The sequence below is a fragment of the Gopherus flavomarginatus genome, chromosome 4 (assembly GCF_025201925.1).
Source record: "Gopherus flavomarginatus isolate rGopFla2 chromosome 4, rGopFla2.mat.asm, whole genome shotgun sequence".
In the NCBI taxonomy this organism is placed as follows: domain Eukaryota; kingdom Metazoa; phylum Chordata; order Testudines; family Testudinidae; genus Gopherus; species Gopherus flavomarginatus.
This window is the reverse complement of record NC_066620.1, coordinates 129,264,250-129,336,338: the sequence shown is the minus strand read 5'-3', so window position 1 is coordinate 129,336,338 and position 72,089 is coordinate 129,264,250. Positions and strand designations below refer to the sequence as shown.

Here is a 72,089-nt window from a genome sequence, read left to right as displayed (position 1 = left end):
AATTCTGGTTTCAGCCCCAGCGTTCCCTCTGTAGCTAGAGCCCCAAGGCCTGGCACCTCACCCCCGAACCAGGGAGCGCAGCTGTGGGAAGCCCCAAGCTCCAGCAACCCCCACAGGGCTCAATCCAGGAACGAAGCTGCACTCCCCCCCAGGTCTAAAACGCTGAGCCCTGGTGCTCCTGCGGGGCAGAAGCCCTGAGCCCCCTGCCTGGAGCCCCTGCACCCTGAGAGTCAGAAGCTCCAACTCTCACACACATACACACATCTAGAGCCCTGACCCTCCCCTGCAGCTGCAGCCCCAACCCCTCATGTGGCTGAAGTCTGTAATCTTTCCTTCAGAGTTACGAAACATTTCAGAGTTATGGACAACCTCCACTCCCAAGGTGTCTGTAACTCTGAGGTTCTATTATATTAACTTTTTAACTTTTAACCCACTTTTAACTTTTAGGCACCTCCAGAATGCTGGCACCCCTAGGAACGTGCCTATTGTGCCTAATTGGAAATCCAGCCCTGGTGGGGAGCGTATATCCAGGACTCAGCTACTAGACTGAGGGTAAAGCCAGAATGGGGGTCAATGAACTAAGCCCAGGGTCAGAACTGGAGTCAGGATCAGGACACCAAACCAAAGATAAGCCAAAGTCAGTGCTGAGAGAACCAAGACAAAGGTCAGAACTAGAGGCAGGAGCAGGACAGAGAGGCAGACAAGACAGGATCGGAAAGGGGTTAGGACTGGAACAAGGCCTTGAAGCAGGCTGGAACAAGGGCTGGGGAGGCAGGACTGGGGCAAGCGTAGCTGTGGGTGTGATACAAATTGAGCAGCACCTGTATTGCTACCACTGCAAGGGCTCAAGTAGAAGGCCGCAGGATCTCTTGCCCAATCAGGAAGTACAGCCATTTGGAGAAGGCTTATTGGGCCCAGCTGAGCTTGCGGGGTTGTCTAGTGACCAGGCTAGGAGCTGTGCTCCTAACAGATAGTTTGGACAGCCACATCAAAACTAGAACTCTTCAAGGAATATTGGAAGAGGTAGCAAGTGGCAGTCTTCTTTCCCTTCCATTAGCTCTGTTATTAGTACATTTAAGTGGCCACAAAAGGCAGATACAACTAGGATCTCTTCTGAACAGACAATGGTTGAGATTTTCAAAGCTGAGTGAGAGATATAGCCACACAATTCCCATTAGTTTCAATGGGAATTGTGTGTCTAAATCTCCTAGTCATTTTTGAAAATCTCAATCTTCTAAACTGGATATGTGCTGGAGAAATTTTGTAAAAGTTCCTATCAGAGTTAGGTGAGAACCACAGTGTGAGAGGGATCTAGAAGCCTTCGCCATTTAAATATCGTTTGTTTAGTTGTTTGTTTACTGGATCTATCTAACTTTTTCCAAAATTCAGATGCATGCAGATCTGAGGCTTGAGGTCACAGAGATGGACCAGAGAATGTAAACAAGTGACATAAGGGCACAGACCTTAACTAGGAATGTTCTAAAATTTAGTAGAAATTAGAAAAGATTCTAAATGCTTTCTCATTTCCAGACAGATTCATGATGCTAGGAAAATTTGAAAAGGCAACATATTAGGAAATTAGTTTAAATCATCGGACAAGATTAGAAGCTATTTTAAGGAATCATGTAAGTGTAATAATAAATTATCACTTTCATCTTCAAACTACTCTTTACACATTAACTGGTTATTCCTCAAAACACTCCTGTGAGCAAAGTAAATACACTCCAATGCAGACGAATAAATCGAAGCCAGGTCTATGCCTGAAAATTAGACTGATCTAGGTACATCACTCAGTGTTACGAAATATTTTGCACCCTGTACCTTGTAGTTAGACCCCACTGTAGAAGCAGCTACATGTAGACTAGAATTCTTCTGTTGACCTAGCTACCACCTCTTGAAGAGGTGTATTACCTACATCAGCAGAAGAACACCTTTCATCAATGTAGGAAGCATCTACACTACAATGCTACTGTAGCACAGCTGCAGTGCTGTAGCTGTGCTGCTGGAGCTGCTGTAGTGTAGACAAACCCTGAGACAGAGATTGTCCTGCTGGCTAAAGGTTCTTCTCTGCTGTCTCCAGCCATGCACCCACACTGAAATTCCACAAACCCCTATACATATGCTGTTCATCCAGTGAGGTTGTTGGCAATTTAGAATGGGATGTTTTTTCCTCCTATTGGTCTGTGCTCACTCACACAGATCTATTAGCATGCACACCATAAGAAGCAGCAAAACATTTGTCTTAAAGTTGTGTAAAACAGCTGTGGACCCAGTGAATAAGTAATAGCACTGGTTGAAAAAATTCTGTCAAAATGTTTTTTTCAGTGGAAAATTACTGTTCCACAAAATACAATGTTCAAGGAAATTGTTTCTTCAAGGTTTGTTTCTTATCCTTATGAAAACTGAAAAAGTTTGATGAAAATGAATAACTATTTGTTTTTGTCAAAAAAATTGTCAGAGGGAAAAGAATAATTTCCCACCTAGATCTAATGGATATTCCTTGCTGTGAATGTATTTCTTGGAGAGTGGAACCATATATATTATTATGTCCATACTGCATTTTTACTTAGAGACTTGTCATCCTCTATTATTGTATCAAGGGTGAAAAAGACTACTCTGAGGGGAAGGGGGAAGGGATCTGAATACCGCGTATACTTTTTAATCATAAAAAATGATGAAAGTACATGCCTGCTGTAATAGCATCACGTTTTTGGCTTGTTGATTAGAACATTGTATTTAGAGTTTGCTTGCAGGGAACAGGATAATGTTTAAAAAGGAACCTTTTGTTTTTTCTGAAAAAAATAAAAGTCCTGTTGCTTAGATTTCACATATTTATCCTGGCTTGCAAACCAAAAATCCTGTGACATTGGTGCCAACTAGCAGAGAGCATAAGAGGTGTTTTGGAGTTTACATGGATCCCTAGGTCTGATGTCTCCATAATAGCGTGTCAAAGGGTGGCATGGGAGATCTCTATCAACAGCCAGTAACTCACTGTTTGGTCTAATCACTGCCAGAAGTATGTACAGATGATATTGAAGGAGGTAAGTATCTATAATGGAAATTATGTTTGTAAAGCCTTGAAGTTAAAAGGAGGTCACCAGGAGGTGACAGGCCTTGGACAGTTTATGTTCAGGCAGGCAATAGGAGATGCTTTTGTCTCTGTGTCTCGTCAGGTGTATATTGTGCATTGTGTGTCTCAGACTGGAAATCTGTTTGCATACGGAGACACCAACTAATCTAGATTGCAACACTGACAAAAGATTGCAAAAAGGAACATGCTGCAGAGGGGAGGGGGATTAAAAAAATCAAAGGACTATTTTGAAATTTCTGGGATTCCAAGGAGCGAGCCAGTAAACTTCACCAAGGAGATGAACTGCCAGAGGGTTGTGTCGTATGAAAGGAGAGTCACAGCCTACCTGGCTGGAAGATGCTACAAAGACTTTGGATGAGCTTAATTTCATTAGACAAGACAGAAAATCACAAGAACAACACTACGATCCACCAAGCTGAGTTAGGTGCCTAAATTCCCTATACAATGAATGGGGGGAGATAGCCATGTAAGAATATGACCTACAAAAACCAACATGCTAAGTGGCTCCCTGCCTAAGCTAGCCAATGGGAGATGCCAACCATAAAGGTGTGTGCTAAACCCTGCTTGTCTCTCAGAGATAGGTGCCTCAGGCTGCAGGGGGGTGCCTATCTCAGCTAGCAATCCATGAACAGGAACCAGCCACCTCGAGTTAGACACCTTATGCACTTCTTGTGAGAATGAGTTACATGCCTGCCTCACTTCACACATATGGTCTGGAGGAGGAGGAGGCAGTGCTCACCTTACAACTTTTACCCTAGTGGTTAGAGCGCTCACCTGGGATATGGGAGACCCAGGTTCAATTCCTCTCTTTGCCTGAGTGGGGGGAAAAGGATGTACACAAGGATCTCCCACCACTCAGGAAGATGCTATAAAGATTGAGCTATGGGCTATTCTAATTCAGGGCTCTCTGAGTCTCTCCTTTTGAAGCTGTTCCACTGTGGTTGAAGAATGAAAAAGACACTGGAGCAGGGGGAACGGACCCTGGGTCTCCCACTTCATAGGAGAGTGCCCTAATCACTGGATATAGAGTCATTCCCATTCCCTCTCTCTCTCTCTCTCTCTCTCTCTCGCTGGCCCAATGATTGTTTTAGTATTTATCCTCAGTGGATTAGTCATTGGGCCAGAGAAAAAGAGAGCGTAAGACTCTGTAGTCCAGTAATTACGCACCCACCTCGGAGATGGGAGACCCTGGGTCCAGTCCCTCTGCTCCAATCACTCTTTCATTATTTATCCAGAATGCAGCCATGGGTGGCTCCAGGCACCAGCGCAGCAAGTGCATGCCTGGGGTGGCAAGCCATGGGGGGTGGCGTGAGGCCAGCAATTCGGTGGTGGGTACGCGGAAGGTGCGGGACTGGCAGATCACCAGCAGAAACGCCGCTGAATCCTCATGACCAGCGGACCGCCCACAGAAATGCCATCAAAGCCGCCTGACTGCCATGCTTGGGGTGGCAAAAAACATAGAGCCTTCCCTGTTGGTGTGGAATCCTTGGACTACCTGAGAGCAGAAGCTGAGGGCACTCCCAGTCAGGGTCACCCTATTAAACTTATTTTTCCTCTATGTGGCTTAGCTTTGTTTGTTTGTTTTTAGCTATTTATTTAGGAAATTTTTACAGGTTTACAAATCCTTGCAAAGTAAACATCAGAGTCAGAACTGAATCTACCAATAAGCCAACGGAGAGGTCTCAAAATATAATTGCAAATAGGGAATCACTCTCCACTGGGGTCTTGCAGGGATCAGTTCTTGGCCCTACACTATGTAACATTTCTATTAAGGACTTGAAAAAAAGCATAAAATCATTGCTGATAAAGTTTGCCGATGCCACAAAAATCTGGGGAATGGTAAATAAGGAAGAGGACAGGTCACTAACACAGCTAGGCATGAGCATGGGTGGTGGGTGAGCCCCGCCTTCAGGAAGGCTAGCCCCCCACCCTCACCCCTTCCACCTGAGGCCCTGACCCGGCCCACCAGAACCCCAAGACACCCCTTCACCCCTCGGAGCCCCGAGCTCCTCCCACCCGCCACCCCCTACATGGCCAGAGGAGCCCTGGCTCGACCAACCACAGCGCTGCCCCAGGCTGCTGGCCCAACCCACTCCCAGGCCAGACCCAGCACCACCCCGGGCCATCCCAGCTCTTAGTCACTGGCCAGAGCTGAGCCCCCACCAGCTTAAGGGGAGAGAAGGAAGGAGAGTGGGGCCTCAGAGCACAACATGGGTGAGTCCACAGCCTGGGTTAGGGATGGCTTAGCCTGCCCTGACCTTTCATACCCGCCATCCATGGGCACAAGAGAACAATATGCATTTTAATATGGCTTAACATAAATATATACATCTAGGATCAAGGAAGGTAAGTCACACTTACAAGATGGGGGACCCTATCCGGGGAAGCAAAACCTCTGAAAAAGATTTGGGGGTCACAGTGAAGGATCTGCTGAACATAAGCGCCCAGTACTATACTGTAGCCAGAAGAACTAATGGAATCCTTGGAGTACAAAGGTTATTTTACCCCTGTATTTGGCTCTGGTTCAACCGCTGCTGGAGTACTGTCTCCGGTTCCAGTGTCCACAATTCAAGAAAGATAGTGATAAAATTGGAAAGGATTCAGAAAAGAGACACAAGAATGATCTAATGATAAGATAACATGCCTTATAGTGACAGATTTAAGGAGCACAGTCTATTTAGCTTAACAAGAAGAAGAACACAGTCTATAAGTACCTATATGGGGAACAAATATTTAATAATGGGCTAGCAGGGAAAGATATAACATGATTTAATGGCTTGAGGCTGAACCTAGACAAATCCAGACTGGAACTACAGCATACATTTTTAACAGTGAGAGTAATTAACCTTTGGAACAACTTATCAAGGTTTGCAGTGGATTCTCCACCACTCCCACTTTTTAAATGGAGATTGAATATTTTTCTAAAAGATACTCTAGCAATTATTTAGGGAAATTTCTCCGGCCTGTGTTACACAGGAGGTCAGAGTAGATGATCGCAATGGTCCTTTCTGCCCCTGGAATCTATGACTTATTACAACAGTGAGGTTTTCTTCAGAGTAACTGTAGTGAGCCAGTGTGGCTCCCCACCAGCTCAAGGAGGAAGAGCCCAGCCGGAGGCCAGAGTGGGTGGAGCTAAAGAGCTCTGAACCCGCCCCTCAAAGGGTCAGGCGCTGACCCAGAACTATAAAGGCCAGCCCTCTGAGCTCAGTCAGGGCCCAGCAGCCGGAGTGAGCAGACGTCCCTCAGGGAGCTGGAGACTGGGAACCTCCTGCGACCCAAGGCAGCTGCCCAGATTGACCTGAGCTCCCATGTGCCCGCTACCCGGAGGAGCCACCGGAGCTCCCCACACCCTCTAACCGGAGGAGCTGCCAGAACTCCCCCGCACCCGCTAACCGGAGGAGCTGCCAGAGCTACCCTGGGCCGATTTTCCCCGAGGAGTTGCCGGACCTACCACCCAGCCCCGGCCACGACGAGCCCATGCTCCTGGACCCTGCAGAGGCCGACATCAGGACCCAGTAGGCCCCAAGGGAGAGTACGGAAGTGGCCCGCGGGCTGCCGACCCCAGTCTGGCTGCAGTCGTATCGAAACCTATGTCAGTGTGTTGCGGTCAGGATCCCCACTGACTAAGCAGCGGATCGTCTGCTGCTGGTAGGGCCCTGGGCTGGGACGCAGTGGAGTGGGAGGGCCTGTGTCCCCCACTGCCACCCCATTCCAGGGTGGCAGACCCCCCCCCGGCCTAGGAAGGCCAAAGTCTACCATTACTGCTCAGCCCTGCCTGAGGGCCTGAGCACCCCTGACTTGGCATTTGCTGCCCCACTCTGACCTAGGGCCAGGGCCATAACTGTGATTGTTGCTCAGCCCTGCCTAAGGGCCTGAGCTTCCTGATTCAGTATTCGCTGCCCCACCCTGACATAGGGCCAGGCTCATAGCAGTTATTATGGCTCAGCCCTGCCGAAGGACCTGAGCCCCTTGCCCCCACAGGGCAGACGATTGCCACGAGGACTGCCGGGCTATTCTCCCCGACCCAGCGGTGTGTAGTGAGCCAGTGTGGCTCCCCTCCTTCCCCCGGAGAGGGTCGAGCCCCGGCGTGTACACATGGTACCAGAAGTGGGGAGTCTGGACCCTTGATCCTTGTGAGAAGGGGCCAGAGAGGAAGATCTAGCCTAGGGAACCATGGAGATGGAGCGCTTGTTTCAGCTGCTGGCGGAGAACCAGGACCGGCAGCAGACCGCCCAGCTACAGCAGCAACAGCAGCAGGCAGCCACCCAGCTCCAACAGCAGCAATAGCGGGATGCCGCTCAATTCCAGCCGCAGCAGCAGCAGCATGCTTCCAGCTCAAGCAGCAGCAGCAGCTTATTCGGCAGCTCTGAGTCCAGCTGCAGCAGCTGGTGACCGCATTACCGCACCCCGTAGAACCATCGGCAGGGGATGGCGCTGGGGCACCATGCTCTGCCGCCCCAGTGGGACTAACAAAGATGAGCCCCGACGATGACCCCGAGGCGCTCCTGGTAACGTTCGAATGGGTGGCCCTCGTCGCTGGGTGGCCCTGGGACCAATGGGTCACCCTTCTGGCCCCATACCTGACCGGGACTGCCCAGATGGCATACTGGGGGCTGGCGATGGAAGAAGCCAGGGATTATGGCCGAGTAAAGGCCACGATCTTAGATGCCCTGGATGTAAGCCCCGAGACTTTTCGGCAGCGGTTCCGGAGCAAGACGTATCCCTCGGGAGCCCGACCTCGGCTGGTGGCCCAAGCCCTGAAGGAGGCGTGTCAGCGATGGCTACAGCCAGAAACGAGGAAGGTAGAGGAGGTCACCTGGAACAGTTTGTGCACACCCTACCAGCCCAAGGACGGGCCTGAGTGCTCCACCACCGGCTGGCAATGTTGACCGCGGCCGTCACGCTAATGGAGAACTTTCTCGCATCCGAAACGTCCGTGGGGCCCGCCTTCTGGCCTCCAAATCCCGGACCTGAATGCCCTAACTCTGACAGAAAGGGAGACACACCAACCGGGCCGCGAAACCCCGGCCACGGGCATGACACCAGCCCGGGGCCTTGGTCCCGGCGCCCGGATCCGGCCCCTCGGTCTGGAACGGCACCCTCCGGGCTGGGGCCCAAGAGGGCCCATCAAAGTCCCCTCAGAGGTCCCGGGGAGCCCCCTCCAGGGGTGGTCGCCCTGAACTCGGACCCTGTTTCCATTGTGGGATGTCCAGACACTTGCAGCGGGACGGCACGGAAATGGACTGCAGCTTCAAGTAGGTCTATGCAGGGGACACGAGGGCTCGGCTGCCACAGGCTCCCAAGATCACAGTTTCAGTAGTTGTTGGGGACCATGCCACCCAGGCTTTGATTGACTCTGGCTGCGCCAGACGCTCATCCGCCAGACTCTGGGACCCCAGGCAGATCCCCGCCTGGGAACGATTCACCTGCAATGTATCCATGGGGACGTCCGGCCTTATCCTAGTGCTTGGATCCCGTTGACAGTAGCTGGCGTCACCCGGCAAATCGTCATTGGCCTAGCCCCTCGACTGGCGTACCCGGTGATCCTGGGGCGGGACTGACCCACCTTTGAGGAGATCCTCCGGTCGACCTCAGCACTGGAGGGAGAGCGCCAGGAGGCCCTACCAGAAGAGTGTTGCAGAACCCAGCAAATGGAAGCAGAGACCGAAGAAACAGACAATCCCCCGCTGGAGCCCGCTGTCAACCTCCTCCTCCATACTGATTTTTGCCGTGATCAGAGAGCTGACCCTACCCTTAGCCGAGCCTATGAACAGCTCGCGGCAGTCGATGGGACCATCATCGACCCGCAGTGCACAACCCAGTGGCCCCACTTTGAACTACGCCGGGACCGTCTTTACCGGATCGACCGTGACTCCTGCACGAAGGAACCTCAAACACAGCTGCTGGTACTGTGGTGTCATCGGCCAGCTGTGATGAAGCTGGCACATAACATCCTGGCTGCTGGGCATCTGGGCCATGAGAAGACCCTCACCCGGATCTTGACGCGGTTCTTCTGGCCCGGTATTCACCAGGAGGTGAGGAATTATTGTAGCTCCTGCTCAGAGTGCCAGTTAGCCGCTCCTCAGCGAGTGCCCAAGGCACCCCTGGTCCCCATGCCTATAATCGAGACACCTTTTGAATGAGTGGCCATGAACCTGGTGGGCTCACTCCCGAAAAGCGCTGCCGGGTTCCAGTATGTCCTGGTCATCGTTGACTACGCCATCCATTTCCCCGAGGCCATTCCATTGCGGAGCACCATCGCCTGGACCATCGCCGGGGAACTGGTGAAGACCTTTGCTCAGGTGGGCCTGCCCCGAGAAATTCTCACTGATCAAGGCACCAATTTCACCTCCAGGTTGCTACAGCAGGTCTGCAAGCTCCTGGGGGTAAAACAATTACGCACCTCTATCAACCACCCGCAAACAGATGGTCTGGTGGAACGGTTCAACTGGACCCTCAAGGAGATGTTGCGGAAGTTCCCCCCGGAGGAGCTATGCCAGTGAGACCAATTGCTTCCTCCCCTGCTGCTAGCCATCCGAGAGGTGCCCCAGTCATCAACCAAGTTTTCCCCTTTTGAGCTGTTGTATGGACACCGTCCACAGGGCCTGTTGGACTTAATGCGGGAAAGAGCAGTCCCCCTCTCCAACCCAGGGACTCCTGAAGTATGTCCTCCAACTACAGGAATACTTTGCCCAGGCTGGGGCCCTGGCCTGTGAAAACTTAAAGGCTGCTCAGGACAGGCAGGAACAGACTTATAACAAGGATGCGCAGGTGCGTGACTTTGAACCCGGGGACCGGGTTCTGCTCTTGCCCTCGAGTGAGTCAAAGCTACTGACCCGTTGGCAGGGACCCTACAAGGTAGCTCGGAAGGTTGGACCCATCACTTACGAGATCCACCAACCTGACCGGCGTAAGAAAACCCAGTGATATCACGTAAATCTGTTGACGCCGTGGCGAGACCGAGAGGCCCTGCTGATTAACCCTTACCCGCCAAAGCCGGAGCTGGGTCCCTGCATGCCCCAGACAGAGGACCTCGCGGCTCCCCTGCTCGGCGACACCCTGACGGAAGAACAGCGCAAGCAGGCCAAATGTCTCCTGCAGACGTTCCAGGGAACCTTTACGGCCCTACCCAGATACACGACCTTGGTCTATCACTCTATCCAGACCGAGCCAGGGAAGGTAATCCGGGAAACGACCAGGCCACTGCCGTACCGGATGCACCATGAGGTGGAGGAAGAGGTGCAGGCCATGCTGGCCTTAGGAGTCATCGAGCAGTCTCAGAGTGAGTGGCGTAGCCCAGTGGTCTTGGTACCCAAGCCCAATGGCACCTGCCAGTTTTGTATAGATTTCCAGCGGGTGAGTGCCATCTCACGGTTCGACACCTACCCTATGCCCCATGTGGATGAGCTGCTGGGCTGCCTCAGGGAGGCCCAGATCATCACCACCCTCGACCTCCGTAAAGGATATTGGCAAATCCCACTCGATGATCCCTCTAAGGAAAAGACAGTGTTTGCCACTCCGACGGGTCTCTATCAGTTTACATGGATGCCTTTTGGCCTCCATGGGACCCTGGCGACATTCCAGCAGCTAATGGATCGCCTACTGCTGCCCCATCGAGACTATGCAGTGGCTTATCTGAACGATGTCGTGGTTTATAGCCGCAATTGGAAAGACCACATGGAACGGATAGCAGTGATCCTGCGGTCCCTGCGGCAGGCGGGATTGACGTCCAACCCAAAAAAATGCCGCATCGGATAGCAGGAGATCACGTATCCAGGGTACACTATCGGGGGAGGACGAGTGAAGCCCCTCATCGGGAAAGTGCAAGCCCTGGCGGCCTGCCCGATGCCTACCACAAAACGCCACATCTGGCAGTTCCTGAGGCTTGTAGGGTACTATCGGCGGTTCATTCCCCAGTTTGTTTCCATCGCAGCACCCTTAACAGGACTGTTGACAAAGAACAGCCACCGGCAGGTACGGTGGTCTCCCAAATGTGAAAATGCCTTCCTGACCCTCCAGACGTGCCTATGCCAAAAGCCGGTTCTATACAGCCCAGATTTCCACTGGAGATTCATCCTTCAGATTGATGCCTCAGAGGTGGGGCTGGGGGATGTCCTGTCCCAAGAAGTTGATGGAGAGGACCATCCAGTTCTGTATCTCAGCCGTAAATTATTTCCCCGGGAGAAGAACTATGCGGTGATTGAGAAAGAAGGACTGGCTATAAAGTGGGCCTGTGACGCCCTATGTTACTACCTCCTTGGGGCCCCATTCACGCTAGTCATGGACCATGCCCCTCTCCGATAGTTGATGAATATGAAAAATAATAACGCCCTCAGAGCTCAGTCAGGCCCCAGCAATCGGAGTGAGCAGATGCCCCTCAGGGAGCTCGAGACTGAGAACCTCCTGCGACCCAGGGCAGCCGCCCACACTAGCCTGAGCTTCCCCGCGTCCGCTACCCGGAGGAGCTGCTGGAGCTTCCCCGCGCCCGCTACCCGGAGGAGCTGCCAGAGCTGCCCTGGGCCGATTTTCCGGAGGAGTTGCCAGACCTACCACCCAGCCCCGGCCGCGACGAGCCCATGCTCCTGGACCCTGCAGAGGCCGACGTCAGGACCCAGGTAGGCCCCAAAGGGGAGTATGGAAGTGGCCCACGGGCTGCCGACCCCAGTCTGGCTGCAGTCGTACCGGAACCTATGTCACTGTGTTGCGGCCAGGAACCCTACTGACTAAGCAGCGGATCGTCCGCTGCTGGTAGGGCCCCGGGCTGGGACGCAGTGGAGTGGGAGGGCCTGCGTCCCCCCCCGCCACCCCATTCCGGGGTGGCGGACTCCCCCTCTTCCTGGCCTGAGGAGACCAAAGTCTACCCTTACTGCTCAGCCCTGCCTGAGGGCCTGAGCACCCCTGACTCGGCGTTTGCTGCCCCGCCCTACCTAGGGCCAGGACCTTAACTGTTACTGTTGCTCAGCCCTGTCCAAGGGCCTGAGCTTCCTGACTCAGTGTTTCCTGCCTGCCCTGGCCTAGGGCCGGGCCATAACTGTGATTGTTGCTCAGCCCTGCCTAAGGGCCTGAGCTTCCTGACTCAGTGTTCGCTGACTCGCCCTGACATAGGGCCAGGCTCATAGCGGTTATTATGGCTCAGTCCTGCCGAAGGACCTGAGCCTCTTGCCCCCACAGGGCAGATGATTGCCACGAGGACTGCCAGGCTATTCTCTCAGACCTACTGGTGTGTAGTGAGCCAGTGTGACTCTTCTCCTCTCTTTATTTAACAGGGTGTTACCAGTTTACATAGTGAACATCTTTACACTGCCCATGACATGACATTTTTAGTTATTTTATTAAATAAGGTGTAATCTCTGCTTTACACATATTTAACAAGACAGGCATCTCTATCAAATGTTAATATTAAAAAATAATTGAACGAATGTGCTGACTTTCTTGCAGGTGAACGTACTTTTTGTGAGAATTAGATATTTAGTTACCATTTATTCAAGTATCTATCTGTCCCCTGACTATTTTTCTGGGTACATAATTAATGTTTTAACCTTTCCATAACAAAAAATCCCCATAATTTTTTTAGCTATTTCATTTGGTTGGACTATTTTTCTATTTCCAATGAGAGGCTAGCAGCTACTAGCAGATAAGAGATTAATTCTTCACTTTTGTGTGAGCATTTCCACTAAGAAGCCCCAGGAGGATTACCAAAGGATCATTTGGTAATAAATATCCAACAATTTGTGACACTTGTTTCCAAACTGCATCCCAGTACTCTCTAATGTCTGGACACATCCACCATATATGCACATAATCTCCTTTTTCATCACAACTTCTCTAGCATTTATCCCCATTCAATCCATTTGTTTTTTAACCTGACTGGTGTGAAGTACCGCTCAAGCAGTATTTTAAAGAAATTTTCTGTTCATGTGCTAGAGACTTAGGTTGCTGGACCTCTTTTCCAGATCAAACCCCAATCCTCTGAAGTAATTTATCTATCCAGATCCTTTTTTCCAATGTCATATATGGACATTTTTGGTTGGGAAAGTTGCCTGCAAAGATTTATATAACTAAGTTTTGTTTGTTTGTTCCCTAATTGACCAGATGTCATTGCTTCTATCAAAGTTAACTTTCTGGATAAAACAGCTTCTCTAGAAAGTTGAAAAACATAATGCGTAACTTGAAAGGACTTGTACTAAAGGAGAGTGGGCCAGATACAGGGGCGGCTCCAGGCACCAGCACGCCAAGCGCTTGCCTGGGGCGGCAAGCCATGGGGGGCACTCTGCCGGTCCCTGCGAAGGAGGCAGGCAGGCTGCCTTCGGCGGCATGCCTGCAGAGGGTCCGCTGGTCCCACGGCTTCGGCGGACCTCCCACAGGCTGCCACCGAATCCGTGGGACCCAGGACCTTCCACCGGCAAGCCACCGAAGGCAGTCTGCCTGCCGTGCTTGGGACGGCAAAATACCTAGAGCTGCCCCGGCCAGATAAAATTAGTTTTTATCTCCAAATAAGTTGGAAAAGTTTCTTTACTAAAGTTGGCCCACCATTAGTATTCCATGGCCCTCTTATTCTTTAAAACTCTCTGGTTAGTGATAGGACCTAAAATCTTGATAATTTGCAATGGCAAGGGAAAAGGGCTTATCTCTAATTCTGTTCCAAACCCACAGGGTAGCCTTTGCTAAAGGATGTATATAAATTTTTGGAGGCTGTCAATTGATTTATTTATTTATTTATTTATTAATAATCCACGGTAGCTAGCAATATTTACACTCCTGGGTTTTCTTAATTCCAGAATGTGAGGCTCCTAACGTGTTGTTATGCATTCTTTCCTGTGATAACAATATTGATTACACTGGCTGCACTGGCAATGCAGAAGTGTTTGCGAATGGAGGCTGTTCTCAGGTAGTTATTGTACTCCCAGAGGAGAGTGTGTTGTGATTAGATGGTGTTATGCTCTCATTTCTATGTATGACTCTCTTTGTGACTGCAAAGAAATAGAAACATCACTAATTCCAATTCCATTCTTATCTGCCAGTAGGAACAACTACCTGAGTATAATTTATATTCAAAACCATTTCTCCACGGCAGTGAAAGGAAGAACATAGAACAACATCTTGCACTCCATGGAAAGAACCACAGAATGACACATTTTCAGTCTGTCGGCCACTGCAATTAAAACACTCAGGGCCCACAGTGGATGATAGTTCATAAAACAAAGGATCCGTATAGAATAGAGCAGGAATCGGCAACTTTTGGCACACAGCCCATCAGGGAAATCTGCTGGCGGGCCAGGACAGTTTGTTTACCTGCATCTCCCACGGGCCGCAGTTCGCCATTCCAGGCCAATAGGGGCTGCGGAAAGCGGCGTGGGCCAAGGGATGTGCTGGAGGAAAGCGCCCCTCCCAACAAAAAACCAATGAAAGTGGCTGGTATGTTCCCCAAAATTGACTGGGAGTGGCCAGGAAAAACAAGAGGTTCCTTGCTCACATCCTGCAGATCATTGGGGTTCCACAGAATGCCAAGGCCAATAACACATAAGCTCTGTGCCTCATCATTGACTTCTATGCATCATGAATGCATAGGAACCACATTCCCCAGGCTACCTGCACTACTATCTTTCCTAGAACAATCAATGAAGAAGAGGAGTGGTTCCATAATACGGAGGGAACCCACGGAAAAATTAATGCATCTCAGGTTGTATTATTTTTTGTGCATTGTCTGAACGGCTTGAGGCTGGGAGTGGGGAACAATACATATTCCTTCCAATTTCATCCTTGGTCTTCCTGCTGCTGCAACTGGCCTTCCTCACCCCAGTACTACTATAACATTTCCCTGACCCCCAAAAAGGACTCTTTGAAGGATCTCGGGAGAGGAGATGGTGCCACAGTGGTAGCTGAATGCCCACAAGTAGAGGGTGTATGAAAGGAGAGAAGGTTAGCAATCCCCTTGGTAAGGATGGAAGAGGTCTTAGTGACCTTTACAACACGCATATGGTTAAGGCATTGCCACTTACTTCGTGACATCTAACCAAGTAGAGGGTGATCTGCATGCAGAGGGCTCCATCCGTTTCTACTTCATCCTTTTCCAAATAAAACTCCCATCGAGGATGGATGGTTTAGTAGTTGATAGGGCACTGAACTTTAACTCAGGAGAAAAGGGGTCAATTCCAGTGTGATCTTAGGCAAATCATTTATTCCAGCCTGGGCCTCTCCTCCTCTGTAAAATGGGGATAATATTTCCTACTTCACAGGGGATTTATGAGGCTAAATACATTAGTGATATAGAGGTAGTATGGTGGCAAAGGCCATAAAACTACCTAGACAGAGTAAAAACAGACTCAGGACTTTTTCCATCCATTTTTTTTCAATCAAATATAACATCTCTGCTTAAACTGTTCAAATCACCACAGTCTGTCATGTTGTAGAATTGCTATGTAGAAGTTGAGCTCTGATTAAAGAGCTTTTTATGAACTGTTCTGAGTGCAGTGTGTCCTGGCTACATTAACCTCCCCCTCGCTAATTTTCCCAGTATTGGTACCACTGCTGCAGAGAGAAAGGATGCTTTTAAGTTTAAGGCGCTTGACTAGGAGGACTCAGGAGATCTAGGTTCAGTTCCTATCTCTCCCAGAGAGACCTTGGGTAAGTTACTTTGTCTCTTTGTGCTTCAGCTCCCCATTTTTAAAGTGAAAGTAACAATGCTTCCTTTGTCCATCTCACCTATTTACACTGTAAGCTCTTCACAATGGGACTGTCTCTCACTATATGTTGGCTGGGGACTGTGTCACCATAATGCTACTAATAAATACAAAAAGTAATATTTGTAACCCAGTAAGAAGATAAGCAGCATTTAACTGGCTCACCAACATAATGAGAGTGGAAGTTTAGATGGGACCTTAGGTCCTCTATCAGGGTTTTATGGCATAGTTACAACACAGTTCTCAAAAGAGCACCTCCCTGATTATACAGGCCAGGTATACTTTGCTAACTACTACTCTCACAATTAATCAGAACTCAAAGCATTCCATCACTTGAGATACTAGCACTGTGAAGGACATTTGAAAAAGATAACAATACAAACCTACCTAACAACCCTAATAGACCTGATAAAAGCACAGGGCTGTGGTCCAGACCTCATTGATGAGTTTTGCCATTGGCTTCATTGTCAGCAGGGGCAGGACCTAGATCTATTAGGGGTTGATTTTCCATTTCTAATGCACCCACATACCAGTGGCAGCTTTGTAATGCAAGGAATGCAAGTTTTGGCTTTAATCTTACACATGTGCTCCTTCAATTGTTTATGATCTAGTAAATACCAAACTGTTTCTTCATGTATGTAAATGAAAGGAATAATCTAACAAATATTTAGTGATTGTTACCAAGAATGCATCTAAGAAACCTCATCTGCAGTAAAGATATGTAAATACACATGTTGAGTCATACAGATTTAGAGGCAGACCTTGTTTATTTGCCCTTATCACTTTTAGCTGCAGAAAGTTTCTATTACTTGGAAAATTATTTATGTAAGATAAATGGGTTAGTGGGTCAGCGCATAACAGATATACATGGGTATAGACATAGCCATACAAAATCCCTACTTTTGGATGTGCAAAGAAAATTCTTTTAAGGGAAAAGCTGGAAGTGCTTGAATGGCGTTCTGTATCTCCAAGTTAACCTATAATCCATTAATTAAAAATTACATTAATTAAGAAATACAGCCCCAGGCAATGCTTCTAAATGATATATTGCTGTTAGCTTGCTTGAAGAACACAGTAAATGTTCAAATGGAATTGTCACTGTATGACAAGTATATAGCATTTTTATAGCTCTCCTAAAGGTGAATGTTATGTAATAAATAAAATTAAAGGGAGAAATGTTTATATGGAGAGATTTCTAAACTAAGAAAATTATAATAAAACCAAAGAAGTTCCTCTCACTGGTATGTGATATTATCAAACATGGGTGGTCTATCTGTTGTCTCCCCCACTCTCTGCACTCACCCGTGCTGCTTTGTATTATCTACCACCAGGGCACCAGCATACTGCATCTGGCGAACAGAAATTAATGTCAATCAGCACCATATCTAGAGTACATCTTCCCTATGTCATGAGCTGAGGACAGTTTCATTAGTCTCAGTGTGAATTTTGGGATACATAGACTTGCAGGAATTACAGATCTTCACTCAACATTGTCTAGGCAAACTTTGAAAATTAGTTATATAGGGTAGACTCTGGCAAGCATCATTCTATGGGGAACCCTTCCAATGAGAACAGTTCACTGTGTATTATGCACTTGTGCAAATGACCAGAGAATCCATCTCCTACTCCAAATTGTGCTCCAGAATTTGATAGTGTCTTTTTGTTTTGTGTGTCTTGCCCTTGTGTTTGTGAAGACATCCTTCCAACTTAAGCTATGTCTACACTACAGCCTACATCAGCATAACCTATGTTGCTCAGAGGAGTGAATAAACCACCCCCTTTAGTGACATAAGTTACACAGACATGAACGCTTCTGCAGGTCATGGAGGTGGTTTTATTATGCTGACGAGAGAGCTCTTCATCAGACACGCTGCAGCAGTGAAGCTGCATTGGTACAGCTGCACCACAGCAGCACTGTACATGTAGACATGGCCTAAACCAAGAATAATTAATGCAGTGTTGTCTTCCTGAGTCTGGAGACAACCTGAAACAATAGCTCAAAAAGAAGTGCAAACATTCCTCTTCTTCTCATTCATTTGTAGATTCTGAAGACTAATTAAGGCAATTTATATCTCTTAAAAGAAACATGATGATCCCACAGTCCCAAAAGAACTCTAATGCTGGTTTCCAAAACCCTCAGGCTCCCAGCCAATTCCGATAATTAAATTGTGTATTTACAATACAAAATAATACAATACAAAAATCTGCATCCCTGGGAAAAGTGAAAATTTAGAGCAGAGTAAAATAAACTGCATTTACTATCAGCATAAACAATGCAAGGAGAACTTTTCTTACTGAATTCTTCATTTTCATATTTAATTCCATACAAATGTGCATTTTTTAATTGCCCTGAGGCTGAATTTCCAGCCGACTGTGCATCAGAGTATCACAGAAACTGTGGGGTTTGCAGCAGAATTTAGTTCCAGCATGTTGCCATATGTGTAAAGCCCTGGGAGGGATCTTAAAAACCATGGCTCTACCTGCTCTGTCTGGACATTGAAAATTCTACAGCACCTTTGGCAAGAGTTGTGATTTTCCTCAATGGCTTTGGCCAAAATTTTTCTTGCCATAATTAGTGTGCATATGCTGTAGGCTGGATGGTTGCAGCTTTCCATGCTACGGGCAGCTGCATCTCAGTGCTTTTGCATATAGAAGATGTACAGTGCTTGAGAATGCCAGGAACCGGAGTATATAAAAGTAAGGTATTATTTATATGTTACTTGAAATTCATTTAAAAATTTTGTTTTGTTTAAATGTTGTTGTGTTTTTTCAACGTGTTTGTAATTTTAGATTTCAAAATATTTAAATGAGTCTGATCAAATGTTGGTCTGTTTCTGGGATTTTGTCATGGTAAGTACATTAAAGCTTTAAATGGAAATGTTTCTGAAACCAAAAAAATGTTACTGTAGGAGTGTAGCCATCTGCAAAATAATCTAAAAATCATGAAAAAGAAGAAAATGTACATGAAGTATATTGGACTAAGAAAGAAATAGGGATTTTTGCCTGTGTCATGACAACCAACTGTTTCAAGTTTCTCTCAAGGTTTTATGCATGCCAGCCAAATGATTTGGATACACTCCAAGCAAAGGCAATGAAGATTCAAGAAGGGGAGTACTGTCAAAGGAGCAAAAAGCAGACACATTGCCGTTGCTTTCAATAGTATTACTATTACCATAGTATTTTGCAGCCCTTGTTATGGGTCAGGACCCCATTGTGCTAGGTGCTGTACAAAAGGAACAAAAATACAGTCTCTGCCTCAAAGAGCTTACAAGAGACGACGGTGGTATCAAAGAACCAATAAACTAACTGTTAATGTTTCATGGCATCGCAGCAAAGGAGAGTTTGAAGGTGGATAAGGAGGTGGCTTTGCAAGTGCTTAGTGGAAGTTCCTCCTAAGTGTAAGAAGCAGCATGGGAGAAAGCACAAAGATGCTTGTTTGAAATCTTAACAAGTGAGCAATGGAGCCTGCACATTATTGGCTGACTGAAAGAGGGACCAGTATTCCACCATTTGTTTAACCTCAGCCTATTGCTGAATGCCCAAAAGATGGAAAGAGACTGGCTTAAACAAGCATGTGAATGTGGAAATAAGCAGCTTGTAGGCTAGACAAACAGCAAATATGAAAAAGGATATTTATATGGGTTAAAAAAAATATAGATGATACAGATAATGAAAACAGATCTAAACCAAATGTGTAATAGCCAACAGCTATCCAGTACATTCATAGGCCAGGAAGGCTTAAGCTTTACTAAATCATTGGGGTACTAGTGAGGCTAATAAGGTGCCTTGGTACATCCTTTGGTAGCATACCAAATGTTTTATATGTCATCTGGTGAAAAGAAAACTGACTGTAGGGGAAATTGCCATCTGTCTTTGTCAATAAAATGCCACATTAGTTGCTTGAGCAGTAAGACTTGAGCAAGCCATTTACAGCACAGTAGAAAGAAAGTGGGAGATCGCATCTAAAGTGTGAGAAAATACAATTTAAAAGGAATAAACAGAAATTACCATGACATATTCTATTCTACACAGATTTTTATACAGAGGGGATAAAAATATTTAAGGCAGGTGTCCACATTAAACTTATGATTTTCATAGCTTCCTAGGGACTCCTTTCAACAAGATTATCTCAGGTATTGTTTTCTCACAGTTAAATGCCATTACTACTGTACACAAAAAAGGACAGTGAAGATTTTTCCTTCCCAAATACACCTTTAATACATCATCCTTTTTTTCCCCACAACAATCATCATAATGAATCTAGTCTACTAATGATTAGAAACTCTTTTCTTTCCTCTTTCCCTCCTTAATATAGACGCAGACACTGATTTAGTACTAGTATAAATCTCAGTGGTTCAGACACAATCCTGTTACTCTGTTAACCAACAGAATTACTCTCCATCTATAATTGTAGCGTTGAGGTATATCTACAATGCAAATAAAAAACTGGGGCTGGCCCATACCAGCTGACTGGGGCTCGCAGGGATCAGAGTAAGAGTCTGTTTAATTGAGGTGTAGACATGCAGGCTCAGGCTCTAGAAGGTCCCAGATCTCAGGCTGCAGCCCGAGTCTGAACATCTACAGAGCAATTGAACAGCCCCATGAGCCCAAGGGCTAGCTGCAGGTTTTTAATTGCAGTGTAGACATACCCTTAGAGACCAAATTCTAGGGCTGGATCTGAAACATACTGAAGTCAATGAAAAGGTTTCAGTTTATTTCAGTGGGCTCTGGGTCAGGCCCCAGACCTCAATATTTTGGAATTGTGTAATTTGTGATAATTTATTTAAAGGATAAAGACTTCTTTAATTATAAGGAGTGGATGTGCATGCAGAAGAAAAATCTAGGATATATGTTTTAATAGTAATAAAACCCATTTATTTAATTGCTTGGCTAACATAACTAATTTATTATTAGAGAGATAAGGTGGGTAAGGTAATACCTTTTTAAGGACCAGCTACTATAGATGAGAGAAACAAGTTTTCAAGCTTACACAGAGTTCTTCTTCAGGTCTGAGAAATGTACTTAACCCTGGTCTACACTATGAGTTTAGGTTGAATTTAGCAGTGTTACATCGATTTAACCCTGCACCTGTCCACATGACAAAGCCGTTTTTTTCGACTTAAAGGGCTCTTAAAGTTGATTTCTGTACTCCTCTCCAATGAAGGGATTAGAGCTGAAATCAACAACGCCTGGTCGAATTTGGTGTAGTGTGGATGCAATTCAACGGTATTGGCCTCCAGGAACTATCTCAGAGTGCTCCATTGTGACCAATCTGGACAGTACTTTGAACTCAGATGCACTATCCAGGTACACAGGAAAAGCCCGAGGAACTTTTGGATTTCATTTCCTGTTTGGCCAGCATTGCGAACTCAGCAGCACTCAGCAGCACAGCTGACCATGCAGTCCCCCCAGAATGTTTCTACATTCTCCCTATCATCTCCGTCCCTGAGGTTATCGCAGATTAGAAGGTGAAAAAAACACACTTGTGATGACATGTTTTCCGAGCTCATGCAGTCCTCCCGCACTGATAGGGCACAGCTGAATGCATGGAGGCAAACAGTGACAGAGGCCAGGAAAGAATTGCTGTGTTTGCTTAACGGCAAAAGTATCATGCCTCGCTAGCGATCCTGCTCGAGCCAGGTCGCTGTGTCAGCCTTGGGCGGGGGCATGACTGCTTTGTGAGCAGGAAGGCCATAGATATAGACATTGCATTAGGTAGCTTCTGTAGCTAGAGAAAACATTCCTGTGCATTCAGCAAAGTCTGTGGCAAAAAAAGAGAAGCCCCGTAGTGTAGTGGTTATCACATTCACCTAACACACAAAAGGCCTGTAGTGTAGTGGTGACCATGATCACATAACACATGAAACATCCCTGATTTAAAACGGGGTGGAAACAGGTCACTGTTCCTTTTTCTGACTCCCCTCCTGCATTTTTAGTCTTAGAACAGACCACACTGTGAAATTTTACTTTGAATTATAGCAATTATGAGTTAAATAATATGGAAGCGCTCTCTAAGTTATAGTCCCGGGTTCCTTACCCTTTCAGCTTCTCAGATAAATTAACATTTTTTTTAGGGGTGGGGGAAATTTTTCATGAAGCTTTTTATAGGGACTAAATGCTATCTAGGACTCTGAAATAATCTTAACGTGGACCATAGAGTGCAATCCTTCGTTCTGGATTTGTCATTCCACAAGTTGAACTGCTCCTTACTACTGTCCAGGCTTCATGAGCCATGGGAGCAAGGGGCAGGCTAGGGTAGGCGCAACCGTGCGGTGCTGCCGGCTAGGCAAGCAGCCTGAGGCAGAAGCCTCCAGCTCACATGATATTCCAGGCAGAACTGAATCTCCATGAGACAAAACTTAAAGAAGAGAATGACCTGGAGTCACTAGCTGAGCGGGGCTGAGCGAGACCCCGGCTGGCAGGAGCCGGCGGACAGAACCCCAGACCGGCAGCGGGCTGAGCCACTCACCCTGCTGCTGCTCTGGGGCTCCGTCTGCCGACCTGCTCAGCCCACTGCCTGCTTGGGGTTCCTATCATCCAGGCAGGCAGTGGGCTGAGTGGGTCCTGTGGACGGGACCCCTGAAAAAAGGTGCGAAACAATTGTGTGCGGTTGCTTTCATGGGGTGGGGGGGGGGGTGAAGACATGTACCCAGAACCACCCGCAACAAAGTTTTTGCCCCATCAGGCATTGGGAGATCAACCCAGAATTCCAATGGATGGTGGAGACTGCGGGTACTGTGGGATAGCTATCCACAGTGCAATGCTCCAAAAGTGGATGCTAGCTTTGGTACTGTGGACACACTCCGCCGAGTTAATGGTCTTAAGTGCGGACATGCACAATCGACTCTATAAAATCGATTTCTAAAAAATTGACTTCTATAAATTCGACCTAATTTCATACTGTAGACATACCCTTAGGCCTGGTCTACACTAGAAAGTTAGGTCAACCAGGCTACATTGCTAGGTGTCCAGTTTTCAACCAGAACGCCTGGTTGAAAAGGGACCCTGGTGGCTCCGGTCAGCACCACTGACTAGGTCACTAAAAGTCCATTTGGCTGCAGTGTCCGGCATGTCCCTCTGACTTCTAGGCACAGAGACAGCCAGGGAGCCAATGGGAGCTGCAGGGCTGCTTCCCGGGGCCGCCCGGAGCCCATACCTGAACACTCCTTCTGCACCTCAATCCCCAGCCCTAGCCTTGAGCCCACTCCTGCACTCTGAACCCCTCAACCCCATCCCAGAGCCTCCTCCTGCACCCCAAACTCCTCATCCTCGGCCCCACCCCAGAGCCCTCACCCCCAGCCAAAGCCCTCACACCCTCCACACCCCAACCCCGTGCCCCAGCCCTAAGCCCCTCCCACACTTTGAAAATCTTGGCCCCACTCCCCAGCCTGGAGTCCCTTCCTGTACCCCAAACTCTGAAAATCCCTGCCCCCCCCCAGAGACTGCACCGCCCACCAGAGCCCTCACCCCCTCCCAAACCCTTGCTCAGGGGTGTAAAAAATCCACATCCCCGGGCAACATAGTAAAGCGAACTTAACCCCCGGTTGTAGACAGTGCTGGGTCAATGGAAGAATTTTTCCGTCATCTCTCAGAAGGTGGATGACCTGCGCTAACAAGAGAGCCCATCCCATCGGCGTAGCTAGTGTCTACAGTGAAGCAGTAGGGCAGCGCAGCTGCTGTGCTGTTGTAGCGGTTCGAGTGTAGAGAAGCCGTCAGAGCGCTGCAGCTAAATACAAGTGGAACAGATTGTTTAGCATAAGTAGTTAACATATTTCAAGTGACTATTCAAGCCTGTTAACTCCTCTCCAGTCAGAAGGGGGAAAGGAGAAAGGAAAAAAATGTATTATTATTTACAGTTACACCTAGAACAGTGTTTCCCAAATTTGGGTCACCGCTTGTGTAGAGAGAGCCCCTGGCAGGCTGGGCCAGTTTGTTTACCTGCCCCGACCACAGGTCCGGCCGATCGCGGCTCCCACAATGGGAGCTGCTGGAAGCGGTGCAGGCCGAGGGACGTACTGGCTGCCACTTCCAGCAGCCCCCATTGGCAGGAGCGCTGCCAGCTTTTTTGGTGTCCTAGGCGGCGAAAGGTCTCGCCCCCAAAATGGCATCCCTGACAGAGACGGCAGAAGGTCCCGCCCCCGAAATACCAACAATGACTGGGGTGGCCTCCGCCCCCCAAATGTTAGCGCCCTAGGCAACCGCCTAGGTCACCTAATGGGTTGCACCAGCCCTGCCCATTGGCCTGGAGCAGTGATCGGCCGGACCTGTGGACGGGGCAGGTAAACAAACCAGCCCGGCCCACCTGGGGCTTTCCCTACACAAGTGGCATCCCAAGTTTGGGAAACACTGACCTAGAGGCACCACCAACGATCACAGCCCCCTTATGCTAGACACTCCACAAGCAAATGGTAAGAGACAGTCCTTGCTCCACAGAATTCAAATGGCTGACAAAAGCAGTATTACCTCCATCTGACAGATAAGGAATTGAGGTACAGAGACATTAAGGAACTTGTCCAAGGTTACACAAGTAATCTACATCAAAGCCAGGAAGTGACCCCAGATCTCTTGAGTGCCAGTTCAGTGCCTTAACCACTGGCTCCTTCAGCCTCTCTAATAATTTTAAAATGTCTTCACTTCATCGCACACAAAAATAAATCCTCAATCAACTCTTAATTTACTAATCCCAGAGCATTAAAGCATCTACATCTCTGTCACACATTTCTGATGCAAAGAATTCTATTTGCTCCCCCGCCCTCCATTGCAGCCACAACACCCACTAATAATAATTTAAGTTATTTGTGAATATGAGGGAGAACATTTGAGCCTGGGCCTGCAAAAGCCATACTCACATGGCAACTGGACTTCTTACATACACAAGGATTACTCACCTAAGAGTTTCTAGGATCAGATGCTACATAGATAATGACAAAAAATAAATCTTGAAACCAGGATATGCAAGTGCTGAACAGTAGCCTGAAAATATAATACAATACAATAAAAACATTAAGATTTGAAAAGAAGCAAACAAATAGAGGAGAGAACAATTATAAGAGCCAGGTTCATTGGTATTCTTCAGTTGTTTCACATTGCTCCAACAATACAAAGGAGAGGTAAATCTGAATTACTTACAGGGGCGGCTCCAGGCCCCAACATGCCAAGTGCGTGCTTGGGGCAGCAAACCGCAGGGGGCGCTGTGCCAGCTCCGCGAGGGCAGCAGATAGGCTGCCTCCGGCGGTTTGCCTGCGGAGGGTCCGCTGGTCCCACGGCCATGCCTGTGGGAGGTCCACTGAAGCCTCGGGACCAGCGGACCCTCCGCAAGCAAACCACTGGAGGCAGCCTGCCTGCCGTGTTTGGGGTGGCAAAATCCCTATAGCCGCCTCTGATTACTTAGCATGAATTATGATGAGCCAAGGGCTGGTCTGCAAAACAAACAAAAAACTAACAAAACAACAAAAAGCTTGGAACTAAATGGCCACTTCCATATTAATTCTTTTTTTTTTTTTTTATATTTCAGTGCAAGTTCGTGTGTGGACACTCTTTTTTTCAGATTAAGAGTCTCCTATTCAATTTAGCTGAACTCAGTGTTTTACTGACTTCAGCTAAGTAAAAAAAATAACTATAAGCTTTGAAATATATTTTAAAGGTATAGATTATATTATATTGAGATATAGTTACAGATGTATTTCTCTACCCCAGCGGTAAGCTAATCTGATGTAAACCAAATTGAAACCAATGTAAGAATGTCTACATAGGGTTTCACACTGGTTTAACAAATTGCCGTCCCTGAGGCTTTGGCTACACTCACACTTTACAGCGCTGCAACTGGGGTGTGAAAAAACACCCCCCTGAGCACTGCAAGATACAGCACTGTAAAGCATCAGTGTAATCAGGGCAGCAGCACTGGGAGCGCGGCTCCCAGCACTGCACGCTACACCCGTAAGGGATGTGGTTTACATGCAGCGCTGGGAGAGCTCTCTCCCAGCGCTGCCGCTCTGACTACACTCACACTTCAAAGCGTTGCCACGGCAGCGCTCCCGCAGCGCTGCCGGGGCAGCGCTTTGAAATTCCAAATGTAGCCATACCCTGAGTGACATAGTTATACCAACCTAACTCCCAATATAGACAGCACTATGTCAACGGGAGGGCTTCAGTTCTCTTGGGAAGTGGATTAACTATGCCAGTTGGAGAAGCTCTCCCACACTGGCATAGTACTGTCTTAATTGAAGTGCTGCATCTACACCTCTGCAGCGTTTTCAGTGTAGACCTGTCCTAAATCAGCTTAAAATTACATCTCTAGTTAAATCACTGCAACTCTGAATAAAGACAAGGCCATATAAGTGTTTTCCTTATGAGTAAAATAGATAAAGTAAAAAGAATAAGGAGTACTTGTGGCACCTTAGAGACTAATAAATGTATTTGGGCATAAGCTTTCGTGGACTAAAAATGCATCTGATGAAGTGGGTTTTGGCCCACAAAAGCTTATGCCCAAATAAATTTGTTAGTCTCTAAGGTGCCACAAATACTCTTCGTTCTTTTTGCTGATACAGACTAACACGGCTACCACTCTGAAACCTGTAGATAAGGTAAAACTCTCTTAGGGCAGGAACCTTGTCTTTGCTTAGTGCAATGGCTCCCCAGTCCTGACTTTTACTGCTAAAATATAAATAACACAGTTAAAACTTCACTGCTTGAGCCATATACAGTAACTGGCCTATGAAAAAGTATTTTACTAATATATATTTGTGCATGTTTATGCTTTCAGTCTGAGCAGTTGTTTGTTTTGGGGGTTGGGTTTTCTTGGGAAGGGGATTTTATTTTGGTTTGTTAACATATTGCAAAACAAAAAAACTATCTTGAGTTACTGGAGAAGTTTGTGTTGGTTGGTCTAGAAAGACAAGACACTCTACAATGCCTACAAAAAAAATCTGAATCTTGTTTTGTTCCCATTTTTCTAGCATACTGGACATACATATAGTTTAGATCAGATTTAGCAAACATTGTTGGATTTATTTACTTAATAAAAGTTTGGCAAATATTAGTAAAAGGCTTGGCCCAGGCTTCAACAGCTGCAATAGAGATTGCACTGTATGAAGCTCAAAGAAAGCTTGAAGAAACAAACAACTGATAGATCATTAAGAAATCACAATGCTGAGAGTTGGGACATCATGAAATGTGCATCTCTTGAAACCAGGAGCAAAATTTTGAAACCATTTTATAAATCTTCATTTAGTTTTAGAATTTGAGGCCATGGCTACACTGGCACTTTACAGCGCTGCAACTTTCGCGCTCAGGGGTCACCGTGAAAAAACATCCCCCTGAGCGCTGCAAGATACAGCGCTGTAAAGCCTCAGTGTAATCAGTGCTGCAGCGCTGGGAGCGCGGCTCCCAGCGCTGCAAGCTACACCCATAAGGGATGTGGTTTACGTGCAGCACTGGAAGAGCTCTCTCCCAGCGCTGGCGCTCCGACCACACTCACACTACGAAATTTCAAGTGTAGCCATACCCTGAGACTTGTATTATCCAGATTATAGTCCTGTTTCTCAGTATCAGAAAGTATGTATGGTTTAAAACATGACTGAAATTACTTTAGCCTGTCAGACTGAATGTTTCCTGGGAAGGCAAGATGTTTTCGTTCTTATGCATATGCTACATTGATACTGTGTAACAATAGAGGATAATAGAAGAAATGGCTTCAGGGGAGGCTGAAGCATAGAGAACATTTTCTCTCAGTGTAAACTTTGATTATCTTTTTGTTTGTTTGTTGCTTTCTTTACATACAGCAAAGTTCTCTGTGCATCTCAAAACACAAGCAGACTTTTCAGTATGTTCTCTGAGTTTAGATAACTATTGGAAGGGGATTCTGGGAAATTACATTCAACTGAGCACACTAAGCAGCCCACATTGGTTCACAGTTTCTGTAATGCTTTTCCCCTATTTTCACCTTCCATAGTTTTCTTGAATTTGTGTTTTCTAAGGGCTTGTCTAGGCTAGAACAAAAGGTGTCTTTGAAAAAGGTGTTAGTGAACTCTTTTAATTAACATATTTTAAAACCCTAATGTTGACAGGGTAAGTTGTATTTTAACATATTCATCTCAATCAGATAATGTGTTAAAATACAACTTGCTCTGTCTACATGTGACAAGTTGAAACATAAAAAAAAAGTTAAGAAGTTTAACATCTTAATTAAATTATGTTCAGTAATATATTTTTTAAAAATATATCTTTTATCCTGATCTAACGCCAAAAGTCACTGCCATTTATGTGGTCTGCTGGAATTTTGAGAGCTAATTCTGGCTTTTTGCTTGTTGTGTGGGTTTGCACAAATTATTTATCCTTTCTCTCAGCTTCTTCATATGTCAAATGGAAATGAATATATTATATCCACTAACCACCCCAAGCACCTCAAGAAATCTGTTACCTACAGCCAGGCACTCAACTACCACAGAAATATGCTCTGAGGAGAAAGTCCAGGATACACCCTTTAACACACTTTAAAACGCCTTTAGCAAACAAGGATACTCTACCAGAGAAATAGATTGTATCATGGTACAGGCCTCCCAAATATTCCAAGAGAACCTGCTTCAATAACGAAAAAACAATAACTCTCCAACCACACAGCCCTTGTTGTCACCTATCACCTCCTACTGGAGCTCATATGGGGTATTATTAAACAATCACAACCCATACTCCATGAAGACTACGTCCTGAAAGAAATCTTTCCTGAACTCCCTCTTCTGGCCTTCAAACAGCCCCCACAACCTCACCAAACTTATCATCAGAAGCAAGCTCCCCACAGATCACGACACACCAACTCAAAGTGGCACCAGACCCTGCTGTAACAACAAATGCAAAACCTACAGACATATCTCCACTGCTACAACAATCAACACCTCCACAACACATCTTTCAAGATCTATGGTTACTACATGTCTATCACTACATGATCTACCTCACCAGTGAACTAAATGTCCCAACATGTGGGTGAAAAAAGACAATCACTATTCTCTCAAATGAATGCACACACAAAAAATATCACCTGTTGGTGAACATTTTTCACAAAACTATAACTCTGTATCTGACTTCTCAGCCCTCATTCTTAAAGGAATGTGTACCTTCAAAAGACGAGCCTTGGAGCTTAAATTAATAACTTGGCTAGACACCAGAACTCATGGACTTAATCAAGACACTGGATTTACTGTTTATTATAACAATCTGTAGCAACATGGACTAATACATTATCTGTTCCAGCTTTTATTTAGCTGTGACACTCTGGTTACCTTTCCCAGACCTGAAGAAGAGCTCTGCCTATTGTCTCTCATGAGCAGAAGTTGGTCCAATAAGAAATATTACCTCACACACTTTGTCTCTCTAATAGCCTGGAAGCAATACGGCTACAACAACACTTGCAACATGTAAATATCAAGTATTACTGAGAAGGAAGATCACTGCTGATTAGAGAATGAGACTGAAAGTCTATCGCTCAAAGTCTGGTGCACATATGATTTGTTCTGTGACCTTGGTCAAGTCATTTCACCTATCTCTGCCTCAGTTTCCATCTATGTGAAATGAAGATAATGAAAATAAATTCACAACAAGAGTGTTGTGAGACTATTTCTAAAGTGTTTTAGTAGGAGAGGCAATGTGGTGGCTCCATGGATAGAGCATTGGACTGCAAGTCAGGAGACCTAGCTCTGCCATCGCTGGCTCTGCCTCTGACTCATAGACTCATAGACTCATAGGTCAGAAGGGACCAATATGATCATCTAGTCTGACCTCCTGCACAAGGCAGGCCACAGAACCCCACCCATCCAATTTTATAACAACCCCTAACCCAGGACCGAGTTATTGAAATCCTCAAAATTGGTTTGAAGACCTCAAGCTGCAAAGAATCCACCAGCAAGCGACCCGTGCCCCACACTGCAGGGGAAGGCGAAAAACCTCCAGGGCCCCTGCCAATCCACCCTGGAGGAAAATTCCTTCCCGACCCCAAATATGGCGATCAACTAAACCGTGAGCATGTGGGCAAGACTCGCCAGCCAGCACCCTAGAAGGAATTCTCTGCAGTAACTCAGTTCCCATCCCATCCAATATCTCCCCGCAGACCATTGAACAGACCTACTGTATGGGGTCTTGGGTAAGTCACACCTTCAACTCTCTGCCTCCCCTTCCTGTCTTGTCTATTTTGTTTGTAGGTTCTGCAGCACAGGATAGTCTCTAAATAGGGGCTGGTCTACACTTAAAAGTATTACAAGTATAACTATGTTGGTTAGGGGTGTGATTTTATTTATTGCAGTTATAACAATAAAAGGTGCCATATAATGGTATAATTTATTTATGTACCCAAACCAGAATAGGCTTTATCAGTGTAACTACTGTATTACAGGTATAACTGCATCCACATTAAGGGTGGGAGCGTTTTGGTTGTTTTGTGGTGGGTTATTGTCACTTTGACTATACCAGTATACAAGCCCTATGTGTTTGTACCATGCTTAGCTCAACTGGACCCCAATCTCAATTGTGGCCTGTAGATGCTAATGTAATATTAATTTTCATATCCTTGAATGAAAGGCACTATATGCAACGTGCTATTAGAGTGTAACTGTTTAAACCCACGCTACGTAGTGTTGTCTCAACTGATCTCCCATGCTAAAGAAAGAAAAGCTAGCTCAGTATTCAGATGAGAAACTACTAAGCAACAGAAACTGAGGCTAGGCCTACTCTACAAACTTTTGCTGAATAGCCATGTCAGTTAGGCGTATGATTTGTGACTCAAATAGCTGTGCCAACAAACCCCCTAGTATAGATGCAATTATACTGGCAAAACTGGCTTTTGCTAGCAGTATAGCTTACTTCATTTGAGATGAGGCTGAAAAAAAGGATGCCAGTTCAAGCACCATTACACTGACATAAGGGTCATACACACTAGAAACGCTTTGCCAGTTTATCAGAAAAGCTTTTCTAATTTAGATTTGGCCTAGGATGTTGCAGGAAGTGATGAGGTAGTCATAGTTGAGGTGAGATGAGATTCTGTGGCCTGCAATGTGCTGGCCAAGGGATGTGCTAGCTGCCACTTCCCGCAGTCCCCATTGGCCTGGGACGGTGAACCGCGGCCAGTGAGAGCTGTGATCGGCCGAATCTGTGGACGCGGCAGGTAAACAAATCATCCTGGCCCGCCAGCAGATTTCCCTGATGGGCCGCATGCAAAAGGTTGCCAATCCCTGGACTAGATGATCACAATGGGCCCTTCTGACCTTAATGTCTATGAGAATACACTATGGTAGATGTGTATTGTTGGGAGTGCTGTCTTTTAGATGAAACATAAAACCTGTAGGTTTTCGTAAGAGTAACGGTCGTAACCTTTGTGCCTGGCAAACTCCATACTTCATTAATTACATGCTGCCTTCCCTGAATTTCTCTTTCAATTTCAATCTGATATTACAGCATCAATATTCACTTTATCTCCTAAATTGTATATTAGTGCCATTAGATAACCTAAATGAGTCCTGTGTATAGTTTGTATATTGATTAGTGAAGCAGTTTGGGATGCTTTAGGATGAAAGGGACTGTATATGAATTGAATTTATTGCAACTTTGAAGGTGATTAGTGCTGCTCATGCTGGAAGAATACAATTGTTGATCAGTAGACTGGTGTATTTTATTTATTTTTCATTTAGTCATGTAAATTGCTAATTGCCAACAGTTTAGAAGAATAAAGAATCTATCCTAAAACACATGTGTGTGTTGGGGGCAGAAGAGGCAATGTGTGATGGTGGACAGCCAGAAGACTAGCTGGAAGTGGTTTTGCTAAGGGGTTAAATTTCATTCTTCCAGCTCAGAATTTAGGTTATCTGCAGGGTTTGTTGGGAACTTGTGGGAGGGAGTGTATGTGTACTTTTGAGTTATTTAATTGGATTGTTGTACAACTGGTTGATCAGCACGTACCATCTGTACAGAAGAATTTGTATAAGTAATGCTGTCTTGTTTTACTGTAGAGCTATAAAATACTGAGATGACTGATGCCTGGAAAACATATTGGGATCACAATACATACTCCATCATGACTCCTACAATAATTCTGTAAAATACTTTCGTGACATTTCTCTAAAATTCAGATGAGCTGGCATATGGAATAAAGGTTTACCACTATGCCTGGACAAGGGAAAACATGGATTTTTACACTGATTTTGCAATTCTGGCTTATTCTTCAGGCAATATGACATCAGGTAATATACTAATCCAAACAAATAAAAATGATCTAATTAAAATCAAAACAAGAAGGGATCTATAAAAGACTAAAATTTCTTTGCAAACAGGACTAGCACCATAAGGAACCTGGCCAACTGCCCCTGCATCACATTGCTTTCACTGCAGGGATATAAGACTTAGTGGGAGACCTCCAAGGTTCTTTTTCATGACAAATTGTCTCTGCTATGTATCGGTCACTAGATATACACTCCCAACAGGTTTTACTTCCCCAGTGATGACAATGAACACTCCTGAACAGCTTTCTCTTTGTCACTGTTATTCATTTGCTGTGTTAATGCTTAGGCACCTCAGCTGGACCAGGGCCCCTTTGTGCTAGGTGCTGTACAAACACACAACAAAGAAACAGCCCCCTGCCCCACAGAGCTTACAGTCTGATACCAGAGACAACATGTGACTGCAACAAATGGATGGGGGAGACAAAAGGAAACAAAGAGAGAATTTTTTTTTAAAGTTGATGTTTAAAATTAAATATATACAAGAGGGAAGGTACAGTACATCTGGAGTCAAGCTTGAGTTATGAGGGATTACATGTATCAGTTACAAGGATCACGAGATACATACATATCACATAACCAGCATAGACCCAGATTGGGGTGCAGGAGTTTTTAAAGCTTCAGTGGAAAAGTGGGCTCTGGTACGCCAGGCATGGAATGTATTAAGAGTCCAAATCAGTATAGTGAATAAGTACATGGGTGGGGTTATACTAGTCAGCTTGATTATTGGGTCCCTTGTTCTTCCTATGCTCTGGAAAGCTCCTCTCTCACCATCAGAAGTTGATCCAATAAAAGATATTACCTCCCCCACCCTGTCTTTCTAATATCTTGAGACCAACACAGCTACAACAACACTGCAATAAACTCTCTCTTGCCTTCCTTTCCTGGCTGAGATGTAAGAGAAAAAAACTCCAACACCCCACTTCCCTGCCCCCTCCCCATTCCTTCCTCCCCTCCCCTGGCATTCAGGTCTCTTCCTCTCATTCATTTGTTTTCCGTGTTGGAAATACCTAGTGTCTGTCCCTTGCATTCCCCCTCCCCTCAGACTAGTCCAGCTGCCCTTTCACATGCTTCCTCTGGAAGCCCTGGCACGGAATCAGTCTCCTCCCCCGCTCGCTTTTCCATGCCCCGGCTCCAAGTCAGCCACACTACTGGGATCGCAATTCGAGTTAGCTGCAAAGGCATGGAAACTCCTTCCCAATCTCAGCTGTGGAATCCCGCCCCTGCAGCCACCACTCCCATCTTACCTCCTCCCCCCCGCCAGCAGCTACAGCCACAGCGCCAACTACTTCTCCTTCCCCCCGTCCACCGCCCCCTCCAGGGTAGGGGTCCATCTGCTCCGCTCTGTCTCTCGCTCCCTCCCCCCACTCGCTTTCTCACTCCTCCTCCTCGCCTCCCCCGCCCCCCCCCCCAAAACGCTCCGAATCTTCGCCGGCCGTCGCTACGGAAACCAGCCGATACCCAGTAAATGGGCACCCTGCAAAAGCAATGCAGCCGGGTAACAAAGAAGCCCCCTCCTCCATGGGGTTCTGCAGAAACATCTCAAGTCCTTTTGCTCTCTGTGCATATATTGGAGGAGACGCGTCTTGCCACATAGCTAGGATCCACAGCAATTTAACACAGCAACCACAAAAAGTGCAGATGGAGGGTATTTTTCCAGCTTTTCTGGTGAAGAAAATCAACAGCCTCCTCCAAAGTGCATTTCACAAACGTCTGGATGTTACTGGATTTGTCTAAATTACGTTTCTGTTTGGGACTTTCCCATTTACACAAAGGGGTTGGCTTCCTTCAACCATCACTGCCGATAGCCTGGCCAGCGTCTTCTCCCTTAAGGGCGATAAGATATGTTTGCTGGCACGATGCAGTTCTGCAAAAAAACTATTTACATCAGCTTTGGGGAAATATAACTTGGTGATTGACTAAGGCATCAAACCGAAGCAGTGTGTATAAAACCCAAATCGTTACAGACGCTTTTCAGCTTGGTTTCGAAAAGAAAGATAATGATTAAACCAAAGAAATCGAGGCTGGTACTAAGCGTTTTCCGCGATGCGATCCGTTTTCCTTGAAATGCAGGAGGGAAGTTGTATTTGAAATGCAGCAGAAGGGAGAATAAGAGCTTGATCTAAAAAACAAATGCCCCTTCGTGTGTTTTGCCCCCAAGAAATGTAATATTATCTTGACTGATTCTCTTCTTGCTACAAATAAAGGATTGTTCATATTAGAGTTATTGAAATGCAGCGAACATACAAAGATCATCAGATTCTGCAGCACAATGAGATCTTTGGGGTCAGAGAGGTGGGCAGTTTGGACCGGTGTCTTGAAATTCTGAACCCTGGATTATTTTAATGGTTGTAACATTCTTGTTCATAAACAAATCGGACATTTTGAGATTTGATCTTTTTTTTAAAAAGTAATTTCATCGGTTTTCTCATTACCGCTCTTTCAACAGAGGTTTAGGCAGCCTTTCCCCTATAATTTATCCATTTCAACTGAAAAAAACAAATACCAGTCCATGTAGACCTAGGCTGCCAGACATGCAAAAAGCCACTCCTCCGCACCCCCTAAAAAAAGATGCGGATCCCTTGTATGTCACGCAAATAATTGCTGCTACTCATGTACTTAGCAGCAATATTATTTCAAGCGAATTAGTATCAAATTACCTCTTATAATTTGGGGAAAGCACAAATATATCCTTGATAACGCTGCTTCATCCAGTAATTTAATGCATGAAAAATCTAAGTGGTAGCCGCCTCACAAAACAGTTTTTAAAAATATAAATCAAGGATAATCAGACAGTAGAATTTAATTAGACCCGTAGGCTAATTACAGAATATTTTATTTCAAGCTAATACTGCTAGAGGGAGGGGTTTGATTCTGCTTTTTCGGCGGCGGCCGCGGAAGCTTTTGCCATTTTCAACATCTGGCCTACAGACCTACTAATTTCAACTCGTGATCTCGTTTGGCAAAACTCGAACTCGATCTACGTGATTTAAATACCTTCCAAATTGGAGCGATAGAGCAATTGCAACCAATTAAATAAAAAACTCAAACCTCGCATAGTATCTGTTGATCTTCTACAGCAGAGGATGGAGGGGGGCGGGTGGAGTAGGGGAAAGAGGATGAAATCACAAACACATAAGTCAAACCATTGTCTCTAATTTAACACAGAAGCAAATGGGGGAGAGAGACAGAGGCACACAAACAGAGCCACCGCAAGTCAAATGAAATCCCCTTACACTGTTAGTTCACCTCAGAAAAGAAAGGGCAATAAACCCATGCATCATCATTTTAAGTGAAGAAAAAAGAGTGCATGCATTTTTCCATTACTTTATTTATTTTCGGGGCATTAATTATCAGTCAAAGGCTGATTTCAAATTATTGCAATCGCGGCTCCATTGTTCGCTCCAATTGGAAGCCCCACCCCCTCCTTTGTCTGGCGGCGCCGTGATTGGTCGGCGACGGGCAGGGGGTTGCCGTCAGCCCTCGGAAAGCCCATTCATCTGTGCACTTGGGCGTTGGACTCCGCATCTTATTAGCAACCAGGGAGATTTCTCCATTTTCCCCTTGTCTACAGTACGGCTACAAATCTGGGATTTTTTATTACTTCTTTTTACTAAACTTGGGCTCTTTTTTTTTTTGCTCGACTTTTTCCCCTCCTTTTCCCCCCTTCCTCCTGTGCTGCCGCTTTTTGATCTCTTCAACTTAAATTTTTAAAAAGGAGTGCATATAAATCGGTTCTGTTCTCTCTTCTGTGTTCCCCCCCCCTCTGGTGTGTGTGTGCGTGTGTGTGTTGCTGCTCGCCCAGTATTTATACCAATCCAACGCTCTTTGTTTCCCCTCCTTTTGGATCTCTTGAGTTTCTTTGTTGAATAAGACAGCATGGGTGCCCAGTTCTCCAAGACCGCTGCAAAAGGCGACGCCGCTGCTGAGAAACCTGGGGAAGCGGTGGCTGCATCTCCTTCCAAGGCGAATGGACAGGTAACCAACCCCTCAACCTCAAACCTACCCCCCCTTTTTTTTTAAACGGCAAAACTTGCATCCTTTGCATCCTGTTTAATTTTTCCTCCCCCTTTGAGGTGCCTTGAGCATATTAGATGGAGAATACGGCCAAAGCCTTTATCTTGAAAACTTGATGCAAAGAAATGGCTTTTTCACTGTTTTATTGGAAGGGGTGGGGGAGAGGAAGGGTTCTATAGACCCGATTTTTTTTTCAATGGAGTGGAGCAGATAAAAATCACTGGTGCGTTATTTGAGTGGGGTGCAAGCTGCTTGTAAACTGAGGAATGTGATACTGAGTTGGCTTTTCTGTCCATTTCATCTCAGTGCATTAGCTTTATTCCCCTGAAGACGTTTGTCTGTGAATAGCCAAAAATGCCCCTGATGGGGGGTGGATTGGTAGATAGTATGAGATTTGCTCTCTGCAGTGCAAACTGGCAGTGGTGAGGTTAGGGGAGGGAAGTGGCATGCCCGTGGGTACCCTGTTGGGGAGATCGCTGTGCTTCTGGGAGATGGCTGGCTGGAAAAGGGAAGGGGTAGCGAAGCACGCTCTTCTCCATGTTGTTGCATGCCTGCCTCGCCCCTACTCCTCTACGGATCCGGGCTCAATCTACGATTTAAACCATGGGGGGCTGACTTGCTCTGGGAGGCTTTTCGCGTCACTGCTGTTTCAACACACTCCGGACTTGGGGGATGGGGGTGACTCTTGGCGTTGCACTAACGTGACCCTCATCTCTGCCATCCCCGCCCCCCGTGCAACAGGGGTAGCGGCGCTGGTCGCACCGCCTGGGCTGCGCTGGAGTCGAGTGGCGCCTGTATCTGAACACCGGGTACTCCCGCCACGCCTCTGAGCAGCTGCTGCTGGAGCCAGCCGGGCTCCGCCGTCCTCCGGAGAGGCTTTAGACTCGTTAAAAATGCAAATACAGCGAGAGGCGGGGGAGCGTCTTTTAACCAGCCAGCAGGGGGAGGGAAGCCACGTCTTTATTTTGATTTTATTGCTGGCTGAAGGGGGCGTGAAACGGACGCAAGGACCGAGGCGAGCTTTGTTCGCCTTTCTGCTCAGCTGCGCTGCTGCTGGACAAGGCGTGCGAGAGCCCCGCAGCCCGCCAGCTGCTCTCCTCTTCTTCCCTGCCCCCTCCCCTCCGGCCTTCTCCGGCCCGGCTCTGCAAGCTGGAGTCACAGTGCCCTCTGCCGGCGGAGAGCCGCTCTACCCGGCCTGCCTGAGGCCCGCTGGAGCTGCAGTGATTGGAGGGCTTGCTGCCCTGCCGGGGCTTGCTGATGCGTTGGCTTTTTCAACCACACAGGCGTCCCCGGCGTACCCTATGAAAGCAGGCGGGGGCGTGGCTTGGTGCTGGTTTTCCAGTGCAGCTCCAATGGGCTGCGCTCCCGAAGCCTGGGCTGGGGAGAAGGCAGGGCTGTTGATTTTGAAAGAGCCCAGTGCTGCCTTCTCTCGAGAGGAGCAATGGCGAGTCTGCCCATTGCAACTGCTGGCTTAGGACCCCACTGTTTCTGTAGTTAATCACTTGATCTGATCAAATCCTCAAACTGGTATAATTGTTCAAATCATGCCTTAGTATTGGCATAACATGGCAAGTATTCTTAAAGCAGTCAGTACTGTCTGATCCATCCAGTTTTGTCTAAAAGTGCAGACTCTGGTTAAGGGAAATGAGCTGTTGAGCTTGGGATATGGCTGAGAAGCAGATCTTTCTCCAATAACACTGAGTTGTTTTCTTCCAGGAAAACGGCCATGTAAAGGTGAATGGTGATGCCTCTCCAGCAGCTGCTGAGGCAGGCAAGGAGGAAGTCCAAGCAAATGGCAGTGCACCTGCTGAAGAGACAGTGAAGGAAGAGCAAGCCTCTTCTGAGCCTGCCTCTGAGAAGGAGGGAACAGAAGCAGAGAGTACTGAACCAGCCTCGCCTGCTGAGGGAGAGCCCTCCTTGAAGGCAGAGGAGGGGGCTACCCCTTCTTCCAGCAATGAGACCCCGAAAAAAAAAAAGAAGCGCTTTTCCTTCAAAAAATCCTTTAAGCTAAGTGGCTTCTCCTTTAAAAAGAACAAAAAGGAGGCTGGGGAAGGAGCAGAGAATGAAGGTGCAGCTGCCTCTGCAGAGGGAGGGAAAGATGAAGCAGCTACTGCTCCAGAAGCAACAAGCAATGAGGAGGGTAAATCTGCTCAGGAGGAGTCCTGTGCTGCTGCAGCTAGCGGCACGGAGGAAACAAAGGAGGAGACTGGTGACTCTCAGGAAGCAAAATCAGAAGAGACAGCACCAGAGAAGCCTGCGGGAGAAGAGGCCAAGCCTGTTGAAGAGCAAAAGCCTGAGGATAAACCAGAAGAGGCACCAGCTGCCTCTGCCCCTAGTGCTACAACTGAGGCCACTTCAACTGAACAAGAGGCACCCAAAGTAGAAGAGGCAGCACTTCCTACACAGGAAGTCCCATCTGAGTCTAGTCCAGAAGCCCCACCAGCTGAATCGGCAGAGTAAACATGGCAATTTTGAGATAATCGAAGAACTTTTCTCCCCCTGTTTGTTTGTTGGAGTGGTGCCAGGTACTGGTTTTGGAGAACTTGTCTACAACCAGGGATTGATTTAAAAGATGTCTTTCTCTTTTTTTCTCTCCCCACAGATCCCATCTCAAATAATTCTGTTACCACCATTCCAACAGGTAGAGGGGAGACTAAACACCTCCCTCTGCCTTGTTCCTTTTTTTTTTTTTTTGCATCAGTATTAATGTTTTTGCATACTTTGCATCTTTTATTCAAAATGTAAACTTTCTTTGTCAATCTATGGACATGCCCATATATGAAGGAGATGGGTGGGGTCAATAAGGGATATCAAATGAAGTGATAGGGGCCACAGTGAGGAATTAGTGGTGCACATAATTGCCAAGAGTGTGCCACAAGAAATGATGTAAGGGGTTAGTCTTTTTTAAAAGAAAGTTATTACAATGTATTTTGTGAGGCAGATGTTCTATAAGGTTTACAACACTACAAGTCTTGACTAAGAAGGAAAGGAAAAAAATCAATACCCAGAAAAAAATCATAGTCTTAGGAATTCATTTAAACCATAGGAACTTTTCACTTATCTCATGTTAGCTGTACCAGTCAGTGATTAAGTAGAAATACAAGTTGTATAGGCTTTATTGTTTATTGCTGGTTTATGACCTTAATAAAGTGTAATTATGTATTACCAGCAGGGTGTTTTTAACTGTGACTATTGTATAAAAACAAATCTTGATATCCAGAAGCACATGAAGTTTGCAACTCTTTCCACCCTGCCCATTTTTGTAAAACTGCAGTCATCTTGGACCTTTTAAACACAAATTTTAAACTCAATCAAGCTGTGATAAGTGGAATGGTTACTGTTTATACTGTGGTATGTTTTTGATTACAGCAGACAATGCTTTCTTTTCCAGTTGTCTTTGAAAATAAAGGAAAACTCTTCAGATGCAATGGTTTTTGTGTAGCATCTTGTCTATCATGTTTTTGTAAATACTGGAGAAGCTTTGACCAATTTGACTTAGAGATGGAATGTAACTTTGCTTACAAAAATTGCTATTAAACTCCTGCTTAAGGTGTTCTAATTTTCTGTGAGCACACTAAAAGCGAAAAATAAATGTGAATAAAATGTATAATTTGGTTGTGTCTTTTATGGATCCTCTGACAGCTATAAAGGGACTACCAAGTATGGCTTAAACTTGCATAGAGAAGGATCTTGTGTGCCATTAATGCTATCTTTAGAAATGGCTTAGAATTTTGGATTCAGTAATATTCTAAGTCTTTATTATGAAGAAATTTATAAGCAATATCTCCAGATGGCCTCTGCTTGTTTTGAACAAAAGACTGGAAGCCAATCTGAGAACATGATGGCATAGTAAGACTGCCATTGCCCAGGTTCCATCTTGATTTGAGACCAGTTGTATACAACAGACTCTATTCCTACCTCTTAAAGTTAATATTTGACTTGGATTTTATTGGGTAAGGTGTTTATTATATGGTCTTAGGCCAAATTTTTCTGAACTGGTTGCCTAGAGTTAGGCACTGAAATAAATGGTCCATTTGTTTTTTTATGCCACTTCTACTTGTCTAGTTTTAGACAACCAGTTTGAAATATGTAGCGTAAAAACATTTGTGGTTTTCTTGCAGTCTGCTCAGCATCTAAAAGCAATATTTTTTTTCAAACATGTTACTCCTAACTACAAATGAGTTACAAAGGGGATTGCTAAATTTGTCTATAAAAAATATTCACTTGGTGCTTGCCTTTAATTGTTCGGATGTTTGGCTAATTTCCAGCATATTGCTCAGGGCATGTTATGCCTTAATAAAACAGTAGGCTTATGTAAAAGTAGCAATGGTGTTCAGAGGGTGGAAATTGATTCAAGAATCTTTCTCCTAAGTTTATAGGAGAGAGTTTAGTATTACACTTGCTTCCATCAAAATTTTTAGCAGAATCTTTCTTTGGAAGTAATTATGATTCATTTTATGAGAAAATGGCACATTAGCACCTGGTTCCCAAAAGAACTGAATTAACTGCATTGGATTCCTGCTGAATGCATACTTATTTTTATTCAGCTGTCTACCATTTTAATTTTGGCTTGTATGTACACTAGTCATCCTGGTATTTCTCTATAGTTTTAGATATGTATTGAATATTATGCTGTAATGGCCATGGGATGAAATAAATGGATGTAAAATGAGATCCTCCACACCAGTGTCATTCTTGGAGTACATCTATTGAAGGTGTTCATTTTATAACCATTTTACTCAAGATTTTTATAATATGGTTTAAAAACAACAACAAAAAACTGTTCAAGACATTTGATGTCTTGGCCCTATACTCAATGTCATATTTTTTAAATACATTCCTTTATATTTAAATTGAAGGTTTTTGTTTTGTGTGGTGTTTTTTCCCTCCCTCTTGTCAAGTTGTCAGGAAGAACCAAATCACTGCATTCCCTTCACAGAACAATAGTCAATACTTGGTGAATGTGTTTTAAACTGTTTACCAAGAAAACATTTTATTACTATGTAACTATTGCAGTGTTTCAATAAAAATGCTAATATTACTCTTCAGTAATAGCTACTGTAACTGTTTCATTGGAGTTCAAATCCATTTGAAATCTTGAAATTAGATACCTTTGTGACTTGCAAGAGCTGTTGGAAACCTGACAGGATTAAACAGTTCTCTTAGGCTAAATCATAAGGCTTTTTTCTTAGGCAAAATTCTTACTAAAATCAGCTTTGCCTGAATAAGGACTTCAAGATTCAGCCCCTTAAATTTATTATTGGATTAAAATGAGGGGCCTTTCTTACTCATGGTTAAAACTCATTACCAAAACCCCCTTCAAGTTCTTACATCATGTCTAAGCTGCATTTTAAAGTCTCCATAATAGCAACGTTTCTAGTGAAGTGATCCGTGTTGAATATTTATCCCTAGTTCATGAATGGGAAAGTGTAAGACTTAATTCATTTGATTTCACATAAAATAAAACGGGGGGGGGGGGGAGAAGGGAAGAAATGTAATTTAAGTTATATCTGCCATTAGAGTAGGTCCATCTTCCTATGTAAGTGTATACAATTGTTTTCTGGAAATCAGTAATACTCATATAAACATTTCTGCTGGTGCACTTAGGCCCTCACTAAAACCCCCCTCCTCCTATAGGTTGTAAACATTCTCTTAAGTTTATGCCTTCATTCTGTGAGGGGGAGGATTTGTTTCCAAATGGTTTAAAGGCAAAAACTTTAATGACAGACTCATTCTAAATGGGCATTCCAGAAGTAAAATTTAGCATTTTAAGTTCAGCAAAGGTTTTGTTTTTGAAGTGAGGTATTTTGTACAACTCTGCTTTTACCTTAAGAATACAACTGTAGATTGCCGCCCTTACAGTAACACCTCCCAGCAATAGTAACTGAATTCAGGGCATAGTAACATGTACTGCACAGTGAGGGTGGCAAAATGTCCTCTTTCAAGATCCACAGTTCAAATGTTGGTTGAAAGTAAATTTTTAAGAGGTTGAGTACTATGTGTTTCATATACGAATATGCAGTCATTGGAAGCAGCCTAGCTGTAAGTTATGACAATTATTTTTTACCCCTATTAATTCAATAAGGTAGAATGGAGTATATTTTAGTTTCATGAAGTAGGCAGCAGGTGGAAATAGTATGTTTTTATAATGAACTTTAGGCAGAAGGGTTGACATGTTGGCCACCTACAGTTCAAAGGAGTTCACCTAACTTGTAATGAGTATGAACTCTTGCAGCTATAAGTAGTCCAAATGGAACATGCTTGTTGGAATATGCAGCTCAGTGTACCTTGAAAAAGTAATTTAGGAGGTGGTGCTATAGGCTACTACAGGTGGTCCAACCTTTTTGGTCCCAGGGGCCAGATGCTAGGGTTGGGGCACCTCTGGTCCACATACAGAAATACATGGTCCAAAAAATGACATCCTCCATGCAGTGTGATGACATGAGCACTGTGGAGGATGCTATTTTATAGAGCAGATCTGCTACTGGGGAGGGTGAATGTATTTGGGGGCTGCATGGAACTGGCTTGTAAGGCACCATTGGCCCACCCATAGGTCATTGCTGCAGTTAATGTCATATCTGCATTAGCTAGCCTTTGGAGAAATTAAGGTTGCGCTGTGCTATGGATATCCAGTGGCTTTTCATATTTGAAGATCTGAAAAAGGCAGCTCTAGCACTGTGTTGTTTCATGAATAGTGTACCCAGACAAGTGTTTCTTCATGGTCAAGTGGCAAAGCAGTTAGCCACAGATATCTGTGTGATACAGCTGCAGGATAAAAAGGCACACAAAGTTTGAACAGAAGAGAGCCTGACACCTGTTAAAGCACAGAACTGGGAGTCAGGAGATTTGGTTTTTTCCATTTCCTGGGTCTGCTGTGTGAAAATGAGCAAGAGATTTCACGTCAAAGTGCCTGTGATAATATGGGGATAATGATAACGAACAAGGGTGATGTGAAGGTTAATTAATCTTTTCAGAATGTGTTGAAATCCTCTTACAGAAGGCACTATAAATATTATCTATACAGTTTTTACTCCATGTTAAAGGATAACATGACTGGCCACAACAGAACTTTACTACATAGTAGTTTAATAGAAAAGACACATGATCCATAGAAGATCAGCTCCCTAAGCTTAAACAGAACTTAAAAGAGGTCAAATCATTACTTAGGCAAAATGGATATAGGAGATGATGACAATTTTGCCTAAGAAATGCAGATTCAGTGTAATTTTCCTAGAGGAAAGCATAACAGTTTTAGCAAGAGAGGGGTTGCAACTTGCAGAAGTGAGCTATTAAAGTTACCAGGGTTAGCTATTATATCATTAATGTATAGGTAAGTATCCCAGACCTCACTTAAGTTATCACATATCTCTGTGTATGAGTGGAGCTAACATGGAAACAGAAAATTCCTTTCCTTCTTTGAACCTACTGAGTGATATGGGCACCATTTTTTTTTTCTTGCACTGTAGTGGGGTTGTGAATGCATTCCACACCAATTTTTATTTATTTTCTTCCTCAGTTCCTTACACTCATTCACATGGCTGTGCGTGTTCTAGCCTCCACCTGAGAAGAGCTAGAAAAGTGTAGCCCATCAATACAGCTTCTTAAAGGCTTTTTTACAATTCATCAGACACCTTGATAACAATACACATTTAATACTTGTTGCTAGTGTGGATGTAGACACCAGGGTGAACCGAGGTTTGTTTTTGATAACTGTACTAGCCAAATGAGGCTATAGACAAAAAAGTTCATAGTTTAATTTTTATAATATAGTTCTCTGGAGGGGGGGGGGGGAATGTTAATACATTGGTCAGGAAAGTCATGCTAGATCAGTGGTTCCAATAACTGCAAAAAGTGACTTGCTAGCATAAACCAATTTAGTTAGCTCAGTGCAAATTGTGTGTAGACCAGCCTAAGCATTTACATTTGATAACTGAAAAGATACTCTGAAAAGTGATTTAGAGTGCCCAGGAAACAAAGTCCATCCAGTAACTGACCCTTAATAGAAGGCTTCCCTTTGGAAGAGAGAGCACTTTGATACACAAAAGTAGAAGGGCAATGTACACAAAGCCTTTGAATAAAACTAGATTTCCCTCTGCTGTTAGAACCAGAGTAGAAAAGAGAAACCATAGTTCGTTAGGCATGAAGCCACCACTTTTTCTCTAGGAAAACTACAATTTTAATACAAGACACAGAGCCTCCTCTACAATGCTAATTTGAAACCCATGAGAAAATCATTGTGGAAGCAAGATCCAAAATTGACTAAGATTAAGAAAAATATTTGGACCAGACAGTTGCTTTACCAGTTTATGTAATTCAGGAGCCTGTTCGAGCAGTTTTGATAAATACTGCCCTTTCAAGTAAATTGAGCACCAAATAAAGTCCACCTATATATCTCTCCATAATCTTACACAGTGGTATAACAATGGGATGGAAATTAGAAAAGATAAATGAACAAGAGTGTTTTTTCCCCCTCTAGTGAATAGAGGAACTCGGTCTCATTCTTATGTCTTTTCAACACTCTATATACGAGTTCAGTTCCTAATCGAAGTCCAGGTGGAAAACTTGCAAAAATAACACTTCCTAAGTCCATTAAAACTATTTCTATGGATACTACTTCAGATTAGTAGAATTTTGTTTTAACATCTCACCATCTGAGATTCTGGCTGTTTAATATCCCAGATTACTGAATGCCGGTTAGAGAAAAGGTATTATTGGAATGTCAAATAAAGATATAATAATTTACAGGTAGGATTTTCCAAAGCACTTGTTGGCCTAATTCTTCTCTGCTTTTAAAAATCCCACCCTAAATAGTTCTAGAGCTAAAATAAAAATTAAATGTGTTAATAGAGATATACCAGCACATCCTGGCATTCATATAATATGTGAGAAAATGATTCTATGTGAGTAAATTGACAAACAATGACACACGCAACCAAACCAGTGACATTAAAAACGAGCAATGCTGCTGTTACAGGGCCACTTGGTAATGAAAATGAAAATTTACACTCATTCCTACAACAGGACCAGGAGTGAAGGTTAGAATCGGCATCTGGGGTCACAAGACACTGCCAGATACTCCTATATTTTTCCCCTGTGTTAAATGAATTTAGTGCTTGATAACCCTGTAGACTAAAGTACGGTATCTTAAAAAAAAACAAACAGTTGTAAGGTGCCTATTGGAGCAATTAGGTATATTTTACATAAAATAAGTTAAATTTTAATAAATTGCTGATATTTAATTGAATTATCCCTCTAAAATAATATGTCTAGAAAATCCCTCCAAAAGTATATATTTTATTGCCTATATGCTACCGGTGTAGAGAGAAGTGACACCATATCATTACAAGATTATAAATGAAACCACCAATTTTATTGTAAAGCTAGGGAAAGTCACCTTTCCAAAGACAGAGCAGGATCAACAACACCCGCCTCCAGTCCAAGATGAAGGAGTTCAAGTCTATCCAGCCTGATGCTCAGAATCGCCACAGTAAACATAATATAATCTAAAGAAGCTTGAAGAAGGACTTCTGAGTTCATAACACTTATGTTATACCGAAGCTATGATAGTCACTTACACCCAGATTTAGGCATTGCTGTACTCAACATTGCAATGCCTAAGCTAATTAAAGAACCTAAGGCTCAGTCTACACTTAAAATTTAGGTTGATTTAGCTACAGTGCTGAGGGGTATGAAAAATCCACACATCTAGGCTGACATAGATAGCTATGGCACCCAACACCCAGTATCGACACAGCAAGGTAAACAGAAGAATGCTTCTGTCAACTTAGCTACCTCACTTGGGGAAGTGGAGCACCTACAGTGAAAATCCACTGCCATCAGTGTATGCTGCCTCTATACTATAAGCTTGCTACAGTGCCATAGCTATGTTGTTGTTGCACCTATAGTGTAGACACACCCTAAGTCTCATTTTTCAAAATGACTAAGGGTACGTCTACATAGCAGAAAAAAAAACAACAACAAAAACCAACAAACCCACAGTGCAAGTCTTGGAGCCTGGGCCAACTGACGTGGGCTCATGCAGCAAGGCTAAAAATAGCAGTGTAGACATTTGGACTCTGATCCAGGCTCTGAGACTCAGTGAAGGGGGAGGGTCTTAGAGCCTGGGCCCAAGCCCGAATGGCTACACTGCTATTTTTAGTTCTACAGTGCTAGTTCAAGTCAGTTGACCCAGTTTCGGAGACTACTGCCATTTTTTTTTTTTTTTTTTTTTTTTTTTTTGCTGCGTAGGTGTATGCTTAGGCATGAAGGCATGTAGATCTTATTGAAAATCATTCTTTAGAAGTTGGTCCCATAAAAAAATTCTCTATAATTCACTTACCATGTATAGCGCAGAGCAACCAAGTGCAGGAAGCATCATTTATGGCTCTAAATACAGGAGATGCCAAAGAGGTCCCTGGGATTTCAGGAGCAATAATATAGTTGTTTATATTTGTGGCATGGCTGGGATGAGGAGCACAGGTAGCTGGTGTTACTCCGTTTAAGAAGCAGCTGGTTCAAAGTTCACAGCTTAGTGCAAAGCATAACAATAAGGGTATCACCGGAGGAAAACTTGAATGCTAGGCATTACCCATGGCATGGAGCAAAGATGCAAAGGAGTGATGGGCGGACCAGTGGCAAGTGAGATTCTTACATCCTGCATCGACTCATTGGAACATTCACATTGTAACGATGAGATAGTTTAAAAATGAAAATAATAAATCAGTGAATGGTGGTCAGATCCCCAATTCTTAAAGCAGATTAATGCTGAGGGTGTGGTAATAGAAGGCAACTTAACACTGGCTAATCTGAAAGGGTTGGCTCTGAAACCAGCCTAGTCACCTCCACTCTCTTAAAAGTGATTATTCAAAAATACCTATATTATTGGAGTGTCCCAATTCAGCTGTAAGGCCTTATTTTGCTGGCCTCTGCAGAAGCAGAAAACAGACAATCCCTGCCCTGGATGGCTTGCAATCTGAATGCCAAAAGGGTCAGCCTATTTCACTTCCTACTATTGTTAAAGTCACCAGTTCCTGTTTGTGTTATAGTTGATTGTGATTTAAAGGGGATTCTTCTATCCATTTCCATTTTTTAAGCACTATGTGAGTCTGGCTTGCACCTCTCTTTTCATACCTGTTGCTGCTTATCTTCATAAAGGTTGAACCATGATCCAAAAGACTGTATCATCAGAGTTGCTCAGTGCATGGATAGCCCTGGATGTTTTCATAGATTCAACAGTGATGAACATGATAGAAACAGATAAGATTAAATTAGAATTGGCCATTGAGGGGAAACCCTTAAAATGAAGGGGGTGAAAAAAACACATTATTGAAAGCTCTGTAGTGACACTATGAGGCCACTTTGATGTAATGCAATTGAAATAAATTTCACTTTTAAATCTGTCTGTTTCACACACTATCAATCAGGAATTAATATGATCAGTGTTTTTTGTTTATTTTGGTTCAGAAGGGTTCTTTTGTATGTAGAGATATAACCTTTCCTTTTTAGAAAAATGTTTTAGCTACCTGATGATGATACAATCAGTTGATTGAAAGTTGTAGTATTAAAAGGTACATGTTGAAAGTTGAGATTTTTCCTCTCTTTTTTTCCTGATTAAAAAGGTGTTTTAAGGATCTAATTGATTCCCTGAAAAGTTTTCACCCTTAGCTGTGAACAGTAATAACTAGTCTGGTGAGTGCAAGTTATACTTTTCCTCTGACACATGCTTGCTTTAAATATCTGTTCTAACCAATACATTATAAAAAGCAACAGAATTTGCTGGGGACTTGCTTCAGACACAACTACTCAACTCCTCTACAACTGAACTGAAGATCTAACATGATTTGGGGTTTTAAAAGGATACTATCAAGGCATTTTTCATGTTATAGATATCAAAGTCATCCCTGAGCTGCATTTGGCTTAAATGCAGGCTGAAATGATTAAGGCACCTCAGTTTCCATAGCCAATGATACACAATGGAATGATGTGGCTAGCACCATCTTTGACTCCCTAACCTGATGGATCAGGACCCATTTGCATCTAAATGGCCTTTCTGTGTGAGATCGAGTGAAATGCAAACCCATGACCCTGGGATTGTAGATGAGCACCAAAACTACTCAGCCATGTATGTATATATAGCTGTTGTAAAAGCTTCTTGGAAATATAAAAGATAATTTTTTTATAAACATGCTTTCTCAGTTATTTATTATGCATACATGGCCTTTAGTTTGTTAGGCTGTTGCCACACTAGGCATTTCAGCCATATATGTTAAACAGGCATGGAACATAGCTATCCTCGTTGCTCCATTTCATGTGGTATTGAAAATGATGGTCCCACCTGTTTAGACAAGTAGCTGAGTTAGACACTGGTTCTAGCAAACGATACTGGACTCTGACAGAATGGTCTTATCCATAGTAACAATTTTAATAAATTCACCCGACTCCACTCTTGCACCACCAATATAAAGCTCCTGTGATGCTAGCAATGGTAGGAGTAGTAGTGTAGGCTGTCTGATGGCATTTCTACCACCATGTTATCTAAGCCTGCTCTAGTGGTAAAAATGCTGGTGGCTGATGTATATTAATCCTTTCGATATTGTTAATATCATTGGAGAGCAATGGCAGAGCATTTTCCTAAAATTGTCATGATTGGCTGTGCCTATCAGTCCTTGAGGTATTTAGCACTCTTTGCTGCCAAGTGTGTTGGCGTTGTCTATCCACAACAATGGGACATTTTTGTAGAGGGAGCAAGAAGAGCTATGTTTGACACACATTGTTTAACAAAGCTGAAAATCCTAATGTAGACACAATATCAGGTCAGGGATTTTTAATAGTCTCCAGGTGACAGACATTTTTCCCCACCAGAAAAAGACAGACAGAAAGAATTTGCTTTGAAAACAAATCACATATATAAAGAATTATACAGACTTTGCAACAAAAAAAAAGAACATACGAAAAATGTGGGCAACATATAGGGCCTGTTTCTCTGAGGGGTAATTCTACATTTTGTGGAAGGAAGAAATTTTTCTCTGGCAGGTTGATTTTTAAAATAACCAGCAGTAGTTTAAAGCTGTTCCTAGGTTTGGAATCTAAGAGTAAATGCCTGGGAAATGGATTGGAAGGGAAAAGGCAGGTGAGGCAGTCAAAGGTACATTTATCACATGCCTGTGCAATTTATTGCATGGCTGTCACCTACACACATATTATATGCAGATAAGCCATATCTGCTTTATACCTCAACATTTTATTGTTTTTATATCTAAAGAAAGGGAGAAGAGCAGTGGAGAAGAAGCATAGATTGGTCAGGTGATTCAAAGTGGTTTGAACCATCTGTGTGTCTACACACACCCAGAGAGCAGATCAGGGCAACTGAGGCAGAAGGTCCCAGAAACATCCAATTGAAATTTTCCTGAAACTTTATAGAAAGCAAGTATTATGGGTAAACAGTTTTGCATGTCTCACATAATCATAACTTGAGAGCTGAGCCAATCACAACTGAAGGGTAAGGAGGCTATAAATAGAGGAGCTGAAGAGAGTTCTGTATTGGGTAATCAATGCAAGACCAAGAAAGGTGTTTGCTGTCAGCAGGATCTCAGCACCTGTAACATTTTGGCTACAGATTTCTCATCTGACTACAGGCTGATGAGAGCAAGTCACCTATTAACTAAATAACTGAATGTTGCCAGCATTAAGGAGCCATCAGACTTTTGCTGACAAGAGTAGCACTTAGATTTCTGACTGAGACGCTGTCATTTCCTTTCAAGCCCTGAAGAAATTCAGGTGACACATACTACATTTTAGGTCACATTACAGACTGAGAAATCATCTCGGAAAGAAGATCAGAGGGGAAAGAATGTGTTCAATGTTAAATGTGTTCAATAAAATACAGAAGTATTAGTGTTATGCTAAAACACTGTTGTAATGCAGATGTTAAAAAAAATCATGAATGTATAACAATTGCAACAGAGTAGTGGAATTCTGTATAGGAAGAAACATTAATAGATTTACTATCTAATGGTTGTGGTTTTAAAAGTTACGTTAGAAATATTTCAAATACTATTTACAATGTGTTTATGTACATCAGATGTCAATGTTGTATCCTAAGCAATTGTGTAGTGTTCTCTGACACTTATCTTCAGGGTTCTGACTCTGTTATGCTTTCCAAGAAGTTCTGAAAGGACAGAAATTCTTCAGCAAAAGTTAAACTGAGAGGTGCGGGAAAGGATATATAATAGTAGTTGTACATAATTTACCTTATCACCTGTCCCATATACACATACCATTAATAGTGACAGATTTGGTTCTTGGGTGTGCTCATTCATGTAGCTAACTTGGAACAATGAGGAACCCCAAACATACATCAAAGGATGGAATTTGTCAACAAGAAATTTGATTTTAGCATTAAGAAATGTTAATATTATTTTAATATGGTCACAGGTAGAATCCCTGACCAAGACTGGAACCCCATTGTGCTAGGAACTGAATATGCGCATAGCATGAGCCAATCCCTGCTCTACAGAGCCTTAATCTAAAAAGACAAGATGGATAAAAGTCCTGGAGAATGTAATGCTATGAATATCACCTCAGTCATTTACAGGTTGAGATCAAACCAAATGTCTCCCATTCAAACAAAAATGTCTGTCAGAAAGTCAACCATCTAGAACAGTCTACTACAATCAATCAGTAGTAAAGGTGATATATAGCTGAGTATTGTTACAGCCCATATTCACTAACATGCTGAACATCAGAGAGGGCAAATCAGAGCTAGGAAACTCATGGGCAAAAACAAGCAAGTACTCAATCCCCTTATGAGACCTCCCTTTCAGGAGGGTCCTCAACCACTGAAGAACAGTTCCATTCACCTCACAATCCTTAATCAGATGTACATGTGCAGCTTTATATGGAAAAAGTATTAACATACACATTAGACTGAGAAAGGTCTCTCTTTTTGAGAAACACTGTCTTACTGTTGTATTAGGTGTTCCACAGCATATATAACCATATATCTAGGAGGGAGTATAGTACTGAGTTTGGTGTTCTCCCTATTGTGGAAAATCAATCGTATGGTCGATTTTCCACAACATCCCCTAATTAATAACTCAGTAGTCACCTATGCATAAATCTATCCTATTTGGGAAGGATGAGAACAATTATCTTCGTACATCACCTTTGATTAATTGCAGGAGTGTCAGCACTCTTGCCTTGGGTTTGGGGGAACTGCTGTGAATTCGCACATTCCACAAATAGTAGCACACTACTTATATCTGTTCAGCGCATGGATTAAAAATCCGCTGGTCTCTGTTTTATGTCATCCTTATCAGTGGGCACGTGTACACTTTTGGATTGAACAGCTATGACTCTGTGTAAACATGATCGTTTCCACACAAAACCCCATAACTGAAAAAGTAGTGTGTCCGCAAACATTCATATGAACAGAAACTGGTCATCTGAATGAACACAAAACAACCAAAAGGAGCACAAATACTGCCAAATCCAATCACAAATTAGATGAAGTCAGATGTAGCAAACGAGCTAATGAACATGTTTTCCCATTACTTGATCAGTTCTATTTATTACAAAAACCTCTTAAAAACATACTTCAGGAGCGGATATTAGACACATGGGGTGGGGGGGGGGGAAGAAATCATCTGCTTATAGTTTCATATAATTATTTTCATGTTTGAATTATTTACTTTAGTCAGCAAAAATTTCTCATGGAAATTTGCATAAAGCTATTTTGCCCCCACTGAGCTATTCAGTAGGAAACACCACATAAATACATTTGCGCCACATAAATACATTTGCTTATATTTTCAGAGGTGTCAAATGAATAACTAGCTGATTTGGGTGAATACAACAATAATTCTGTCTTTTTTCAGTGGCTCAAAATTCTTAATTTATCCACCAACACCAGCTTCCACTTAAAGTAATGAGAGAGACCATAAGAATGGACATACTGGGTCAGACCAATAGTCTATCTAATCCAGTACTGGAGCTTCTTGGGGCTGTACAGAATAGGGCAGTTAAAATGATCCACCTTGTATTCTTTTCTGGGCTTCTGGCAGTCAGAAGTAGGGTTGCCCCAAATATGTAGATGCACCCTTGACCATCTTGGCTAGTAGTCATAGGTGGACCTATCTAATTTTTTTTTGGCCAGCACAAAATCCCATGGCAGTAAATTGCAAATGATAATTGTGCTTTGTGTGAGAAAAAAATACTTCCTCTTGTTTGTATTAAACATGCTGCCTTTAATTTTGTCAGGTGACCCCCAATTTTCCTATTGTTTGAAAAGGTAAACACTTCTCTATTTACTTTCCCCACACCATTCATGATTTTACAGCCCTATATCACATACCTTCCCCAACCCAAAACATCTCTTTTCTAAGCTGAACAGCCCTATGGCTTCCAGGTATGGAAGCTGTTCCATACTCAGGATCATCTTTGTTGCCCTTCTCTGAACCTTTTCCAGTTTCACTATATCCTTTTAAAGACAGGATGACCAGAATTGCACACAGTATCCAAGGAGTGGGCACACTATGAATTTATGTAGTGGCATATTAATATTTTCTGTCCCATTCCTAGTGGTTCCTAACTTTTGGTAGCTGTTTTGGACTGCTGCTGAGCATTGAGCTGAAGTTTTCAGAGAACTATCCATGATGACTCCAAGATTTATTTCTTGGATGGTAACAGTAACAGTTAATTTAGACTCCATCATTTATCCAGAACAAATCATATCAAACCAACCTAATAGCCTTCTTTGACAGGGTAACACGACTTGAGGATAAAGGGGAAGTGGTAGATGTGGTACATCTGGACTTTGGTAATGCTTTTATTACTGTCTCACATGACCTTCTCATAAACAAACTAGGGAAATATGACCTAGATGAAGCTACTATAAGGTGGATGCATAACTGGTTAGAAAACCATCCCCAGTAATTATCAGTGGTTCACAGTCAAGCTGGTAGGGCACATTGAGTGGGGTCCCACAGGGATCAGTTCTGGGTCCAGTGCTGTTCAAAATCTTCATCAATGATTTAGATAATGGCATAGACAGTACACTTATAAAGTTTGTGGATGATACCAAGCTGGGAGGAGTTGCAAGTCCTTTGGAGGGTAGGATTAATATTCAAAATGATCTGGACAAACTGAAGAAATGGTCTGAAGAAAGTAGGATAAGAACATAAGAACGGCCGTACCGGGTCAGACCAAAGGTCCATCTAGCCCAGTATCTGTCTACCGACAGTGGCCAATGCCAGGTACCCCAGAGGGAGTGAAGCTAACAGGCAATGATCAAATGATCTCTCTCTCCTGCCATCCATCTCCATCCTCTGATGAACAGAGGCTAGGGACACTATTCTTTACCCTTCCTGGCTAATAGCCATTTATGGACTTAGCCACCATGAATTTATCCAGTTCCCTTTTAAACATTGTTATAGTCCCAGCCTTCACAACCTCCTCAGGTAAGGAGTTCCACAAGTTGACTGTGCGCTGTGTGAAGAAGAACTTCCTTTTATTTGTTTTAAACCTGCTACCTATTAATTTCATTTGGTGACCCCTAGTTCTTGTATTATGGGAATAAGTAAATAACTTTTCCTTATCCACTTTCTCCACATCGCTCATGATTTTATATACCTCTATCATATCCTCCCTTAGTCTCCTCTTTTCCAAGCTGGAGAGGCCTAGCCTCTTTAATCTTTCCTCGTATGAGACACTCTCCAAACCCCTAAACATTTTAGTTGCCCTTTTCTGAACCTTTTCTAGTGCTAGAATATCTTTTTTGAGGTGAGGCGACCACATCGGTACACAGTATTCGAGATATGGGTGTACCATGGATTTATATAAGGGCAATATTATATTCCCAGTCTTATTCTCTGTCCCCTTTTTAATGATTCCTAACATCCTGTTTGCTTTTTTGACCGCCTCTGCACACTGCTTGGATATATTCAGAGAACTATCCACGATGACGCCAAGATCTTTTTCCTGACTCGTTATAGCTAAATTAGCCCCCATCATATTGTATGTACGGTTGGGGTTATTTTTTCCAATGTGCATTTCTTTACATTTATCCACATTAAATTTCATTTGCCATTTTGTTGCCCAATCACTTAGTTTTGTGAGATCTTTTTGAAGTTCTTCACAGTCTGCTTTGGTCTTAACTATCTTGAGTGGTTTAGTATCATCTGCAAACTTTGCCACCTCACTGTTTACCCCTTTCTCCAGATCATTTATGAATAGATTGAATAGGATTGGTCCTAGGACTGACCCTTGGGGAACACCACTAGTTAACCCTCTCTATTCTGAGAATTTACCATTAATTTCTACCCTTTGTTCCCTGTCTTTTAACCAGTTCTCAATCCATGAAAGGACCTTCCCTTTTATCCCATGACAGCTTAATTTATGTAAGAGCCTTCGGTGAGGGATGTAAACCCCTCCTCTCTACACCATCGTCTCATCCACGCATTAAGACTCTGAAGCTCTGCCTGCATACCTGGCCCTGCACGTGGAACTGGGAGCCTTTCTGAGAATGCCTCCATAGAGGTCCTGGATTTCAGTCTCTTCCCTAGCAGCCTAAATTTGGCTTCCAGGACATCTCTCCTACCCTTCCCTATGTCATTGGTACCTACATGTACGACGACCACCGGCTCCTCCCCAGCACTACACATAAGTCTGTCTAGATGCCTCGAGAGATCCGCAACTTTCGCATCAGGCAGGCAAGTCACCATACGGTTCTCCCAGTCATCACAAACCCAGGTATCTATGTTTCTAATGATCGAATCTCCCATTACTAACACCTGCCTTTTCCTAGCAACTGGAGTTCCCTCTCCCGGAGAGGTAACCTCAGTGCGAGAGGCAACCCCAGCACCATCTGGAAGGAGGGTCCCAACTATGGGAAGGTTTCCCTCTGCTCCCATTGACTGCTCTGCTTCCCTGGGCCTTTCTTCCTCCTCAACAGCACAGAGGCTGTCTGAGCGGAGGTGGGACAATTCTACAGTGTCCCGGAAAGCCTCATCAACATACCTCTCTGCCTCTCTTAGCTACTCCAGTTCCACCACCCTGGCCTCCAAAGTCTGTACGTGGTCTCTGAGGGCCAGGAACTCCTTGCACTGACTGCACACATACGCCACCCACCCACAAGGCAGGTAATCATACATGCTACACTCAGTGCAATAAACTGGATAGCCCCCACTCTGCTGCTGGGCTTCTGCCTGCATTGTCTCCTAGTTAATGAAAGGGTGGTTTAAAGAAAGGAGTTTTGGAATATGGTTTGGTTCATAGGTTTTAAGGGGACTACAGGGGAACAGGTAGGACTGATAAGGGACCCCCCGTTCCTTCCCACTCCCCTTCCAAACTCCCTTGCAAAACTCCCTATTAGCAGCCCCTGGTCACAAGCTCCCTGGTTGCTTGTGCATGGCTTTATAAAGCCCTGGCCTGAGTTAATGCCCCACCCACTGATTAAGGCTCAGCCAATTACCAGAGGCTTCAAGCTTCCAAACCTCCCTTTGAAGCTCACGGCCTTCAACTGCCATCCACAGCACATGGTCCTTCAAACAAACAAACAGACTGACAAACACAAGCTCAGCACACACCAAGTAACCCACAAACACAAACACACACACACTACAGACAGTCACTTACCCCACAGATGCTGTATTTGCTCCTCCTTCACCTGGAGAACTCCCTTGCAAAACTCCCTGTTAGCAGCCCCTATTGATGAAAGTCAATAAGGACAAATGCAAACTACTCCACTCAGGAAGGAAAAATTAGTTATACATGTACAAAATGGAAATAACTGCCAAGGAAGGAGTACTGCAGAAAGGGATCTGGGGGTCATAGTGGAGCACAAGCTGAATATAAGTCAACAGTGTAACATTGTAGCAAAAAAAGCAAACATCATTCTAGGATGTATTAGCAGGAGCATTGTAAGCAAGACAGAAGAAGAAATTCTTTTCCTCCCTCTGCACTCATATGGCCTCAACTGGAGTATTGTGTCCAGTTCTGGATACCACATTTCAGGAAAGACATAGAGAAATTGGAGAAAGTCCAGAGAAGAGCAACAAAAATGATTAAAGGTCTAGAAAACATGACCTATGAGGGAAGATTGAAAAAACTGGGTTTGTTTAATCTGGAGAAGAGAAGACTGAGAGGGGACATAACAGTTTTAAAGTACTACATAAAAGGTTGTTACAAGGAGGAGGGAGAAAAATTATTCTCCTTAGCCTCTGAGTATAGGACAAGAAGCAATGGGTTTAAATTGCAGTAAGGGTGGTTTAGTTTGGACATTAGGAAAAACTTCCTAACTGTCAGGGTAGTTAAGCAGTGGAATAAATTGTCCAGGAAGGTCATGGAATCTCCATCATTGGAGATTTTTAAGAGCAGGTTAGACAAACACCTGTGCAGGGATGGTCTAGATCAGGGTTTCTCAAACAGGGGTCGCCACTTGTATAGGGAAAGCCTCTGATGGGATGGGACGGTGTGTTTATCTGCCTCATCCACAGGTCTGGCCGATCGCAGCTCCCACTGGCCACGGATTGCTGCTCCAGGCTAGTGGAGGCTGCTGAAAGTGGAGGCAGCTCCCATTGGCACAGAGCAGCAGTCAGGGGCTTTCCCTGTTTGAGAAACCCTGGTCTAATACTTAGTTCTGCCTTAAGTGCAGGGGACTGGATTAGATGTCCCTTCCTGTCCTACAATTCTTTGATTATGGATGGGTAGTTGGGATTATTTTTTCCATTGTACATTACTTATCTATGTTGAATTTCATCTGCCATTTTCTTTCCCAGTCACCCAGTTTTGTAAGATCACCCTGTAACTCTCCACAGACAACTTTGAACTCAAATATCTTGAATAACTTTTGTTTGCAGTTAGTGTAGCCATACTGGTCCCAAGCTATGAGAGAGGCAAGGTAGACGAGGTAATGTTTATTGGACCAACTTCAGCTGGTGAAATGTACATGCTTTCAAGCTCCACAAAGTGCTTCAGGGTGCTTCCTCACTTCCTTCCCTAGACCAGAAGAAGAGTTCTGTGTAGTTCAACAGCTATTACTTTCCTTCAGCAGAATTTGGTCCAATAAACACTATTACTTCACCCACCTTGTGTCTCTTGTAATCAGGGCCGGTGCAATCATTTAGGCAGACTAGGCGGTTGCCTAGGGTGCCAAGATTTGAGGGCGCCAAAAAGCGCACTCAAAATTTTTTTAAAATGGTTGAGCAGCCGCTGCTGCTGGAACAGAGAGGGAGTCTGAGCTGCCGCAGTCGTGCCTGCGGATGGTCGGCTGCTCGAGCAGCTCCGGTGGACCGCCCGCAGGCACCACTTATCACTGTTTGGAATGTTCAGTGTCCCCCTTAGAAATGCTAACAAGCTTATTCAGCGAAGTTTTGATGTACTTGATGCATGCTATGAGATCGTCAGTTAGGCATCAACGAGATAATTTAAGAGTAAATGTCTTTTTGTTTGAAGTACCACTGAACACTAATCTGTCCATTGCCCCCTCCCTCCTGTGTTACTGCTTGAAGCAGAATCCTGGGTAACAGTAATGGGGATGCTGGTAAAACCTTTTAAAATATTTCCCCTTTATAATGCCACATTTTTAATACAATTTTAAAATTAGATCCCATAATTTCAAGGCATCGATTTCCCCGTTTGGACGATTAAATTGCAATTGTCGGCATGAACATCATTTTAAAGCTGGGTTTTGAAAATCTAATTTAACTTCAAAAATTAATGACCAAAAGATGGGCACGTGAAGTAAGGTAAAAGTAATTAACCGAGGGTCTAGCATTCACTCCCAGCACCGCAAAAGAGCTGAGGGATTTCCAAAGAACTCCGACACCACTACAGTGTATCATTCAAACGTGATAACATAGTTACTACAGATAATAAATAATAAGTTACCTGGGATCGAAATAGATCTTTGTGAAAGGGAAAGCAGGAAACTTGTCTTTTTGATTACAGAATTATTTTGCTTCTGGATCCATTAAAATCATAACCGATCTTTTGGGGGAGGGGATGTGGGGAAGAAACTCTTTTCTCTACTAGGTTTGTTTATAGGCAGCTGAAAAGAAAAGTTAACCGGCTTTGCACAGAACTGAAACCTAAAGGTCTCTCTTCCCTCCTTCTCTACTCTGACCCCTCTGGGCTATTCCAAGTTAATTGTCATCTAATTGCCCAGCAAAGAAAGAGATAGTGGCAGCAATTAGGCATAACCCCCACCAGTTCAGGAGTCATTAACACAGTACAAAGATATGCTGCATGCTTTACAGGCACCCAGGCCTAATGAGGGACTGGGGGCAAGAGGAGCAGGGCTGAGCCCCTAGGGAGTGAGCCGCAGAGAGCCAGTGCCCAGGAGGCTGAGAGGGCAAGGGGCTGCAGGGGCGTCCCCACTGCTATTTAAAAAGTCAGATCCCGCAGTGGTACCTCTCCATGGGACAGAGCCGGTTCCTCACAGAAGCTTCTGACCAGCAGCTCTTCCTTCTGCAGCTGCTCTTTGTGCTCCAGCTCCATCCATGGCAGCTGAACCCCCTGTCCTGACTGCAGCCAACCCCTCATCCCCTGCCCTGCCTCTAGTCAGCCCCACACCCCTTCCTCTGCCTCCAGCCAGCCCCTCACCCCCTGCCCTACCCGCAGCCACCCCTGCTGCACCCCCTGCCCTGCCCACAGCCAGCCTCACACCCCCTGCCCTGTCTCTAGCCAGCCCCACACCCTTGTATCCAGCCAGCCCCTTACCCCCTGCCCGCAGCCAGCCCCGCACCCCCTTCCCTGCCTCAACCAGCCTCACACCCCCTGCCCTGCCCGCAGCCAGCCCCTGCTGCACCCCCTGCCCTGCCTGCAGCCAGACCCATACCTCCTGCCCTGCCCATAGCCAGCCCCACACCTCCTGTCTCCAGCCACCCCACACCCCCTGCCCTGCCCACAGCCAGCCCCTCACTCCCTGCCCTGCATGCAGCCAGCCCCTGCTGCACTCCTTGCCCAGTCCATAGCCATCCCCACACCACCTGTCTCCATCCAGCCCCTGCTGCAGCCCCTGCCCTGCCTGCAGCCAGCCCCACACCCCCTGCCCTGCACGCAGCCAGTCCCGCACCCCCTGTCTCTAGCCAACCCCACATCCCATCTCCAACCAGCTTCGCATCCCCTGCCCTGCCCTGCCCAGAGCCAGCCAGCCCTACACCCTGTCAGGTTATTCAATTATTTTCATTAAATATGTAGGCTAAATAATAAAATTAATAATTTTTCAAGCCGAATATGTATTAATTCTAATGAACAATGCCACATTATGCAGTATTCATTTTTGAAAGTTTATAATAAGCAATGCTCTGGGGGGAGGAGTGGGGGCAGAGGGCGCCAGGTGGAAGTTTCGCCTAGGGTGCAAAATATCCTTGCACCGGCCCTGCTTGTAATTTTCCATCATCTGCAAACTTTACCACCTCACCATTAACCCCCTTTTCCATATCATTCCATCCATCCATCAAATTAGTGAATGGAAATCTGTGCCTCAGAAATTAGGCCATCTGGGGCAAAGGACCCGGAAATGTTGAGCAACACTGATCCCACTACAGACCCCTGGGGGACACCACTATTTATCACTCTCCATTCTGAAAACTGTCCATTTATTCCTACTCTTTCTTTCCCAACTTTTAACCAGTTACTGATCCACGAGAGGACCTTCCCTCCTATTCCGTGACTACTTATATCAGGGGTAGGCAACCTATGGCACAGGTGCCGAAGGTGGCACGTGAGCTGATTTTCAGTGGCACTCACACTGCCCACCTCTTGTCCACCAATCTGGCGGCTCTGCATTTTAATTTAATTTTAAATGAAGCTTCTTAAACAGTTTAAAAGCCTTATTTACTTTATATACAACAATAGTTTAGTTATATATTATAGACTTATAGAAAGAGACCTTCTAAAAATGTTAAAATGTATTACTGGCACATGAAACCTTAAATTATAGTGAATAAATGAAGACTCAGCACATCACTTCTGAAAGGTTGCCGACCCCTGACTTATATCCTTAAGAGCAGTGGTGGTGATATTACGATGATATGATTATAGCATAATTATGATGTTTATAAGGCAGGAAGTGACATCATTGGTTGTTCTTCACTCCTCACATAAGAAGGCTCCTTGAAACACCTAAGGAACAAAGACTGAAGTAGGGGAAATACTAGACCCAGATTAAAGGGATTTCAAGCCTGTGTATGAAACCTGGAGATTCCAAGCTGTAAAGCAAGTGCAGCATGTCCCTTAAGAATCTGCAGCCTGCTTGTATCATCAGCCAGGGTGAGAATTTGCTAATTCATATCCTATCTTTCTAGTTTTTTAGGATTAGTTTGTGGTTTTTGTTTTACTGGGTAATCTGCTATCACTTAAAATATAACTTATTTTTGCTTTATTTAAAACCAGTGAGTTTGGAGCGAAGTGTGTGGAAATCTTAGCTCAGATGGGCTGTTGCATATTACTCTCCACACAGAGGGCGGGGGGGGGGGAGTGGGCCATGAACTCTATGAGCTTACATTATACAGTTCCCTGTGTAACGCAGGTTGGTATAATTTTGGGTTTGTGCTCCAGAAGGGGTGTATGCCTGGGGAATTGAGAGTTACCTTGGCTTTAGCCTTTCGACTGTTGGTTTGTGCAGTGGCTAGTCAGACAGCCAGCATGTAACTGCAACTGGGTGCATCTCTACACCTGTGTGTATGCAGGTAGAAGTGTAAGAGAAGGAGTGTGTCTGTAGTTTGTCACGACAGCACAGTACTGAGAGGGAGCCCAGGCTGGTGGGTCAGAGGGCTCAGTAGTACCCCAGTTCCAGGTGGCACCCCTAGGGAATCCATCACACACATCCCATGCAATGCACTACAGCATTCAGGGCATGATTTAAGAAAAAAAATCACAAACAAAACAAACAAAAACATAGCATTGAGTGAAGTACCTAAGTCAATTCAATTTTTAAGTGTTCACTAGGCCTAAGTCTCGCAGCCTGTCTCTCCCCAAACAAACAATACCAGTGTCCTTGGCAGTAGTCATCCCTTTCCTTATCACAAAGTCTATGACAATGAAGAAGAGAAGCTGGAATAGAATGCCACTCCATGTCTCTGCTCTCTGTCCTGATGCAGCACACAAACTCTTCACACAAAGCTTTTTATCCAATTCACAATCTTTGCTGGAACCTTCTAGAGGGCTTTCCTGTGGATACTATCAAATGCTTTTGTAAAATCAAGGAAGTCACTTCTCAAGAAGCAGAGCTGTGCAGTCCAGTGGGGTTAGGGTGCATTTTCAGAGCTGGGGGTGCCAGGCCACCCTTACCTGAGCCCCCAACCTATGTATCCCCCTCCTCATAACCTCCTCCCCTCACTCCAGCCCCAGACCCTCTCCTCCTATTCCTCACACACCTCTCTCCTGCTAGAGGCATTCACATGTCTAATTTCCCTCCCAAGGACTTTTATTACATTCCACCCAAAATAAAATTGTCACTCACAAATTATACTGACCTCCAAGCCCTGAGTCCAAAACTCCTTTTGTCTTATGTGGAAAAAGTGGGCAGAGGTTCATGATTAATTTATCTTTAGTTATGTTAAAGTGAAGGGCAAGTTCATGGCCATCCAGAAACCTGTGATCCATCCAATCATTAGTACCTCACAATTTAACAGTACAAGGCAGTGGAAGGAAACAGTTTGTGTGTGTGTATTTTTATATATATATATATATATATATATATATATATATATATAGGCTGGAGTTGCAAGCCTGTAACTCAGGACTGGTCTACACTACAGAGTAAGGCAGCTTATGTCGACTTAACTCTGTAAGTATCTATACTAAAATATAGCTCCCACCAATGTAAGTTGCCCATTACACCAACTTAATAATGCCACCTCCATGAGATGCATAGCACTTAAGTCAATGTAGTTAGGCTGAGACAGTGTCAGTGTAGACACTGCATTGCTTACACTGAGAACAGGTCTCAGCTACAGCCGGGATCGATGTTCTGAGATCGATCCACTGGCAGTCGATTTAGCAGTTCTAAAGAAGACCCACCAAATCAACAGCAGATCACTCTCCACTTGACCCCTGTACTTTACCCCAGACTAGAAGAGTAAGGTAAGTTGATGAGAGAGTTTCTCCCATCAACTCCCCATGGTGTAGACCCTGGGGTAACTCAACCTAAGGTATATCGGCTCCAGCTACATTATAGGTCGACTTACCACGGTAGTGTAGACATAGCCTGACTTTGCTGCCTTTCAGAAACCATCCCACAATGCCCCACACTGGTAGTTAAATCGGTGGAAGCACTTCTGGTGAGAATTGGCACCACCAACACAAGAAGTTAGTGTGTATGTGTAAAACCAATTCAATTACTGCGGTGGTTATTCATCGACGAAACTTAGATTGACTTAGTTTTATACTGTAGACTTGCCCTCAGGAAACACTGGGTCAAATGACCCCAAATTTGGACTAACATTACCCCCACATCCCATAAGGCACACCAAATTTCAAAGCAATCTGATTAACCATTAGCGTTTTAGAGCATTTACAAGAGTCAAATTTGAAGCATATAAAATGGCAGGAATGGAAACCCTCTAGCCTTTTAACTGTATTGGCACATGTGCTCTCTAGGAAATGTACATTTTCTTCAATGCAGTTCTCAATTTGGGTCCTCCAAAGATTTAGTGGGTGCTGACCAATTTGAGACCATTTTGAGCCACATCACATCAGTAGCTTGATTTCTATCTCCATGAAAAAAGAAAAACAAACAAACAAACAAAAATACACACACACACACAAACCACCACACTCCACCAGAAACTTTTTAAAATGGCTGTTTTTCCCAGCTTATTATCTCTGGAATTCTTAGTTCATATGACCTAAAATCTGGGTCACTAAACCTTACATGCACCCTCCCATGGCACTCCAAATTTAAAAGAAATCCAACTACACATTTCAATTTTAACCTTTAAACAGATGTCTTGATGCAGCCTTAATTATAGTGGCACTATCATTCTGCTATAAAGAAAACAATTGGACTGGACATTGTATGGATTAACAAGCTAATGATATAAACCAAACACCTTTCAAAGTGCAAAAGGATTCAGTGGATGTCTAGATTCCCTGATTTATCAGTAAAATTGACAAAAAAAATGGCTTCATATTTCTTTCAAATAAACCAAAATCTTAAACAAACAAACAAACAAAAAAACACCCTAAAATGCATGAGACCTCCTGAGGTCCCTTCCAACCCTAATCTTTTATGATTCTATGATGAGTCATTTATGGAAAAAAATAAATTGGGAATATTTTTCCGTAATAACTACAACAGCCATAAGACCTTTCTATTGCTGTTTAATTCTTTAGCTCCTTTTGTTTTTAGTGTTGTCTGAATGAAGGCTGAGAGGAAATGTCTTGTCTATAAAGCATCCAGAAATCTTTACTAAGGCTTTTAACTTTTGTTGTGCTGATCACACAACACTATCTATGCGGAAGTGAAACTGTAGTACAGAAAATTCATATCATTCTCTCCGTACAGATTAGGAAGCATCAGCAGAAACTGATTTTAGTTCCTTTTTTAAATACATGGGTTTTTTCCAAAACCACACTTTCTATGCCCCCACTTAAAAATACTGAACTATTTTCTGCTGTCAGTTACATCCACTCAGCAAATGGGTTTATACACATGGATGCAAGATCTCTTATGAGGCTTGATTTTCCAAGAAGCCCTGAGCACCGTTCTCTGAAAATCAAGCCCCTTTAACATATCTCAAGTTGAGCACCCCAAAATGGAGGCACTCAAAATCACTAGTTACCTTTCAAAATGTAAGCATGATGGTCTGGCTTGCCCTCTGCATGGAGTTTACATCCTTGTAAATCAGGAATGCAAGGGCAAATCAGGCTCTTAGGACAAGGGAAAACAAAAACACCAAAATGGGATCTGTTGCTAAAGATGATATACTATTGACATTTTTACTGTGCAATAGTAAAATGTAGTGTCTAACAAATCTGAATAAAAATTTATACAATACAACTCTCTCTGGCCTAGATACTGTCATTCTTTCATTATGCTAAAATGAGTAAGTAATGTGCTTATGAGTTATTAGGTCTTGTGACACAGAAAATCTACTGAAGTAATTACCCTTCCCCAGAAAGGTATTGAATTTTATTAACATTTTAGATATTAAGGGAACAACACAGCAAAATAAATTTTATGTGATGCTTTGAAAACTGTGTTCATAAGAGACAAGCAATCAACAAATTAACAGCTTTACTGACACAAATACTTACTGGGCTCCAACTCTATCAGTCTCCCCACATTGGCCATTCTAGAAGGGGGAGGGTCAAACCTTTCTGATTTCTAATTATGTAAAGCTTAACAATCCAAAGCAGTCAAACTGTCTCACTCCATACAGGATACAGCTCACAAAGTGATAAGGACTTCACTCCATTATTTTGAAGAGCATACTTATAATTTATAAGTAACAAAATCTAAAAGGAACTATAATGGTGTTCTTCTCACATAAAAAACAACAACTAGAGCATAAATTATAAATGGAGGGTGTTTTTTTAAAGAAAGAATTACAGATAAAAGATGTTATCTAAGCGAGAAAAAAAACAGTGGCTCAGATGTTGGGGTGCTCTATGATAGATTAGTACAGGGGTAGGCAATCTTTCATAAGAGGTGTGCCGAGTCTTCATTTATTCACTCTGATGTTTCGCGTGCCAGTAATACATTTTAACATTTTTAGAAGGTCTCTTTCTATAAGTCTATAATATATAACTAAACTATTGTTGTATGTAAAGTAAATATGTTTTTTTAAATGTTTAAGAAGCTTCATTTAAAAATAAATTAAAACGCAGAGCCTCCTGGACTGCTGGCCAGGAGGTGGGCAGTGTGAGTGTCACTGAAAACCAGCTCACGTGCCACCTTCGGCACATGTGCCATAGGTTGCCTTCCCCTGGATTAGTATAATTACCCTTATGCAATTATACCTAGTCTAGCCAGCCAATGGCGCCATCTAGGGGGAGCCTCATATATGGGTTTTATTCCACTAATGCAGATGGCATAGACCAGCTGGATCAACCCTGGTGAAACCCTGTTTCTGCAATGGCACCTTGAGACAGCCAGTGTCACAATCTGTCAGAATCTGGCTTAATGGCTGGCTGGCCCAAGATGAGGGGAGTGGCACCTATAGAAGAGTGGTGTGCCCCCTGGTGGCTGGAGGTGGCATAGCAGATCTTTCCTGTCTAGCACTCTTTGTCGACAGTAGCTCTAGTTCTTTGGTGGCCTTTTTGTGATTTAGTCCTCTGGTCAGAGCTTATTTTAGTTCTACCCCTTCCAGGGTAACAGGAAGTCCAACAAATAATAATAGTTCCAATCCTTATATTTGGTCTTCAGCACCAACTCCTGGCCCCATGATCCTCCCACCCTTCTCTCCAGGTTTTAAATCATCCTTATCCAACTACATCAGAGTGGCTTCATGCAACCTTTCCAGTGGCTGGTCAGGCATTCTTCAGACCTTTTCCCCAGACTCTTTGTAACAATCAGTGCCTCCCAGGACTTCTCCCCAGAAGTCTGGTTCCTGCCTTGCATCAGGGTCAGCCACAGGAACTTTCTCCAATCCTGTGTCTTCCAGGTATTCCACCACCCCTCCCCACCCCGCTCCCCATTGGTTTCCTCTTTGCCCTGCAGGAACCTTTCTGCAGTTTTCCCACAATTCTCTGCAGTTTCTGCTACTGAGAGAGACTGCAGAGTTCTTCCCTTTCTCCTTGAAGCCTCTCAAACTTAATTCTAAACCCCTCTTAGGCTTTACCATCACTGCTTTTTAGGCTTTACTACCTCTGGTTCAGAACAACCTGCCTCTGACCCTAGGCTTCACTGCCCCCTGCCTCTCAGGCTTGCTGCTAGCTCAGTACCTCCTGGTTCTGGCTCTGGCTCCAGGCTTCTACTCCCTTTAGCCCACGAGAAGAAACACCTAGTTATCTCTCTGCTGGGTCTCCTCTCTGGCCTTTTCTCCATTATCTGTGCTCCTTCCCTCATGAAGGGCCATCTCCTACCCAGCTGGGTAGGATCACAAATTATGCCTAAAACCCCCTCCAGGTGTCACCAAGTGGTCTATTTGGGCTCCTGTTAGCACATGGTTAATTAGTGTGGGGTTTATACACCCCATGACAGCACCATAGCCTGCCCATCACCCACAGGAGAGGGCTCACTACCGAATATGGGCCCAACCCACTCTCATTAAAGTCCATGGGAAGACTATTGATTTCCATGGGAAATGAATCAAGGATATATAAGGCTGTCAACACTAGAGACTAGCTAGTAATATGTGGGTTTTCAGATTTTGTACAGTCAGTGAGGAAAACTCTTCAGTTTATGAGGAAATGCCCTTTGATTAGCTGCCTTCTCACTTTACCTGCCTCCTGGGAAAAAGCAGCCAATCAGAGCTGCCGCATATGCTGAGGGTTTTTTCCTCCCTTAATAAATGGACTAGGCATAACTCCCACTCCATCCCTTAAAACCCAGGCCAGGTTGTGTGACCAGATTCCTGCTTGAGCACTGAAGAGGCTATCATTTCCCCTCCTTCCGAGGCCTGACAAGGGAAGAAGGGGTTTGCAAAGGCTCCCAGTGTTGACCCTTCCTTGGCAGTTCCTTTCCCTCTAGACTGAAAGGGCCCCACACCATCAGCAGCCACACTAATTTAATTTTAAAATATACTGTTTTTCCCCATAAGTGTCAGGACATGTAAGAGTGGCAACATACTATTCACCAGAGTTTTGAATTCTATTAGCCACTCTGGTAGAAAATAAGCACCTGCAAAATATGTGTTGAAAGGATGAGAGCTGTTTACCGAAACAACAAGTGATGGAAAATTATACTAGGCCAGAGCTTAGTGGCAAGTTGTAGCATCTCAGGGAAGACAGAGGCATTCAACCTCAGGCCTTGTCTTCATTAGGTAAAAAAGGTGTGCTCTTACCTCAGGTTAGCTAATATGAGATAAAATCCGAGTGAACACAAGACAGCTGTAGCATTAATACATGCTACTGGCTGGCAAAGGTAAACCTTAGGCTTCCTCTAATGTTTACCTCAATCTGTTAACATGGGTGATAACTACAAATTGCCTTATCTTCAGTAGGATTTTACTTCATTAGCTACCATGTTGAGTAACACAAAGCATGAACGTATCTTTTTTCCTAACATAGATGCACCCTCGGACAGGCAAAGTCCTTCTCCAAGCTCCCCAGCAGATCTTCCATTACTGCCATTACGGAGTGCTTCCTATGCCCATTTGTGCAGCCTTCCTACTCTAAGGGCCAGTATGGAGAGGGTAGGGACTATGGCTCTACCTTCTCTTTGTCCTTCACGGTCTTCTTTGGGAAGTCAGGTCATAGGTCCCTAGGGATGTAGTGATAGAGAAGCCCTTGCAGTTCTGAGGCTGCAATTATGCTTGCCCCTTATGGTGGTTGTACAGGGGCAGGGGGAAGTTTCCTTGTGCCACCCCCTGCCCCACACCAATATAAGACCAAGACACAGTCAGGCCTTACTAACAAGGTTCACGTACACACAGGCATGTACATGAACACACATTTCAGTCCCACCTCATTTTTCCTCCCAATACCTATACATGGACACCCTTTTTATGCCTATACTTTTTGGCAAAAGGCCTTCTCAGCTTGTGAGCTGAAGGTCCAAATTCACTGATATCCTATTAAGCTCATTAAGAGGATCTAGCCTGCAATTGCTTCTCTGCTGATTCTGCGCTGCCAAGACACCTAATTCCAAGCTTGGAAGCCAACAGAATTGCAAGGTTATATCTCAGTCAAGATTATTGTGCTCATAATCTCATTGGGAATATACATTTGTTTGATATGTATGTCTAAAGGAGTACCTGAGGCCTAAGGGCAGGAGAGATAAAAAAAGATTTCCCTCATACATAACTTCAGAAGTATTACTTAATTACACTCATAACTTGTCAGGATCCTGAACAGGGCAGTCATGACCAACGGTCAGAGCAGGGTCAAACCAGAGATTGAGAGTAGCAGAGGAGTCCATAGTCAGGTTCTAAACCAGGCTGATACAAAAGATCTGAGTCCAAGCTAGATTTCACGATCCAGCTCAGAAGACAAGGTACAAATCAAGGCAAAGTTGAAACTAGGAATTCAAGAGCTTAAAGCAGGAATGGTCATGGCAGTTACAGAGGAGCCACACTGTTACTTGGATACTTCCTGGAACACCACTTGGATTTATATAGGGTGGGGAGCCAATCAGGAGCCATGCGGTTGCCTGTCAGACCCTGATTTTTTAAAAAAAGGCTTCAGAGGTGATCCTGGCAATTACAAGTCAGTAAGCCTAATTTCAGTACCAGGCAAATTGGTTGAAACTATAGGAAAGAACAGATTTATCAGACAAAGATGAACACAGTATGTTGGGGAAGAGTCAATACAGCATTGCTAGAGGGAAATCATGCCTCACCAATCTATTATAATTCTCTGAGGGGATGTAAGTGGGTCAACTCACTGGTAGGGTGCCTCCTTGTGGCTGTTCTTAGGATTAGCTCCTTCCAGGTCCAATGTCCCATTCTGTCACTTGCTTGTGCACCTTACCACCTCTCTCTCTCAGTGACTCAGGGTGCTCTCTCATCATGGCTTGGCCTTCCAGCTCAGTCATTGTAGTCCTTCCCATCCAGTATATCAAAGTATCTCCATACAAAAAGGCAGTCTTCCCTTCACTGCCTTGACTGTACCACTCTTCCAGTAGCTATTATGGGAATCCTGACCTACCCTCTATTCCACATTCCAGTTCAGGGATCCTCTAATCAGCAGCCAAGGCCTTGCACCATTTTAAATCTTGCTGCTGTTTCCCTGAGCCTTTTCCAACACCCTATCCCATAGATTTCCCTCTCTAATGGCCAGAGAGTAGTTACGGGTCCCTCATTGCAATCCTTGTCTACTGCCAACTTCCTGGCCCTACCTGTTTCTTATTAGATGGGCTACTTCATCAATCAACTTTTCAATCCCTGGCTCTCTCCCAGGTGTAGGCTATCCGGTTAATTAATCTAATTTACCCTCCTCTGCCTCTTGTGGGGATGAACATCCAATCACAGGGGGCTAACAAACATGTGGACAAGGGTGATCCAGTGGAATTAGTGGTCATGGACTTTGCAAAATCCTTTGACGAGATCCCTCACCAAAGACTCTCAAGCAAAGTAAGCTGTCATGGGATAAGAAGGAAGGTACTTTCATGAAAAGTGGTTAAAAGATAGGAAATAAAGGGTAGGAATAAATGGTCAATTTTCACATTGGAGAGAGGTAAATAGCACTGTCCCACAAAGATCTGTACTGAAGCCAGTGTTGTTTAACATATTCATAAATGCTATGGAAAAATGGACAGTGAGGTGGCAGTTTGCAGATGATACAAAATTACTCAAGACAGTTAAGTTAAAGCTGACTGCAAAGAGTTACAAAAGGATCTTATTAAACTGAGTGACTGGGCAACAAAATGGCAGATGAAATTCAATGTTTATAAATGCAAAGTAAGGTACATTTGAAAATAGAATTCCAACTACATATACAAAATGATGGGATTTCAATTAGCTGTCACTACTCAAGAAAGAGATCTCAGAGTCATCATGGATAGCTCTCAGAAAACATTTGCTCAATGTGCAATGGCAGTCAAAAAAGCTAATAGAATGTTAGGAACCATTAAGAAAGAGACTGTTAATAAGACAGAAAATATCATAATACCACTATATAAATCCATGGTGTATCCACAACTTGAATACTATGTGCAATTCTTATTGCCCATTTAAAAAAATATGCATATATAGAACTGGAAAAAGTACAGAGAAGGGAAACAAAAACAATAAGATTAAAAAGACTGGAATTATTCATTTTAGAAAAGAGGTGACTGAGAGATGATATGATAGAGATCTATAGAATATTCCGCTGCTGAATAACAGAGTGCCAAGGCTGAAGTGCATAACTTTTGGGCATTGGCATCCCGTGTCATTCCAGCCAGTTTTCCAAGCAGGTGGCTGCACATTTTGACCTTGTAAGTTGGTCACAATATGTGAGAACTCTATTCAATGTAACGTGTAGATAGACAGGGTGTGCATCATGCTTTTTTCACTGACCATTGAGAACTATGTTCAGCTCTCTGTCTGTTTGTTTATGCATGATGTAAGTGGAAGACACTTGATATAGTCTTACTTCCACTTGGTATCAGGCGCCACTGATGATAATAATCAGCCATAGCTGCCATATCTGCATTCAGAACACTCTCAAGTATGTCAAGGGAGTGTGACTGAGTCCTGAGGCATGTTATCTGCATAAATAAACTTGCGAGACCAGGTATATGGTAGGTCATTTGAATATTAATTGAATAATGTTGGAGATCATACTGATCCTTGTGGGATGCCATTCAATCAAGGACAGTCAAGTAGAAATACATAGAAAAACATGGATTAGGAGAGATACTTGATGGGTCAGTTAGTGCATCCTGTATTGCATTGATCATGATTTCATTATTTCTGAACCATCTTCAATAGACAGGTATCTTGTCTAAGCCTTACTGTTCTAATGAAAGGTTTCAGAGTAGCAGCCGTGTTAGTCTGTATCCGCAAAAAGAACAGGAGTACTTGTGGCACCTTAGAGACTAACAAATTTATTTCAGCATAAGCTTTTGTGGGCTACAGTTCACTTCTTCAGATGCATAGAATGGAACACCTATGCATCCGAAGAAGTGAGCTGCAGCCCACGAAAGCTTATGCTGAAATAAATTTGTTAGTCTCTAAGGTGTCACAAGTACTCCTGTTCTTTGTTCTAATGAAAAGAGAAGACTGAGAGGGGACATGATAGCAGTTTTCAGGTATCTAAAAGGGTGTCATCAGGAGGAGGGAGAAAACTTGTTCACCTTAGCCTCCAATGATAGAACAAGAAGCAATGGGCTTAAACTGCAGCAAGGAAGATTTAGATTGGACATTAGGAAAAAGTTCCTAACTGTCAGGGTAGTTAAACACTGGAATAGATTGCCTAGGGAAGTTGTGGAATCTCCATCTCTGGAGATATTTAAGAGTAGGTTAGATAAATGTCTATTAGGAATGGTCTAGACAGTATTTGGTCCTACCATGAGGGCAGGGGACTGGACTCGATGACCTCTCAAGGTCCCTTCCAGTCCTAGAGTCTATGAGTCTATGAAAGTGATTCCACAATTTCCAATGGAAATTTCTCTATGGTGTAACTGTTCTTAAAAAGTTTCCCCTTAACATTTAATTTACTTTTCTGTGCTACAGTTTAAGCTCATTATTTCTTCTTTTGTTGTCATTGACTAATGAGAACGATTTGCTCTTGGACTATTCTCTGTCTAGTTCAAAAAAGAAGAACCTTCATTAAAAACCAGTTAAGGTTGCTCAAGCAAATATTGCACAAAAACAATCATAAAAAGCAAGAAAATCTGTAGTTAAGTGTTCAACCACTCCTTGTAACCTGCAACCATGATTTTGTCTTCTCCACATTACCTCATCCTCTTCTACAACCTATAGCTCACAAACTTCCTCTTTCCATCTCCACAAAAAAAAAACGAAAAAAAAAACCCACACCGTCTTATAATTTTTACAGTGTAGAGTAGATGGTTTTATTTGTCTGCCCTGTTGAATTAGTATTGTGTTAAAGTATGATTTGTGCATGCAGTACAGTTTTACTCGATGGTTGTTGTTTAAGCCCATTGTGCTAGCAGATGGCATTGGAAAATGGAAGTTGTTGATGGATCTGAACAGGGTTTTTTTCCCTCAGAAAAATTCAATTAAACTACCCCAAATAAAGGAATAACTCTTTAAAGAATAGTCTAGTGTAAATCAGTGTTGCTTCAATACCAGTTTACACTAGATGGGGACTTGGCCATACGTATTTAATTTTGAAATTTCGAAAGTGACCTTTGTGCGTGATGTTATCAAAATGTCTGTGTAAGTGAAGGTTGGGATGTGTGGAGCTTTGATTATGTAGCTAGAGCAACCCAAAGTTATGCAAGAAAAAAGAGAAAATTTTAAAAATTGGACAATTAAAGAATGTTTC

General features: G+C 43.9%; 1 protein-coding gene and 1 non-coding gene across 2 annotated transcripts; both read left to right on the top strand.

Annotated features, from left to right (window-relative positions):
• The first annotated feature begins 14,988 nt into the window (after positions 1-14,988).
• Positions 14,989-15,110, top strand: LOC127050426 (U6atac minor spliceosomal RNA). Its single transcript, XR_007774237.1, has one exon. It is a non-coding gene; the product is annotated as a U6atac minor spliceosomal RNA (small nuclear RNA).
• Positions 15,111-35,524: 20,414 nt separating this feature from the next.
• MARCKS (myristoylated alanine rich protein kinase C substrate) lies at positions 35,525-40,726 on the top strand. The gene is made up of 2 exons (XM_050949875.1): positions 35,525-36,008; positions 37,764-40,726. Exons 1-2 carry the CDS (start codon positions 35,910-35,912, stop codon positions 38,505-38,507), a joined length of 843 nt encoding a protein of 280 aa, XP_050805832.1. The 5' UTR covers positions 35,525-35,909; the 3' UTR covers positions 38,508-40,726.
• Positions 40,727-72,089: the final 31,363 nt, after the last annotated feature.

Excerpts from the sequence above, each read along its gene's own strand:
- MARCKS (XM_050949875.1), top strand. The coding sequence starts at position 35,910 with ATGGGTGCCCAGTTCTCCAAGACCGCTGCAAAAGGCGACGCCGCTGCT. Across the intron at positions 36,009-37,763 it reads CTTCCAAGGCGAATGGACAG|GAAAACGGCCATGTAAAGGT; the intron begins GTAACCAACCCC and ends GTTTTCTTCCAG.